This window comes from Coturnix japonica, chromosome 2 (assembly GCF_001577835.2).
Source record: "Coturnix japonica isolate 7356 chromosome 2, Coturnix japonica 2.1, whole genome shotgun sequence".
NCBI classification, from domain to species: domain Eukaryota; kingdom Metazoa; phylum Chordata; class Aves; order Galliformes; family Phasianidae; genus Coturnix; species Coturnix japonica.
The window spans coordinates 78,139,176-78,211,264 of NC_029517.1; the positions used below are offsets into that span (position 1 = coordinate 78,139,176).

Genomic DNA, 72,089 nt, shown 5'->3' on the forward strand with positions numbered 1-72,089 from the left:
GGAAGAGCCTCTGAACTCCTACGTGTCAAGCTATGGGTAATCATCTCCAATATCTCCTACGGGGAAACAAGCTGTGGTGCCTTCAGGAGCTGGAGTGGTTGCACCTGCTTGGTGAAACAGTGAGCCAGCTGCTGCTGACTGAGCACTACTAATTGTTCCTCAAAGCTTGACAGTGATTAGAATACAGAACAAATAGTGTATTTTAAAAACAAATGTTTTGCACCTCCAAACCACAGTCCTTCAGTACTATCAACAACACACTTTCGAGAAGCCTGGCTAGGTTTTTTTTTTCTTGGCTATCGATTCTTCCTTCCTTGCAAAAATCATAAGTAAGCAGGATTTCCTAATGGTGGGGAACGGGTAGGTGTCTTGAGTGTAGGTAGATGGGGGTAGTGTCACCATGGGGTATGGGAAGGGAGTGTCTGAAGGAGTCTGTAGTTCCTTGGCAGAGATGGGATTGTTGAGAGGGCAGCGATGGTCCCACTTGCAGGACTGTGTGTGGAGCTTTGCTTTGGTCCAGCAAAACAACTGAGATTTGGCCTCCAAGGCTAAGTAAGTGGAAGTGTATCTTGAAACAGAAATTAATCTGCTAATTCTGGGGGATGGGGGGGGGGAATATCTTAGTGAGTATGTATGAACAATTGGCACGGATCTGGGCTTGTGTTTGTTTTGTGATTTATATAGGTATTTATTTATTTATTTATTTATTTCCCTCTCAAGATGATGCAGGCGATGCCTTTGGCAGTAGAGGGCACTGTGACCTCAGAAATAAGCTGGGAAATAGTTCTAGCTCATCGTCGTTACAGAGGGTGGGACAGAAACACGAGAATTATTCAAACTGAAAGCAAGCAGTACCTGTTTCATGGTAGCTGAAGAGACGAGAGTGATAATGTGGGATGTTATCAAGAAATTAAGGTTGAGGAAGGGGATGAGGAAGATGCTGCTGTCCATATGGGATTGTCAAAGTTTCTGCATATACATTTTGTGTAATGTTTTTAGTTTTGTGGGGCTATAAGTTAAGGTGCTTGTAACCTCAGCATCATACATATTTTTTTTTATCATCTTGATAATCTCCGGCAAAATGACTGGACTTACCAAGAAAGCAGATGTCATGCAGTCCTTGTACTGATCACATCAGTCACTTCAGCTTATCACAAAGAATGCCCTTGTTTAGTTGTAAACAGAAAGAAAGCAACACTCCCGAGTTATGGTCTTGTTTATCATCTAAGGGGTGTTTGTGTAAGAACATCCTGCCTCTAGGCTGGTCTGCTATTTTGCTTAGCTTGTCACAAGCACTTTCTATCATTGTAGATAATTAATCTGCCTCTTCTCTGCCTTCATTTATCAGGGCAGGTAAATGACATAATGAGATCCACACTGACATGAATATCAGGGTAAGCAGAAGGGAAACATAAATAAACTTGCTAACATCTGTACAGCCAAGGTTCAACTCTATTAGCGTTTCTGATAACAGCTGTCCGTAAGTGTTTCAACAGTGGGCTACAAGCTTCTCTCGCTTGCTTGCCAAAGTAGATTTGCCACTAAATCCTCAGCAGTCTAGGTTTACTGACAGATATAGCAACATATGTCAGAGACCTACTGCTTCTCACATCTGGCTGCTCTGCCAGTTGTTAACTGAAAAGCTATTCTGTGAGCACATCCAGATCACTGTTGTCATGTTAGTTAGAATTCTAAGTCCATTGCATGTCTTCCCATATTTCCACCATAAATGGTGTTTGCATTCTCAATATTTCATAGAGGGCATCTGCCATGAAATATAGTAATGGCTCAGTCCTTGTCCATATGATCTCGTTCTGTTATCACTTAGCTCCTGCTTGTCACTGCAAGCTGCTTCCTCTGTCTTCTCTGATACATCTTTTGGCAGCAGCTGCTTAGAGGCATGCCAGATACACACCAACACCACAAAAAAAGAGAAAAAGAAAAAAAGACAAAAAAAAAAAAAAAAAGTGCAATGGCTGGTAAATCATGTTAGAGTCACAAGGATCCATCACTTCTGCTTTTAACAGTGAGTTCCGTGGTCCTCAGATAACTTGCTCTATGATTTTCTCCTGCAAATAGAGCATAATGAGATGCAGTTGCTGTGGCTATGAATCACTTGATCTATGCCAAGTTAGCATGACTACTTACTGTGGCCAAATGCCACACAGTGAGAATGTGGAGTGTACAGCAAGGGTTCTTCATTTGGAAAGCTGTAAGGAGATTAAATCATGCAGAGGAGTTAAAAGTCCTCAGAACGGTGAAGTACTACAGAAACATTCCAGGTCCTGGTTGGGAGGAGATGATCAAACTCTGTGTCATATGAAGGGGCGCTTGGCAAATCTCCCAACTCAGCTGCTTGGCAGAGCAAATGGAAGGATATGCTGCTGTGATCATTGTGTCTGCAGCAAGAAGGGCAGGGAAATTGGAGAGGTTCCCACTGCAGCTCAAATCTTATTCCTGATATTCGTAGTATTACTTGTTCTTTTTTTCTTTATTTAGCTGTGGAGATGTTGTTGGTTTTTGCTGTTGTTTTTGCTTTTTATTATTTTTTTTATTTTTCCCAAAAGCTACAGGGAAGCACTTAAGGTTGTATGAAAATGGTACTGGAAACTGAAAAGCTGAGAAATCAGGAAAAGCCAAGAAGAGAATAACTGAGTCATTAATGTTCTCCAGTGTTTCTCTGGCAGCAGGCAGTTTGAGACTCACAGTCATACCCATAGAAATAAAGAGGTAAAAAAGATTTTTGTTTCAGGGAGGGAAGCTGAGTTAACTGTTCTCACTTACAATTCTGCTCCTTTAGCCTTGGGAAACTCTTAGGACTCCCACCCTTCCAACTAGCCTTCACAAGAAGAGGTCTCCATGCCTTCTGTTCTCAGTACTCTCCTTCAGTAGGAATTTGTCTGTTCTATGACTGAAGCTTAAGGCGTAATAATTGTCAGACACGGTCGTATGTTATAGAGATCAAAATGCTGTAACTGCCTGGATATTTATTTACCTGAGGCTTTGAGCACCACATTGCTGTAGCTATGTCACTTTCCGTTCTCAGAATAGCTTGTTTAATGCTAGGTTAAGTATTACTAACTGGGCAGCAGCCATACATTTGTTGGCTGAACAGACATACTTTATACATTATGCTGTCACTGCGTGCTAACCTTGGATTAAATAAAACAAGCAAAAGGAGGCTGAAGTGACCTAACTTGCTATGTTGCAGTCCTGCTATTACTAAGTATGCTGCTAAATGTGTGAAAGTGTGGGGGCTTGTGGAAAACTCCATAGAAGCAAAGCCCTGTGGTAGCTGGCAATGGCAGATTAACCTTTCTCTTGCTGCAAAATGTGCACAATATGCTCTCAGTGGAACAAAGCAGAGCAATACATGAAACATTATTATGAATATATAAAGCGTTGTCAACAGGCGCTCTCATTCAAATCCCCTTGGGAGAGAGAAAGAGTTAGCACTGACAAAAAGCTGCAAAGTGAAGGTCTCACTTGAGGCGAGAGGGAGTGAGATAATTGGTGGTGAGAAACAGTGGAGGATGAGAGTGAGTGTAGGAAAAGGGGGTGACAAAGGTGTGCACATTCAGTGTTCTAAGGAATTAATACTGTCAGGGAATATGTAGGAACTGTCAAGGCAGCGTGTTTTATTTGAGGAATGACTATGAATTTTCTTTATTGGGAGTGCATCCAAACACGATCTAACTCAGCATCCTGAGGCTGCTGAAAAGTGCGATTTTGAAATTAGAAAGGTCAGTATACTGATTCTTCATGGAAAGGTCAGGTAAATAAGAAAAGCTTAACAGAAACACAAATGTTGTTGTCCATTGTGTGCCTTATTCTGGCACAGCAGAAACCGTGGACTGATGTCTCGCAGATTTTGCTGTTCCAAGGCAAAATAAGTCTGGATAAGCCGATTAAGATGATGTCTTTCTCATGGCCAAGTGTATTCCTTCAGCACCACCAAGAGTTAAGAGGAATCAGATTTACTTGGAGCTATCAAGTTTCTTTTTCCTTTTTTTTTCCCCCTTCTTGTTCTAAATAACATGTGCTCGCTTACTGGGATCACTTATCTCTCCATGACCTGCAGGATTAGGAACGAGCTCCTTCATATGAAATTGGTGCTGGAAATAAACCATCTTCCTAGAAAATTATACAAGTCTTGGAACGATATAAACCCAATGTTTGTTTCATGTTACTGCTGTCTTTTAAAACTTGAAGAAAGTGTCATTTTATTTTTAGAGGTGTACTGCAGCTCTTCTGAGGTACCGTGGAAGGTCTTCTTTTGCAATTCATAGTTGCTAGACACCTCTACATTTAAGAAAGTTAACGTAATTTCTTGGGTTCTTATAACTTTGTAAATTGAGTTGTTTAGTTTAGTACTAAGTGCCTTTGCAATCACGTTCTGTGGGTGGTATCTTTCGCTATAAATTGCCTGAAGAGTTTTAATAGCAGAAAACAGCCTGAAGGTAATCGATTTGCTGCAGGCTGGAGCGGGCCCAGTTAATCTTAATAGTCTTGCCATCCCACAGCAATCATTTGAACCTTAACAATCTCAGCCCTTCATGTTACTAAGAGATCCTTGACTGTATTGATTTTGGCAAAACTTAAAAATAGGTTTCAGCGGAACAGATCATATTAGTCTTTTTCTATGCCAGTTAAATGCAGAGCTCCTCAACTATCTGAAGACAGTACATTTCAAATCACTCAGCCAGCTCCTCTGGTTACTAAATTTATGACAAAGCTGCATGATAAAAATCAGACATAAGCAGATTGTGGAACTCTTTCTCTTTTAGCCACTTGGAAAGCAGTTGGGAAAATAGTATGGAGTTTTCAAACATGCACATAGTGCTCTTTTTACACTTTTGTTTATATTTAGTATATAACGAGCACACATAAACGTTTATTGTAGTATTAATCTGTTACAGTAACTCATGTTTGAATGATAGAATCATAGACTATTCCAAGTTGGAAGGGACCCATGGGGATCACTGGGTCCAGCTCTTGGCTCTCCACAGGACCACCCAAAATTTCAGCCCTGTGTCTGAGTGTGTTGTCCGTCCAAACTCTGCTTGAACTCTGGCACCTGGGACCATGACCGCTGTTCTGGGGAGCCTGTTCCATGCCCTCAACCGTCTGGTGAAGAACCTGTTCCTAACACCCAGCCTGACCCTCCAGTCACTGTCACAGAGAGCAGAGCTCCCTGTGAGGAGCTGCAGCCTCCATGAGGTCTCCCCTCAGCTCATGTGCCCTGGGAGAAGTAGCAGGGTAAAAAAAATAACGGGACTGGAAAGAGTGAAAGAGATCCACCAGGAGAGGCTGCAGTAACGGAGAGATATGCTTTTCTCTGTTTAATCAACAGTGTCAAAAAGTGGTAATTAAATTAGGATATCACTGTTGGATGACTCACTGTCCGACCACTGTTATGTGCTGAGCAGAAAAGCACCGGTAGGAGGAAAGGCAGATTTGCTGTCTGTTCATTACCCTTAAGAAAACAGCAGTTCCGGTTGCTAGTGTGAGAGCTGCACTTATTGCGGCTGCGAATTACAGAGGAAAAGTGCTCCAGAATGTCTGGAAAATGTGAAGAAAGCTTGGAGAAGCAGAGGGTGGGGGCTGTTACCTAGCCAGGCAAGCAGCCCAGCGCACAGCCTGCACGTGTGGCAGCATGAGATGTCTCCAAGTGAACGCTACCTGATAGAAGTGCTGACCTCGTGCTATAAATGTAGAGGCTTGAAAATCTTCAGGCTGCCAGCCCACGTTAATGGCCGTTCAGATCTCAAGCGCAGAGCAGTGCTTGATTTCTCTACGTATTACTTCAGATCAGCGCCTCTCAATGCATTTTTAACCTTTGAACCCTGAGCCATATTCTGAAGGCAGCTAATGCTGATTGCGGCCTTTCTTTGCTGGAGGGTGCCCTGCGGAGCTGCCCTGCTTGTGGGGAAGGAAACTCGGTTGTCAGGTATCTATAGCACGTGGCAGAGCAAAACCGCTTTCAAACTACAGGATAGATGGAAGGAGGAGGTGGTTTCTGTGTCTGGGAAGCCTCTGGTCTGCGGTTAAACACACCCGCCAGCAGTTAAAAAGACGGCATGGGTGTCACTTCCAGGGTGTGAAGCGTTCCAGAGAGATCTCCCAACTTTTCGGAGCGATGTGTGAATTCACCGAGGTGATGCTCACAAAACCCGAACAGCTCAACTGCCGGCAATTAAAAGGCAACTGACGGAACCGCCGGAGGGCGGGACGCTGTGAGAAGTTAGGAAACGGCAGCTCGCGAGGAGCAGGCGGCCCCCGGGCAAGGCGAGCGGGAAGCTCATCGCTCCCACCCCTCGTACCAGCGATCCGCCCGAGGGCTCCACCGCCGTAGGCAGAGCGGCGCGATCAGGGGCGGAGGGACGGGGTGTCTCGGAGCTGCAGGGCGGCGCGTGCGTGCGCGCGGGGCGGGCCGAGTCGTTACCGCCCGCCGTGTAGCACCGCCCCGGTCCCCACGTGGCCAGCCGGGCGGAGCGGGAGCGGAGCGGAGCGGCGCGGCGGAGGAGCGCCCGGCCGCCCCCTCGGCCCGGAGCGCGGAGCCCGCGGGCTGCGGCCCCGCCCCGCGGCCTCCAGGCCCTGCCCGGGGGTGGGGGAAGCTCCCGGCGGAGCGCCGCCCCCCTCGCCTCTCCTCCGGCGCCGCTCCCGGCCCCGGCGAGGACTATGCGGAGATGGCCGTTCCGACCGGAGGCGGGAACAAAGAGTCGCTGCCGTTCAACCCCAGGCAGCGTTCGCCGGGCTCCAGTCCCGGGAACGGTCGCAGGGGCCTGGCGCGCTCCCCCGGCGGGCAGGTCCCTGGCGGGGCCCGCGCGGCGCGGCGTGGAGGCGGCGGGCGGCGGGGCGGCAGGAGCGACCCCCCGAGAGGCGGCAGGGCGGGGCCGGCGGGCGGCGGGATGCGGGACGCGCCGGGCCCGCGGCACCTCCGACTGCTGCGCGTCTGCGGAGAGCGGCTGCGAGGTGAGCAGGGGCGGCGGGCCCTCCCGGAACCCTGCCCGGTGCCTCCGGGAAGGGCTGAGCGCTGGAGCTGGGGGCTGCCCTGTTCCTGTTTCCGCGGGTAGAGCCACGCGGACCTCGGCGGGAATGGGGGCGAGGAGAGGGAAGGATCCCTTGCCGCCGTGACACCCTCTGGGCTGTCCGTGTGAGTAACTCCGTACGGCGGTCCCGCTGATAGCGCTTACGGGCTGTGCTGTGTCCGCGCTGTCTGCGTGTGTGCCACTGTAGTGCTGGGTTGGAAGGATGGAGGGGGCTTGTGTTGTAAAAGTCTGACTTGTATGTGCAAATCTGTCTGTAGCACGGATGTGCCCAACTCCCCTTTTCACCAGTTAATTCGTGAAAGTTATCTCAGGAATTAAAAACCTGATGGTTCATATAGTCTCCCGAATAGTCTCTCTGTGATGGTAAGTCTGTCTGTGATGTTCACACAGCGACTGGCTTGCTGTATGAAATTCTTGCTGCAGTTCTGAAGTCTGGTGGAGACTGTTTTTGCAGCACGCTAACGCTGCAAAGTTTGAACAGATTCACAGAGGCCGTTCTCGAAACGATGCTTCAAATACTTGCTTTCTTTTGACAGTATTTGTTGGTGACAGAATGGATGCCATTGTTAAAGCTGACAGCAAGATATGGCTCACTTTCATTCTGGGTGAGTAGAAGGAATATGCTGGGGAGAAATGTATTCCTTTTCTTTCTTTCTTTCTTCTGCAGCTGTAAGTTGTATCAAAGTATAGTGAGAAGTGTGAGTCGAAAAGGAAAAAAATAACCTGGCTTACAGTGAAAATGGATCAGGAAATACCTTCACCATTTTTTTGAACTTATTACAGCAGTCAATATGATGTTGAGACATTTGTTTGAAGATGATTGCCCAGAAGAAATGTATAGATCTCCCCTATTCGGTCTTTAATTATCAAAGTATTGATAAGTAATTAGTCAAAACCAGCTTGTTTTGCAAGGATTATGGCTGGAAGAACCTAAAGCTGGTGGGGGATGTAAATTTAAATGGTATCTCTGGGAATATTTGGGAGTAAATGGCAAAATGGCTGAAGGCCAAAATCTTGGAAAGAGCATCCAAAGTGCTTGCAAAATTATATAAAAAAAATGCTCTCCTAAAGTCAGCAGATGTTATTAATAGCATATTTAACTGATGCAGAGTTATCTGTTCTCTAAAAGGTGTATTAAAAGACTGTCAAGGAATTCCAATGATGCTGGCAGTATTGATGACACTGCCAGTGGTCTTGTTGCCAGAGGGAGTTTCTTCAGTTTGATGAATTGCCTTGCAGAGTAATGGCAGAAAAGCAACACTTAGCGTACAGACTAATTGATGAATAAACTGCTCCTGAATTGCTTTGCTTATTTCTGTTTACTCAGCGTTTCCTAAACTAACAGTTACTTGTGTGACACAGAAACATTTAACAGATGGTCAGAAGCGAAAGAATGCTTTCATTTGTTTGAAATTTGAGACCAGATTAGGTAGAGAGCCTTAGAATTTCTGGAGTTTGAATTTGTCTGCAAAACTCAGGTAGCCACCTGAATGCTTCAGGGAGCTATTTGTAAATAGCTCCTTTTAATAAACCACTAGTAGTGAATCTGTTATAAATAGCAATGTGACATTTGCTGTAGTAAAGGCTGTAAATATACTAAGTTTTAGTGGTATTTGAATATTTGTTGCTTCTTTTGTTTGACTTTAAAGTCCAGGTTTTGTAAAGAGAAGCTTTTGCAATTGGAGCTTGTGTTATAGCATGTTATTTTTTTCCTCTAAAGATTATCTGTAACATATTAACATATTAAAGTTGTCAGATTTTTGAGAACACTTTTCTGCAATGCTTATGCCATACTTTTTTAATGACTGTTGAATTGAGGCCTAATTTTGATTGCGTAGAATCTCAGAATGGAACATCCTGAGTAAGGCACAGAAACAGCCCATGCTTACATGGTTCTTCTTGTTACCTGTTGTCCTGCATTCCTACCCTAGTCCCTCTGGAAATGTAGAAAGTATTAATCAGTTTCATGTATGCTTCATACCCTTTTGTATTACAGTGTCTTAGCGTTTATTGTTCTCTTGGTAAATGAATGGTGTATATCGCAGCTTTTGAAGAATGGCTTCTTTCTTCAGTACTGAACTTGTAAACCTGGATTGCATCTCTTATGTCTTTCACATTGCCCTCTTAGAACAGAAAACACAGGATACAGATAAACACAAGAAGACCAAGCCATCAGATTTTGCATAATAACCTCTGTCTGCAAAAATCTGATTATATGCTTTGCTTTTTTATGGTTCTTAAATAGGGAGAGAAAATGGCATCTGCAACTTCAGGTACACTGTAGTTTTATATGCCTTTCTGATGTTATGACTCTATTTTCCCTTCCCTTCCTGAGCGTTAGTGGGATTAAAGGATGGTAATTTTAAGAGAAATGATCTGTGTGCTTTCCATCAGAAACTAGCTTATCATCTGGATGCCATCTTTTGACAGGTGTAGATTTGAATTGGTAATGTGAGTCTATGAATTATGGGTATTGTCTGTTTAAATCTAAGTAATTACTTGAATTGCTGAGTGATTGTAAAAGGTTTCTTTTTATACACACAAGAGAGTAATACTGGGAAGTTTCATAAAGAAACTTCATATTCTTAGAAGATAACTGCGATTGGATGTATTTACACTTGCTGGATTGATTTTTAAATGCAATATTTACTGGACAGAAGAATAAGATTTAAATACACTGTTTTCTCTATGAAATAAGCGAACATTTGTATTTGAAATATCATTAACTTTATGAATAGATAACGGAAAATTCCCTATTATGAAATATGAATGTTATGAAAATATTATGAAAATACTGTATTTTGGGCATATCTGGAACTGTGTGAATTCTGAGGTCATGGACAGTGCCAGCAGCTAATGTACATTTACTGTTCTCCTTCTGCACATACTTAACATGTAATCTGTTTCAAAATTGATGGTTGTTTTCTTTTTATAGTTGGAGTATGTGTGAGTAAATATGTAAAGTTATTTCAGCATCTAATTGTATTGGGAGTCTTAAAAGTGTTGCTGAGAAATGAAATAGTGCCTTATTCTTCAAACCATCATACACATGTAGCACGCAGTCTGAACAGACCTGCCTTCAGTAGTGTTCTGTAGTGTCTGTGAGTGTGGAGGTAGTTGCTGTAAGGTTCCCCTTTGTACATGCGACCTGAGCCGTGCCTAGTCCTCCTGCCTGCTGCTACTGGTGTGGAGATCAGCACCCTGGAGAGGGGTACAAGCTCAGCACCTCTTGGGCCCCTATGCTTCACGTAGCCCATGTGAAAAACAGGACCCTTTGCTAGCCACAAAGGTTGCCTTGGGCTGAAGGCCACCTGTCAGCCTGACCTTTCCATGGCAGAGAGGCACTATGTGCACAGAGAGCAACCAAGGCATTTCAGTCTGGGAATGCCAGAGTCTTGGTATACATTGTTGATTCCTTGCTTGTGCTGGGTTGTCTTCTACTGTGAACTTTGGATACAGTGGGAATGCTGCTCATGCAAAGTGGAGTGATTTCTGATCTCTTTGGATCTTGTAATGCTCATTATGTCAGAGATGTATGGTGTTTACCCACCACTTTATCACGATTTGTTATTTTCATTGTTCCTCCAGATTGCCTCCCTCATTCTGCAACTAAGTAAGTCACAACAATGCAGAGAGTCTCAGAATAGTTAAATAGAATGCTATTACAGGCAGTGTTTACCATTTTCAGCAATTATAGTCTCCATTAGACTTGTTTTGACATTTAAAAAATGCTCAGAACTTGCTATGTATAACTTACCTATGCTTATAATTCACTTATGTTTCTTCATAGCTGAAATGTGTATATTAGATTCTGATGGATCACCTTGAGTGGTGCATGATACAGGTGGGAACACTGTCATCAGCATAATTTCAGATTTTTAAAGATCTGCCCATAAAAGTTAATTCAGATGTCCCTATTCTGCTGCTGCTCTGGAGGCTGAGTACCTTCTAAGCACCTCTGAAGTAGTACTGTAATTATTTAAAAGAACGTGATTTAATGTTCTATGATTTAAATATTTGAGTAACTTGACACCTTTTGTTTCCTTTACAGCTGCTTTTGCAGGAGTCCTACATTGGTAAGATTATATTTACTGTTTGAGAGTAATGTGATACTTCACAGTGTCATTTTGACTTATAAATTATCCAAATAGCTTGTCTGAATATATTTAGATCTTTCCTTTCAAAACCAAGTTGTCACCTCTATGGTGCATAATTCTGTTTTTATAGAACTGATTTGAAAGGTTTCTTAAGCTTGTCCAACTAAGAGTGAAACCTGCTTTTCAGCCGGTGAATTATTAGACTCGTAGAATGAGTGATTGACAGGAATCATAGCTTAGCTATGCGAATTCAGCAGCTGCAGACTTTTTTTTTAACCTGAGTGGGTTTTGAACGTCCAGGTAAATCTTTTCAACATCCTTCTTCATTCTGCTTATTTACATTGTGCTTTAATTTTTCAGTCTTGTGTTATGTTTTCTTTGACCTTTGTCTAGCCAGTGGTTTCTTTGTATGTAGAGAAATGGATTTTGAACTAATTTTTGTCCATGTAATTACTGTGTTTCATATACCATCCTAAGCCTCACCTTCAGTTTTAGTATTTTAGACCTTAAACAGAATGGCTTCTGTAGTGATATTCACCGGTCTGCTTTTGTAAAGATAAAAAGTAACAATTTCTGCCACTGTGTTTTTGTTTCTTAGCTCAAGAAGAGCTATTGATTTTTGGTAGCTCCTTTCTTGATAATTTCCATTCCGAAGGAGGATTGTGTGCATTGCATTGCCATCTTTTTATTTTATTTTTATTTTTAATCCTTTCTTTCCAATGAGGAAACTTCACTTGGACAAATTTTGCCTTCAGTTATTTGCATTTCTTCTAGTTTTTAAAAGATTAACTTTGTAGATTCATCCTTACTTAAATAATAACAATAATTTCTGTATATCATCACAGATATCTGAATTAAAAAAATAATAGAAGAAATAGAAAAAATGAACACTGCTTACATGTGCATCATAGTAACACTTTTTAGTCTGTTCTTTTTATTTGTCAGATACTTGAATTTTGCTAAAATGTATCGTTGCTAATTTGAATAGCAATGCACTTTTTATGTATAAATGTCTACGCTTCCATTAAAATTCACTTGAGTATTGTAACTAATTCCATAATAGCATTTAATGAGTTGTCTATGGATTCATATTGAATCATATCATAGAATGATAGAATGGCCTGTGTTGAAAAGGACCACAATGGTCATCTAGTTTCTACCTCCCTGCTATGTGCAGTGTTGCCAACCACCAGACCAGGCTGCCCAGAGACACATCCAGACTGGCCATGAATGCCTCCAGGGATGGGGCATTAACAGCCTCCTTGAGCAACCTGTTCCAGTGCATCACTACCCTCTGGGTGAAAAACTTCCTCCTAATATCTAACCTAAACCTCCCCTGTCTCAGCTTAAGACCATTCTCCCTTGTCCTGTCACTGTCCACCCTCATAAACAGCAGTTCCACAATGAGGTCTCCCCACAGCCTTCACTTTTCCAAGCTAAACAAGCCCAGTTCCTTCAACCTTTCTTCATAGGAGGTTTAGGTTCTCCAGACCTCTGATCATCTTAGTGGCCCTTCTCTGGACCTGCTCTAAGAGCTCCACATTGGTAGGAAATCTGAGTAAATAGCAGTTTATAAGCAGACTTTGGGTCTGCAATAAATGTGTTACCAGCTCTTTTTTGGCACATATGACTTAATGCTAGTTCTAAAACTTCATTGAATTTTTGTTGTTTTTTGTTTTTATTTAAACAGGTGGCACATAACAACTCTGTTTGAAAATGACCGTCACTTTTCTCACCTGTCAACACTAGAAAGAGAAATGGCTTTTCGCACAGAAATGGTTAGATTCTTTTATAATAAAAGATTAAATGATTGGAAAAGTTGATGATCTTTTGATCTTCGGTTTTACCTAATTTCTTAGTATTTTCTGAATAACTAGAATATTTTTGTCTTGCAGCTAACATAAATTACACTTTCACATTTCTCTCTGCTGATGAGAAATTGTAAATTTTTCTCTTTGCAGTTTGCTTAAAATATGATTTAAATATATGATTGTAGAGGATCTAAAGTGTGGAACTGAAGATACCTTGTCGCGTAGCTTTGATTAAAGATGTGGCATAGCAAGAGTATAAAAGTTGTTTTTAGTTAATGTTTGCATATGTGTATTCCTTTTGGCAGCTTTTATTAATTTTGAGAATTAGGAAATAGTATGCTAGTTTGCATAGTTAACTAAACAAATGAGAGATTCGGATGTGTCATGAAACAAAATGGAAGGAAGCCCACATTTTTTCAATAACACTAATATAAAGGATTCAGAAAATTGGGAAGTCTTCTTGAATCAATTTGTCCTGCTAGTTGGAAATACAGAAGTCCCTTTAAAAATAAACCTTGTATATGGTGATTTGTGAAGCAGAAGTGACCTCTCTAATCATAAATAATCTTTTTGCTCTCTTTGTAGGGTCTTTATTATTCCTATTTCAAGATTATTATTGAAGCACCATCGTTTTGGAATGGTCTGAGTGCAATTATGAATGACAGACTAACTGAATATCCTTTAGTGATCAACACCTTACAAAGGTTCAATCTTTACCCAGAGGTAAGCTGTGTTTTAAAAATAAGTTTCTCAAAGATTTGAGAAATCTTTGGTTTCTTTAGACTTGATTATAAATTTGTGAGAAGTGCTACTGTGGAAAGTGCAGTTGTAAAGATAGGCTGAATAATGAAATGTAGGTGGGATGTTGTATTTCGGTTTCACATTTAAAATCTGAAAGTAACTTTGTATGCTGTGGTCAGTTGCCATTGTTACTTACTGTTCTCACATGTCACCTATGTAAAATCAAAAGTGAATAAGCCCCTTGCTGTACAGTTGCAATCCAGTTCTGTACTTCTAGCATATTTTTCTTCTTAGCTCTGGAAGTAGGTTGCTGACTTCGTGCAGTTCAGGAAATAGGACATATGAAGTGAAAGTGGCATGCGACAGTGTCTGCAGGGATAAAGATACTGAGAGATTATTTTTATTTGCAATTTGTTTAAGACAATGAGCTAAGAATTAAAATCACAATTTACTGTGGACCTTAAGTCCTATAATGGTGGTAATTTATTTTGTTGTGGAAGAATTCCTCTTTAGAAGACTAATTTTGGCTGTTTTGTATGTGCTTGTTACCTGATTAGATTAAGTTTTTAGTCTGTTTTTGTTGTTGTTGTCACTAAAATGATGTCAGTAATTACAGAAATGTTTGATTTCCTCACTTAGGGATGTTGTTGCCTTTGTCTTTCAAACACTTTGCAAAGGGGAAACTCCTTTGATTAATCTTCATTTATATAATTCTGTGTGTCAGGAACAACTTGTTTCTTGGAGAACCAGGGACTAATAGTGGCTGTAATTGCCTGGTTGCTAGCATTTAAACTCATTCTTCTGCTCTGTGAGAGCAGAGCTGCTTCCAGGAAATTTATGTGTAAGAGTTCCTGGCTAACATGTGTGTACACAACTCTCATTCAGCAGTTTCTTTTGCTTTTTACTTCCTTGCTCAGGAAGAAGTAAATGCTATTTACTTCTGGTATTCTCTGTTGTGTCTTGTGGTTGGTTTGTTTTTAACTCCAAAGGGAATGCAATTCAGTTCTAGAAATGCAGTGTTACCAATGCGTGCTGTATTTGAATAATATATTCTCTTTAGCTGAGAAAGATTTACTGACTTCACCTACAATCTGACATAGAAAAAGCAAAGGTAACTGATCAAGTGAACTTACTGTTAACAGAATCTTCAGTATCATCATGAAATATGGAATGTTGGTTGCTGAAAGCAAAACGAGAGTAATGAAATACGATGGCTGACATTCTGTTAAAACATTAAGTAGATTGCTGTGCAAAATATGTAGGCTTGTCTGTTCATTTAGAGTTTTCTAGGTTCTTACTGCCGCATTGAATTTGGTGATATGTTATGAGTTCATTCATCTTTTCTGTGTCTGTGTGGGCATGAAAAGCTGGCAGTGGTCTTCTCTGCTCCTTTTAGTCACTTAATACTTGATATCTAGCTTCTGTGCAAATATTTTATGATATAATGGAATCGGTTTGGGTTGGAAGGGACCTTTAAGTTGATCTGGTTCCAACTCCCCTGCTATAGACAGGGTCATTTCCCTCTAGACCAGGTTGTTCAAAGCCCCATCCAGCCCAGCCTTGAATGCTTCCAGGGAAATTTGTCTTTTTTTCCCCCGAGTTCTGCATTTACTGTCTTATCAAATTCAATACAGTAAAAATTCTGAAAGTGCCATTGTGTTCTAATTGACCTAGCAGTTTTGTGCTACTGGCTTGCTTCCATTTTCATGCTCATGTTTTAACTGTTTCATGTGAAGTAGCTCTTGGCAAAAATGTTTCTGTTCTTTGTGTGAAGTAAGTGAAAGTCTTGGGAGTGTGGAGGCTGGATTTAGGGAGTATTCGTGTGTGATAACATCTGCAGCTGACATAAGCACTTGTGACATAAAAAGATTAAGCTGTAATTTTTTTGTGCAAGATTTGTTCAGCAAGAATGCTTTATTGGCTTAGTGTAAAGTCAGCTTCAGGGCTGGTGATGCATGTATGCTGGACAGATGTCTCTAAGCTTTTATTTGCATTCTATTGGCATTGTACCACCACGCTTAGGTGTTAAGAGAAATGATTTGGAGTTGGTTCCCAGTCCTATTATTGTTTATGAGTATGGGTCTAGACAAAAAGGTGTAGGTATATTTTGAATATACAAGGTTTACATTATGGGAATGTGAAGAGCATGGATAAATTGAGTTATGATGTCTGGAGCCCTAGTTTGAAAAGATAATCTAACCATAGACATGCAGAAAAATTGAATAAAGGGTTGTCTGAACATCACTTAGTTGTACCACTTTGTTTTAAGCAAGGTGGAGTAGGTTGCTAAGGTCTATCTATGATTAGGTTTGGAGTATCCCCACCTCACTGGGCTTCCAGCGTTTGATTGTCTTAATAATAAAAATAAATCTTTTGTTTAGTTGGAGGGTCTTGTATTTCTGCTTATGTTTATTGGCTCTTATCCTGTCACTGAGTGCAACTGAAAACCGTCTCAGTATTCTTTAGAATCATGGAATGGCTTTGCTTGGAAGAGACCTCAAAGGTCATGTAGTTCAGACCCCTTTGCCATAGACAGGGTTGCTGAGCCCTAAAACAGACAGGCTGCGCAGAGCCCTATCCAACTTGACTTTGAACACCTCTAGGAATAGGATGTTTGCAGCTTCTTGGACAGCCTGTTGCAGCACCTTAACATCACCATTTCCTCCAGCATCTAATCTAAATCTGCCCTCCTTTAGTTTAAAACCATTCCCCTTGTCCTATTGCTGTCTACCCCTGTAAAAAAGTTTATTTCCCCCATGTTTATACTGGAAAGCCATAATGGAGTCTCCCAGGAACCTTCTCTTCTTCAGATTGAACAAGCCCAGTTCCCTCAGCCTGGGCTGCTATAGCAGCCTAGAAGGTGAACAGGATACTGGGCTTCATCAAAAGAGGAGCTGCCAGCAGGGTGAGGGAGGTGATTTCTCCCCTCTGTGCTCTGCCCCAGTACAGCAAGTATGCAGAGCTGTTGGGTTGTGTCCATAGGACAACCTCAAAGACGATCAAAGGGCTGGAGCACCTCTCTTATGAATAAAGGTTGAAGAAGCTGGGCTTCTTCAGCTTGGAAAATAGAAGGATCCTGGGAGACCTCATTGCAGTGTTCCAGTGCTTGAAGAGAGCATACAAGCAGGAGGGGAATTGACATTTTATGTGAAGCAGTCTGACGTGGAAGCGTGTATGAAGCAAAGATGTGGAAATGAGTTCTGCCATGTGGAAAAAATGTACCAATTGACATTCATTGTTGCTTTCTGAACATTAACGGAGACCAAACAGTGCATGTTGAGTATAGTGAGCCTGCCGACAGTGAGGCTCTTGTTCATCACTGGTGAAAATGCGTAACTAATGGTGGTGACTATGCTGAAAAATAGTGTTTTGTAGTTGAGAATTTGCTCTATCAATTAGTGTTATTGTGCTTTTTCTGTCTGTTTTAGTTTCCATGGGAACAAACAGGAGGCATTACTTTCAGCATGATTTACATTTATTTTATTACCTACTGGTAGCAGACTATAGCACTTAATAAAACGTAGCTATTTCAGTGAGAACTGAAAGCAGAATAAGAACAACTGCCTCCCGCACATCCACCTGCCGTTGGCTGAGCCCTGGCCAATGGCAGGTCACTCACAGCAGACTGGATCTGGCTGCCATCTGACATGGGCAGCTACTTGGCTTTGCTCACAGAGGCCACCCTTTCAGCCCCCTGCTACCAAAAACTTGCCCCATAAACCCAGTGCACACTTTATCAGGGATCAAGGTATTATTCCCTGTATTTTCTTTTTGACATGGTTAAAGATGTAACGTAACAGTTTTATTAGCTGCACAGGGAAAGGATAGGTGGGATCATACTTCCTGTACATGTGTTCTTTGACACAGAGCAGGGACCAATAATGCTGCAGTGGTGAAATGTCTTTTCAGTCTAGGGACCTTTGGGTTATAACGTTCAGAGTTGCTTAACTGGAGTGGCCACATTATTCATTTATGAACTCTATTATGTCTGACAGAATATCTTGGTTATTTTACCCAATGACTTTGCTGTGAGATGAGTCGCAGTTTTTCTGTGTGTAAAATACTAGTGATTTCTGTGTCAGGTGTTGAGTTTTCAGAAACTTCTAATCCTTTTTTCCTCCTAGGTGGTCCTTGCCAGCTGGTACCGCATATATACTGCTGTTATGGATTTCTTTGGTATACCAACAAAGATGTGTTGGACTGTAAACAGAGGAAAAGATCTTAGTCCTGTTGAAAGTTGTGAGGGTGAGTTGCATCTTGTTTTACTTCCTTCCTGCAAGCTTTTTTTGTGGATCCTAAGATCACCAGCGAACAGAATGTGGCTTTGCTTGTTAGGTAGTTATCCCTATCTAGTCTGAACTCCTATAGTGCACTTCAAATGTGCATAGCTGTAGTCTGAGCCTGTGCTATACTGTGCTGTTATAAGATCTCTTGTGTACAATTGGAGGCTCTGTAGATGCATGATATTTCTGTAGCTACTGTAGAATCTGCATTTTGTTCTAAGACAAAAACTTAACTTCTGTGTTTTCTTCCATAACTAGAATACGAGGAGTAGAGAGGGAGGGGAAAAGGATAACTACAAGGCTCCCTTTTGCACAGTATTTTGTGTTGTGACTTAATATTCAGTGTAAAAATTTTATCCGTGTATCTTGGATTTGATGCCAAAACTGGGGTGCTGCCACTTTAGAACAGTCTTTTTTGAACATTTAAAGTATTGTCTTTTAAACTAAGCATTACACAATGGAAGTACTTCTGTGAGAAACACGGTGGAAACATTATACAGTCAGTTTGTAAAGTTATTTCATTTTATCATTTCACATATCTTTGTGTGGTCACATATCTATATTTAATATTCATATCAATGTCAAACAGTAGCAGCAAAAACATCAAAAGCTATCAACAACCAAATCACACAGCTGTTGAGGCTTCCAGGGTTGGTGAGCATATCATTGTCTTTTTTTAGAGAACTGTCCTGCTGTATTTTTGACAGTGTTGAATAAAATTTCTGTGTACCAGAATGAAGTTTTGCTAGCTGCTCTATAGTGAACAAGGCTTTTTAAGCTGTCGTGCAGAAATGATTAGACTGGAGGGTATAAAGAAATAGTAAGAGAAGAAGGGATAGGCATGTGAGCACAGAAGGGTTTGTGAATGAGTAAATTGAAAGTTGTGTGTTATTAGAACATCTCTTGGCAACTAATGAAAGAAGAAAAAGCTAAAAGCTTTATGTGTGATGCATTTAAGGATACATTTACGCCTGAAATGCGAGTATAGGGAATACAAACTAGATCTAAAAGCCTTTATAAAGTCAAAACATCTGTCAAGAATGTTGTTATGGTCATGGTTATCCTTTCTATACGTTTCAGGTTTTTTTTGTAGGTAGTGCTTCCTTTCTGCCCACAGACTTTGCCTCTTTCTCACCTTCTAAATTTACTTATTTATTTTTAGGAGTGTAATCTTTTCATTTAATCTTCCCAGTAATCTTGGTGGCACTTTTTTTGCCCCTTTCTGTAAATACGTTAGTTAGCATATGCAGTGTTTTTTATTATAATGATTGTGTTTTGCTCTATAAACTAGATGACCGTTTATGTATATTTGCTGTTTGTTTATTAGGGTGGGGAGACCCTGCTTCCTTTTATGTTGCTGTGATTTTTCTTTTGAATGGACTAATGATGTCACTGTTCTTCATATATGGCACATACCTCAGGTAAGGCAGTTGAGACTTAGTTATTTAGTTGATGTTACCAGTTTGCTTTTACAGTAAAAAAAACAAAGAAAGTAGACGATTTTGAGGATTTATTGTTTGTTTGTACAGTATATTGCAATAAAAATAATACAACATTATCACTAAAAATTAGTGATCAGGATCAGGACAAATAAGATTATTTATTAAAATATATACTGATGCTACAAAAACTTATAGGAGATTTCAGTGAAGTGGTATAGTGTTGATACCACTAGGCTGTGGATAGAACTAAATACTAGAGAGTTTTAAAATCAGTTTTTGCATCTTTGTGCTCTTAATGTTATCAGTGTAATTCATACTCATAACAAACAAACAAACAAAAAATACATTGAATGATGCTGCACTTTTAGCCAAGACTGGAGTTTTTACAATGCTTTTCTTCCAATAATACTGAATTTCTTTCAATTTTAATATAATGGAAGGGTTAAAATATTTTGGAAGATAATATGTTATTTTTCAGACATACTTCCCTTTTGCAACGGATTTCTGTTTCCAGTATCTGTCTTTTAATTTCAGGAACTGTAAGATTCTTTCATATATGAAATAGGCTCTGTGTTCAGCAGAAAAATAGAAGCAGAAATATTTGTACCTCTATTTTCATTTGCGAGTTCTGCAGAAATGCAGAAAGCTGCTATGTTTTCCTCTGATAGATGTGATTGTTTTTTCTCTTCTTTCCCTGGCTTCACTGCCTTGTGTTCTCTTGCTCTCACTCAAGCATGAGGTGAAAGCTCAGATAAAGAAGAGTATATGGTGGGAGCTGAATTGACAGTGAAAAGAGGAAGTCGGCTAGTGTAACTGTCGGACATTTTGGGGTAAAGAATGTAGTTTGTGTTCCCTAATGTGGAAAGCCAATCTCTCACTTTTTGAGGAAGTAGGTGAACTTTGGATATTAATATCATTAACTTGCCATGTTTTTTTAAAGGAAGATGTATATAAAGCCGTGTTACATATATTAGTGTATTGAAGTCAGTACAATCTTAATTTCTCAATGTTTTCCTCAAATAATTATTGAGTATCTTAAGCAGGTCAATTGTAAATGTAAATAATCTGCAATTTAGGTAGTTAAGATGACTAGAATACAGAGTACTTTCAACATAGCTAGTAAGCCACTAGCTATGGGATTATGAAAAGTAACAGTTGACTATGCAGTTTCCTCCATGTAGGATTTTGTCCTTATTTCTTTTCAAGACATTTATATTTGGGTACCAGATCTAGATGGCTGCTTAGATATTGCATGGGTTCAAAGGCTCCTCTAAGCCAAGGAAAGCCAGAGTCCTTAAACTTTCCTTGAGGGTGTGAAAAATAAAGGAATTGAATCTGGAGCAATGCCTTTCTACTGTTGTGAAGTATGTAATCTTATGAATTGGTGCAGATCTCAGCCCTAAAGCTAAGTTTTAGGGATTTTTGTGACTTCTGGTAGGCTTTATCATAGTGCCTGGTCATTCAATCTTGGGAATCCATCCTCTAATATTATCTAACTGGCCTTATATGATGGAGTGACAGCATTGATGGACAAAACGTGGGCAATTGATGTTGTCTACCTGGACTTGTGGAAGGCCTTTGATGTGGTCCTGCACCACCTCCTTATCTTTAGATTGGAGAGACATGAGTTGGAAGGGGGGATTATTCAGTGAATAATTGTTTGGAAAGTCAGCCAGGGTGGTTGTCAATGGCTCTGTGTCCAGGTGGGGGCTGTTGATGTGTGGTGTCCCCCTCAGGGTCTGTCTGTCAAAAGGAAGGGATGTTCAGGTTTGGGTATCTCAGTACAGAATAGGCGTCAAAGTTCGGGAGCAACAAGGCTTGTGGAAGGCTTGGAGAATATGCCCCCATGAGGAGAGACTGAAGGTACTGCTGGGGCTGTTTAGTTTTGGGAAGAGGAGGCTGAGGGGAGACCTTATTGCTCTCTTCCAATATCTGAAAGGTGCTTAAAGTGAGAGGGTGGAAGTAATCAAAGTAATCAACACCTCTCCTGTGAAGACAACTAAGCAAGCTGGGCTTGTTCAACTTGAAGAAGAGAAGGTTCTCGGGGGGCCTCACTATGGCCTTCCAATATTTAAAGGAGATTATGAGGGAAATAAACTTTTTTTTACAGGGGTAGATAGCAGTAGGACAAGAGAGAATGTATTTAAACTAAAAGAGGGGAGATTTAGATTAGATGTTGGATGATATTTTTCATGGAGAGCAGGGTGGTGAGATGCAGGAAGAGGCTGCCCAATAAGTGGTGGATGTCCCATTCCTAGAGGTGTTCAATGCCAGGTTGGATGGGTTTTTTTTGCGTAGCCTGATCTGCTGCCTGTTATAGGAGTTGGCAACGCTGCCCACTGCAAGGGAAATTTGAACTAAATGTTCTTTGAGGTCCCTTCCAACCCAATCCATTCTGTGATTTCTGAGTTTGTTAGCAGCAGTCATCTCAAGCTTATGTATTTTTGTAGGTGTTTTTTTCCCCCTGTATTCATGAAATGTATCATCGTTTTATTCCAGCCTTCATGTGCCTTTAGTCTCTTTGCAGCTGGTAATAAAAGATGATAGTATAGTGGAAGACTGCTTTCTTATCATTATTTTCTAATCTAGCTTGTGTTCTCACATCTATGCATGCTGTACTCTGTTGTTCAAGGATTTCAGCTAAGCAGAAATGTAGTTGCATTTGTCAGAGTAGTTGTTTTAGAACTGTTTTTGATGGTTACGTCTCTTAGCCAGTTTTTCTCCCAAGTTTAGAAGATAAGATAATAGAAAGATAATAGATAATAGAAGACGTAGTATGTCGCTGTCCTAGCACTCAGTCTGTGCATTGCCAGTGTTAAGAAGGGGAGCCTTTAGAAATAGCTGATGAGATTGGTTAGCTGTAGTGTGAAACTGCAACCACTGCTTAGTCAAAGACACTTTGGAATCTTCTTGTACGGTTCGTCAGCTTCAAATTTAGGAACATTCTTTCTTAGGAAAATTGAAGGTATATGCTGAAAACTTGTTCTGAGATTGTTGTCATTTTTTTAATTTTTTTTTTTAAAATGGACAAATAAATGGTATTTATATGTTAAGCACTTTATTCGATTGTAAGATTCTTCCCCATTCCTTCCGCTCTTGCAGTTGAAGGACAATGTGTAAAATGACTGTGAAATTGTGCATCTCAAGGAGCTACCAATAAATTTCCTGCATCTCTTTCTGCAAGTACTTCTTCAGCATTCTGTTTCTTGCATGTTCATAAACAATGAATTAGTTCAATTCCGTAAATGCTTTCTTTAGGCTTCAGCTAATGGTACCTGGGAATCAAAGTTCTTTCAGTATTCCATGCCTGATTCTACTAGACAAAGAATTAACTGTTCAGGTTATCTGGAGTTCTTTAAAACAATAATATAGATTTATTAAATAATTTGTAAGTTTTTAAGCATGGGCGGATGTAGCTTCCTAGTGTGTACAATCTTAGTGTGGTATGAGAGTTTCAATAGGAAGTGTTATCATCTATCTTTTTATATTGGCAGTAGGAAGGGTTGACTTCTTTATCTCCTATGTTATAGCATTGCATTGTTAGAAAATAACCAGTCTCACTCTGTACAAACTATAACTCTCTGTGAAATAGAGAGTTATGTGTTCACTTCCTTTTCTGGAAAAGATGCAAAGTGCATTTCCGTATTCTGAGATAGAGGTTATCTGATCTCATGTGGTAGAATAACAGGCCTGATAGCTCTAAAGCATTCATAATGCTATAAAGACCTTCTACACTATACTTAAAGTGTGTCCAACCAACAGACCTGCTTAACTGTAAACTTTTAACATTATAACATGATTTTTAGACTGCATAGATGACAGTGGAATGCTGTTGGGGGAAGAGTACATGCAGTGCAGTGGTATTTATTTGATAAGTGTTTGTGCTGTTAAGACCACATCAGTCAATATACAAATAATAATCATCTCATTGAATGTGTGGTAATTAGCTATTCCAAGCATGCTAAAGGTGGGTTTATGGAATATGCTTGTTTTACTTAGATTAATTCACTTTTTCTCGGAATATGTAGATTCGACGAATTGTGTATTTAATGGCTGCTTTATTTGGCATGAAAGTAACATAAGTTAAATGTTCTGTGATAAACTTTAAAACAGATAAAAGTAGAATTCAAAGCATTAGTATGTATTTGTAAAAAAGAGTTTTGTTACTTAGATATCAATGATACTACGTATTTCATATGCGACTCAAGACAACTCCTCTTTGTTCAGCGCAGCCCAGACAGGCAGGAAGGTTGGACACCCATGCTTTGATGTTTCTTCATGATGCCAAAGCTTTATGGAAAACTTGAAGGCTTTTATTTTATTTTATTTTATTTTATTTTATTTTATTTTATTTTATTTTATTTTATTTTATTTTATTTTATTTTATTTTATTTTNTATTTTATTTTATTTTATTTTATTTTATTTTATTTTATTTTATTTTATTTTATTTTATTTTATTTTATTTTATTTTATTTTATTTTATTTTATTTCTTTAAGAAAACTTTTTAATTTTGTTTCTAACACTAAAATAGATTTATTTATTTAAATATTAAGCATATTCATTTAATCATTTTGGACTTAAGTGCTGATGCTTTTAGTATTTGCAGAATTAAAGGTTATGTTTTATATGCAAGAATGCACGTTTCCTGGAGATTGTTTTAGCACTCAGCTGGTATCTTTAATCCTAGGACTCAGTGATTCTGTTTGGTCTGCATATTAGTGATGGGTGAAGGATCTGAGAGGATGTGAAGATTTTGTTGTTTTTTTCCCCCTTAATCTTGAGCAGCTGGCTGATATTTTTGTTAAGCAGCAAAAAAAAACCAAAAACTTTCTGTCCAATTCAGAGTAGAAATGCAAGTTTTTTCTTCACAAGAAGGTTGCTTGGTTTGTGTCACAGAACACTGGTAATAAGGTTTTATCTGTTTGAAAAGATTTGTTATTTACTGTTATTTTCAGGTGAGAAAAACTAAGCACTGTCTTGGGTTTTAGTGTTGACTCCGCGATGCTTGTTATTCAGCGTGTAAATCTGATTTATTTAGAAACCTATAATAAGTCCTTTAGGGCTTAAAAAGCTTCTACACGTCAGTGTCACAGTACTTCACATAAGAATTAGGCTGTATCTTACATCAACTCTTTTGTATGAATTCATTTTTATATGTGTTTGTGACCATGCTAGGTTAGATATCCTAATAAGATCTTAGGTTCAGACCACTATTTGCAAAGATGTCCTGTGAGCGATTGTGCATGCAGGTTCTAAAGTTTTCTGATGGTTGTCTTAGGGAAGAAATATTTCATTTATGCTGCTTGGGATTTAAAAATAAACAAAAAATGCTATGCGCTTCTCAGCACCAAGTGCTACATATAGCAGATTAAGCACCAGAAATCAAAGGCTGTAATTAGTAGGTCTCATTTTTATGGTTGATGGTAATGATCTAAACCAAAGCTTGTGACAGGCATGATAGCAACTTCACAAGTAATTTACATTAAAATTAGTGCTTTGCAGAAAAGAGTTGCTGTATGAAGAGTTGTCTGCTCTGGAGTTAACACTAGCTGTCTAGCTAGTCTTTTAATACCTTTTCTGCAATGTCGATTATTTTTCTGTGATGCCCAAAAGCGTTTTTACTTTCCCCAGTACATTTAGGTATAAGTAAATACTCCACATTTTTGGAGGAGCATCAGCTGCTAAGAAGTTCTCTTGTATTTATATTTCATGTTCTTTTCACAGCGGGAGCCAGCTAGGAGGCCTCATTACCGTGATGTGTTACTTTTTCAACCATGGAGAGGTAGGTCTACCATCTTACTTTTCTTCTCTCTTTCCTTAAAGAAAGTTGTGTTACTGATCTAAATGGGAGTGAATGTAAAAGGCTAATAGGAATGAGACGTTACTGAATGCAAAATAGGTTGCAACTTGTATCACGTATAGCACTGTAATGTGTCACTTTAGATATAAAAATAAATAGAAATCAGAAAGGAAGTATAAAGCGATTCTGAGGTTCAAATCTCAGCAGCACAGGTTCAAGTTTAAGAACCTCAAAATCCTTCTTCCCTGTTTCAGATGCAACTGGGCTTAGATATATCACGTGTATAAGCCTCAGAAACAGTGCAAGTTTTCTTTAGATTGCTCTGTATCTTATCTGAAATTCATGAATATACATAGAGCAAATAAACCCATGCACTACTGACATTCTTTTTTTTTTATGATAATTTGGAATTAATATTTTATCCTTTGCTAGAAAGCACTGACATTGTTTTGCCACACTATGGCACAGTCAGATTTGTTGTCCTACAGGAAATCCTGTAAGAGAGCTCTAGTCTCTCTTTAGATGACAGGAAATACATATAAATCTTTCACAATGATGTGTACTAATTTTGATGGTAACTGGCATGCAGCTTTGCATTTATTTTACATTTTTAAACACCTCTTATACACTATCTATTTAACATGTTTGTGAAATAACAGAACAATAAGCAGGTAATCAAAAGGTAGTGGTTCCGGTAATATCTTTGATAAAACAATATTTTTAAAATGTCCTTAAGATTCTGGGAATCAAAGTAGAAGGGACATGATGGTATAAATGTGCTCTAAGGTTTCATAAATTCATTATCGTCTATGTTAAGATTTTGTCCTTCAGTAATAAAGCAGCTTTTTCTCATTTTTATTGTGAATGTACTGAAAGCCATTTTCTTCCTATTTTATGTCAAAAATGTCCTGTCCTTGAAATATTTTCTTCTTCCATAATGCTTATGTCCAAAGCTATGTACTCAAAACAATTTTATCCCAATTAGCCTTCATGTAGGGCCTCTGAATGGACCAACCCTTTCATTTTCCTCTCTTAAGATAGGAAGTTAGAAGGCTTTCTCTCATTTGCCTTTGTGTATTTATTCCTTTTGCTACTTAGACAGTCAGCTTTGTTTTGCATGCAACATAAGATAGGTAGAGGGACTTAGGTGTTTTCCGTATTGAAACTGCTCAGTTTACTTCAGATTACATCATGCTCACTGATTGCAACAATGGAAAATGGTATTTCAGGCCATGGGAGAACCTCCCTCTCTCCCGCAGGTTGTGTTTGTATGTTTCCTGGACACAGGTTCAATGCTATCTGTCCTACAGTGATAAATCACTATCTAAGGGAAATAGAATTAGACAAAGGAGAAAGGGTAATACTATTGTGCAAGCTACGTTTGTATAAGAAAAGCTGCAGAAATAATTTCTCAAAGCATGCTTAGTAGTTTTGCAAAAATTTTGCATGCTAAGTAGGATAAGCACAATTCTCTCTGTTGCAACAGTAAGTAAATACAATTTGAAGATGTGTTTTGTTCAAACTAAGTATTGGGTGAAAGCTGTCCAGGTGCTAGCTATGTAGTTGTAATCAAAGATTTCTCTTACTTTTACTTGTAAACCTTGGATTTGAAGTGATTGTATTTCCTTTGCCCAGACTTAGAGTGCTTTGGTGTGTTGTTTTCTTTTTTTTCTAAACAACAGATTCAACTCAAAGTATAATTTCCTGCTGGTAGACTGCATGTGCATCTGAAAGAACACTGTGTAAAACTGAAATAATCTGAAGGATATTATTTAATCATATAGGAATGTAAATTTAAGATGGAAAAATAGCATAAATTAGTGTTCCTAACTTTGAGGTTATAGATGACCAGTGACGTGTGCATGCATTTGCTAAACAGCTGAGTATAAGGGGTCAGAACAGTGGTGAAGTAGGTGAGCTGTTTGCCACAAACCCAAAGAAATTAATGAAGAAGATATTCAGTTGAATTAATTGCATTATCTTAGGCTTCAGTAAACTAAAGAGTGAAGGAAACAATTTAGAATAGCTTTTTAAAGTTTGTTTGGTTTTACCAGCCTATTCTGGAGAGCAGATTTTATAAAATGTTCTGTCTAGATGCTGCTAGAAATGTAAAATGTTTGTAACCCAAGTGACTCCAGTGTGTTGAAGAGTATGTTGGTTTTTCCTCTCCCTACTTACATTGTCCATGTAAGTGTGGCAAGTGACTGCCTGAATTTGGGAATGATGTCAGTTACCTGAATGACTTGTTAAGGTCAGCAGAAGCAGAGACAAGCAGAGACTCTCCTGGCTGTTTTCTTGGATGTTCTCTATCTGTCACACTTAATTCTGGAAAAGTAGTAATCTGTCTTTTAGTTAAACACTGCATCATAGACCTCGAGTCTGAAAGCTGCATCCTTTCTCCTTCTCTTTTTTGTGTCCTGTCTTGCTGGTTTTCTTCTTGTGAGGTTTTTTGTTTGTTTGATTTTGTTTGTTTATTGTGCTGTTGGCTTTTCATTTTCTTTGGCTTGTAAATAAAAGCTTGTGTAGTTTGGAGTTTGCTTTACTGAAGAATTTTTGGTCTTTCATTTTCAAATACAGATGCATTGCTTTATGAAAGTACAGCACCAAACATTATCAGCTAACCCAGTTCTTATCTTTAGTGCACTCGTGTCATGTGGACTCCCCCTCTTCGTGAAAGTTTCTCATACCCATTCCTTGTGCTTCAGATGTTGCTTTTGACCTATATTCTCAGGTACCTCTCAATTTATACTTAGCTTCTTACAGTGAGTTAAAAAATGGAATGTGGGAGGAAACATATCTAAATGTGTTTATTTTAGATATTGTTATGCTGTAGGAGTATCATTAACATAGAAACTTTCCTGTGGCTGTTAAATTGCAGATGCTGCCCTGGTAGAGCTGTAGTCATGTTACTCATGTTACTCAAAAGGAAATTTTTTCAACTTGAAGACATAGTTAAATATCAGAATTATTATGTTGGGAAATATGTCTGAATTTAAAATAAATAAAGAAAGAGAATTTTTGGTTGATGTCACTTCTATCCCATGGAAAACAAGCTGATACTCCATGAATTGGTTTTGACCCTCTTGGAGAGTGGTACGTTGATTGCATTTTAGAGTGGTACATTGATTGCATTTAGAATAAGCTTATGCTATGGAACAGCAGATGCAATAGCACCCATAAGCTATTACGTTCTTGAAATTCATATGTGTTTATTAGTTCAGTCTTTGAAGCAATCTAATGATAATAATGCAGGGATGCCCCTGAGTTCATTAGTCCTGCTTTTCTGTGGTTGTTTCTGGCCTGCAGTGTGATTGTGTCTTGCTTTTGGTTTGAAAAATAAGCATGGTTGTTAATACTAAGGGTTTTCCACTGAATTCTGTTGCATCAGATTTGCAGTGTATTTTTGTTATAGCTGAATTTTGCATATTTAACTGCAGATTTTCCTTTATTTGGTCATACTGACTTGTAATTATTGATGATTAAAACAAAAATATGTCACTCTTATTTGTCACTAACTTGTGTTTCTAGGCAAGAAAAATGATATATGCTATTTAAAAAAATTTGAGGAATAGTTTGTAGAGTGATTGCAAGATTCTTTATTTGAATGGTATCTGTTCATTTAAGATTAAATAGTTAATGGAACAACAAAATGTGAAATTAAATTAGGATGATCCCAGTGTGTGTGTTCTGTATGTATATATATATATATATATATATATATATATATATATATATATCTATATATATCTATATATGACACTTTTGATGAGATAGATGTGCTAGTACTTCAAATCCTGGTGTGTGAAGTAGTAATGTAGCTTGTGTACCTACCAGGGACCAATGGAGAAGCAAGACATTTAGTCTAGCCATTTCAGAAGGAGATTTCAAAAGACTGACACAACATTTTAAGACTTAAAGATCTTCATTTAGAGTTCCTACTTCAAGAACCAGTTCTGTGTATGCTGGTCTTGTGATGTAGTGTAAGAACTATCTTTGAAACAGAGTCTAGAATATGTTAGATTCATGCTCAGCATGATTTCCAGTAGTTAATTTCAAGGCTTTTTAGGAGAAACTGAAGAAAATTTTACAGAATTTGCTGAGATTATTGTAATCTCTATGTTGGGTTTGGGATCTTTTCAGCAGAATATTTATGATCTCCTAATCTTTTAGAGGTTGCTTTGTGAATTTTGAATGGTGCCATGCTTCTAATGTGATCTCTAAGCTAGGTCTAAATTGAAGTAAATAAATAATAATTCTGCAGGATATGGAAAACAGACTATTTTCAGTTTAAGGTGAGTTTCGTGTATTTGTCATCACCCTGAAATCCTCTGTTAGGATCTTTGGCAAAAAGTTGTGGAGAGGAGACACGGAAGAAATGAGGGAATGCTAAAAGAGTGAAATCACTGTCAGATATAGAGAATTATAAGAATTATTGTGATTCTGGTTGAAATAAAAATAATTGTTACTTGACTGCAGTTGCTGGAAAATGGTGGACTATACTGAATGCTACAGGTTGACTTCCTGCATTACATGCTGCCAGAAAAACATATGCTTGGAATTGTGACTCATCAAAACGTTACAAAAACAATAGTTCTATTCGTAAAGTTAGGGAAAAATGATACTAAATTTACTTGAGCAACGTTACTTTTCATAGATTGCTATTACTTGCTAACTTCCAAGGTGACTTATGTTTTCTTTCCATTCACTGTTTAACTTCTTGATAATATGCAAATATCTGTGTAATTTAACTTACTGATACGTATTCTGTCTCTTTTTCCCAAGGATTCCGAATATTAATAAAGGAAGCTTGATTGCACTGTGTGTTTCTAATATCTTTTTCATGCTTCCCTGGCAGTTTGCTCAGTTTGTTCTTCTAACTCAGGTAAGATCATATTTACCTCTGTGTGGCCTTTTTGTTTACTTTAAGCAAATTGACTATTTTGTACAGACAGGCATTGAGTTTACAATTATCCTGATGCTTCCATTTCAGCCAGACTTGCTGTCAGGCAAGATTCACCCCATTTATCACACCAGCTTTTTTCTAGTCTTTAAATTTGAGGTTGCTCCATTTAAAACTCATAGTATGGTGTGTACCAGGACTAAAAAAATTCCTTTTTCCTTAAAAGCAACCTTCAGCCTAGGATCATTACATTAAAACAAGTGCAGAACATAAGAAAATTTTGTACACTGAAATACAAGAATAAAAAAGGCATTGATCTTTCATTGCTTTGGGGTCTTCAAAGTTTTTTAGGTAGAGCAAAGTTTGTATGGCATGTGATAGCTGGCATAATTTTGCATGGTTTCCTACTAAATTAAAAAAAAACTGTCAGCAATGGCATAATTGTACGGTGTGAGAGCTCATACGGTTGAGGTAACTTAGTTTAAGTTAACTGCTGAAACACTGTAAGTGCGAATGTAAGCAATAGGTTACTGTCATGCAGCACAACTTTTTAATGTTTAAGTTTACTGCAAAGTAACCTTTTTTGTAAAACCTGTCCAGGTCTCCATACCTTTTCACTTGTCTGTTGCACTCAGAAGAGGTGTTGATTTTGTTGAGTTGATGTTTTTGAATAATCTGTATATACTGTGTATGCAAATTTTCTAATGGGAGATGAGGAAGCCCTTTAACTATATGAGGTATTGTGGATGTTCTCATGCTTTGCTGAAGATGTGGGGTTAGATAATGTTAGTTAATGCTTATATTTGTGTTTTGTTTTTGTTTTTTTTTTAATCTGTTTTCACATGGGTGAAAGATGATGTGTTCAGTGCTGTGTTGTGATGACTTACATTTTTGTAAAGCTGAATACTTGCTCCTTGGGTGCTTGAGTATGTTTGATAACTGTTATTAAGAGCAACAAAATTCGTGTTTCTTGAAAGAAGCAGTTATAAAGTGTTGACATATTTACTTAGCAAAAACAGTAGCAGTAAAGGTTTGTGTATGATTGTTTGACTACTTACATTTGTGTATGAATACACATCTGTTAGAGCAACTTGACCACTGCAAATTGTTTTAACTTTTTTTTTTGCTTTTGATTGCAGATAGCTTCATTGTTTGCTGTGTGTATTATGGGTTATATTGACGCCTGCAAATTACAGAAGATACTCTCTGTTCATATGGTATAATATTTTTTTTTTCCAACTTAAGTCCTATCAAACTGTTCAGAACTTCAAAAGACTTGTGTCTGAAGTGTTTTCCTTGGTTATAAGGTGATTGAAAAGACATTAGAATAGAATGTTCAGCTGGAAGGGACTGTCATATATCATCAAGCCCAGCAGCCTGACCATTTAAAAGTTAATCAAAAGCTAAAGCACCTTAATGAGGGTGTTGACCAAATGCATCTCAAACACTGGCAAGTCCAGGGCATCAACCACCTGTTCTCCAGAGTTTGACCGCCCACACGGTAAAGAAATTACTCTTAGTGTCCACTCTGGCTCTCTGTCAATGGCTTTGGGCCATTCCCACCATGGAATACTTGTCCAGGAGCAGAGCCTGACACCGCACTCTGCTTCCCCTCCTCAGGGAGTTGCAGAGAGAAGTGAGGTCTCCTCTCAGCCTTCTCTTCTCCAGGAGGACCCAAGTCCAGTCCATTCCAAGCTATTGATGATTGCCCAATGTGCCAGTGTATTTAGATCCCTTTGCAAGGCCTCTCTTTCCTCAAGAGAGGAAACAGCAATGGATGGAGGGGCCTGGATTTCAATATTTGATCTTAAATGTGTGTATTGCAGTGACCAAAATGATGATCTGTTCGATGCATTGGGATTTCCAAACTCCAGAACCATTTTCAACCTAAAAACGTTGTAAAAGTATTGATTTTCTATCTCTGCTTGTTCCATGAATTCAAAGATGCATTCACAAACAGCAGATTACACTAAGTAATAGAGCACGAGCAATAAGAAGTTGAAAAAGTAGTATTCATTTCATGCCTTTAGATAGTGGAAACAATAAATGAGATGTTTGCAAGTCAAAATTAGAAAATCTCTACTGAAAGTGGGTTTTGAAAACTACTGAAGTCTGGGTTTTACAAAGTTGTTGCAGCTGAACTATTTGGAGGGCTGTTTAGAAAGGATGACAAAAAAAAAGGTATCAGTCTGGGGAGGGGGATTGATGAGAACATCAAGAAAGGCAAAAGATGACCATAGGTAAAAGACAACCAAGCTTCAAGATGACACATCTGAACTGGAAAAACAAAGTTAAGGAAATGATTGAGTTCTGCTGCCAGGAATTTTTGTTCTTTGATGAGAGATTACGGCCATATATAGGAAGATATAAACAACTTTTTTGAAGAGTTGTGTCTATTTTTAAATACACATTTTTGCTAAAATTTTGCTCTGCAAACTTAGTGAACGGAAAGTGAGTGTTCACCACATGAAAGAAGCTTTGAGCTCAACTGTTTCACATTTTCCTCCATACTCTTTGAAATGTGGTAATTGGTAAATGAAAGGCAGTCATAAGTTCTATACAGCTCAATTCCAATTTAAACTTGGGACATCAAGCATGTGTTCCAAGTCACGCTTAAAAGGAAAATGTGCAAATAAGCATCTCAGCTTAGTAATTTTTTCGGTGGAAATGGGATGAAATGTTTGTACCTCTTGGCTTACATCAATAAATGTGTGATATTGATGACAAAGTGCTATAAAAAGCCTAAATTCAGGTAGATAAATATCTGTGTTATATAAGAGAAATCTTAATAAGGCTGGGTGAATTCCACCCCCTATTTTTTATTGAAAATTCAAGTCTAACTGTGGGAAAAAATATATATACAAAAGGCTGTATATTTCATTAATAACTATGCTATTACTTATTAATGTGCATAGAAAGAGAAGGCAGAAATTGGTAGTTATTAATAGTTTGGAAAATAATGAAGCTTGCTTTCTCGTAATAAGAAAGCACAGTAGGAGGTCTGTGTGGTGTATAAAAGTTGTATTTCAGCCTTGACTTTCAGCCTGCTATAGCTGTGCATGTGATCAAATTTCATTGAATTTGATGATGATTCTCAGTTTGGAAGAAATAAAGCAACAAACTTGTTTGTTCATTACTATGATAGATAACGGAATGGTGATATTTCTTTTAGTTATTGCATTAAGTTAGGAATAACTTCCAAAATATAGCTGATATATCAGGTGAGTTTGTCCTGTGGTCATTATTTTTATCTATATGTGCTTCTAAGTATAAATTAATGTAATGCTCTATACATTTCTGTCTGTCACAATTAAGTCATTATAATCAGTGTTTTCAGAACAACTTGCAGTGTTCTGAATATCAAGTTGTTTGTGATAGAGGGCAATTTCTATATTTAGCAATTATTTTCTATTTTAAATTTAATTTTTCTTCTTTCAGGTGTCTCTTGTCGTGTGTTTTATTCTGATGTTTGGTAATTCAATGTTATTGACATCGTATTATGCTGCATCTTTAGTAGTTATCTGGGTAAGTTATTTAAGGACAACAAATCATAGGACATAATAATGTAATGCTGTATGATTTTCTTTGTGTTGCTGTAAACTGTTGCATTAGACAAAAATTTTCAGATGTCAAATGGTTTTTAAATGTATTTGGTGAATGAATGAATACTAACTGAAAAACTGCACATTTTTTTCCACACCAGAGCTTCTTCATAAGGGAGACTGAGTTAGGGCTCAGCTCTCTTTATTTGAGGTCAGGTTAAATTTTACAGAATATGCACTTTGGTTAACATAGTCGTAATATTAGGCCAAAGTAATTTCTAAAAGGCAACATGAGCAAGGAGGAGTTTTGTTTTAAACGCTCTTCTGTCAGTTGTGGAAGTGCAAATACAGTACAAACAACTGTGGTGTATGCAACAGTGGTTTAAAACTGTTTGAAACTGCTGAGCCATACCCCAAGTGTCAAGTTACTCAGTGAAGGCTCATCGTGTTGATTCACTCTTTTCATTTTGACTTGAAAAAGAAAAATCAAACAACAACAATAAACAACTCCCCCAGTGGTTGTTTTTAGTTTCAGAATGTTTTTTCCGAAGGGAATTATGTACATGGGAAAAAAGAGTTAAGATGGAGTGAATCTTTCTGCTTTAGCGTGCTACAAAAAATCTCAATTCCTCAGTTTTTTTGCCTCTCCTGGAAAAATATGGGGCTTGATGTTTGCCATTTAGTGGCAATTTCTCAGCTGTGCTAAGATGAAGCTTACCTTCACTATTGGTAGTTGCTGTAATAAAGTTTGGTTGTTAGAAATTTGTTCAAGTTGCTTGTAGCAGCTTTTGTAATTATATCTGAACTACAGTTACACTGAGTCTCTTGTCTGTTTTTTGCCTAGGGAAAAAAAACAAAACATTTATTGTTTGTCTGTTACTTTACTGCATATAGTGGTCTCAATCTATGACACACATGGACTGGATTTCTAGAAGCACTTAAGTTAATTATGTTTTTCTTAATTACACTCTTCATCAAGTGAGCTTAAAGTGAGTTTTTTGCATTTTGTAAAATGAGAAACAGTGATAAACAGAATCTACCGATAATATTTTCCTGTTTATGTTCTTTGTGTTAATTCCTTCAGATATCTCTTTATCATTGGCTTTGATTTAAGGAAGTGTAGAACTGTGTAACACAGACTTTTGATTATTAAAAAGAAGAGCAGTCTTTCATTGGTCATACGTGTAACCTCAGTATAAGGTTTTATTTTGGTAGGTTTTGCCACTGCAGAGTGAAATCCACAGTACTCTGTATTCATCCATATTTCAGGTTGTGTTGATTCTGTATTCTGGTGCATGGTTTTGCTAGTTTGTTTTGAATAAATGGTTGCATGATGAAATAGACAGTTTGTATCCTTGATGATTATTTTATTTGGCTGGAACATTTTGTTGTTGCAGTATCTTAACTGGCGATGCACGTTCATTTTATTTTTAGGGAATTCTTGAGCTGAGCCCACGAGTCTTTGAAAGGAACGGGAGTCAAGTATTTCTGTGGGTAAGGAATTTCATACATTTTTAATTTCAGAAAAAGAATTGTGCTTTACTGTTTTGTCTTAGTGAAATAGGGGGATAACATCTAGTTTATTTGCTGGCAGCTGAAAATCAAGAAATACAGATCAATTGCTCTTTTTCAAGTAAATTGTCCGTATTTCCAGAAATTCATTTTAAATTACTGAAGGAAGAAAAGATGTATAAGTATACATTTATTTCACAAAATTGAAACAGCCTCCAAATGGCAGCACATTTAATTTTATACTACCAACTTAAATCTGTTTGTAATACCTAAGATCGGAATAAAAAAACCTCTTTAAAACAAAAGACAATTTGGAAGAGGTGCTTAAAAGAAGTAACAGTGCTTGCAAAGATAACATTTAAGATGCTACTTTACAGAGTCATTAAAAAATGTGTTCTGTACTGGCATTGTTTTAGAATAAGCTTGGTAACATCAAGCAGTATTTACATAATCACTTAACTGAGCTTAGGAAAATGTGGTCTTCTCCAAAATGTACCACAATTAAATTATAGCAGATTATGGTGATAACTATTAATAAAGAATTGCTAAGTAGAGATTTTTTTAAACGGGTTAGAATTCTGCATCTCGTAAGGCTGAGGTAAATATGACAAAGCTAGTGAGTAGGATAAGATTGTAGTTACATTTTGTGTTGTGCCCTTTATGTTAGCAATGGTAAGTTTAGTTTTTATACTGTGGAAGTGAAAAATTAAACAAAAAAAAAAGCCCAAACAGAAGCAGTCAGAAAAAGATTAGGTACCTCTCAGGTATTTATGTTCAAATGCAGCCCTTAAATGTGATGATTGAATGCAGCCTTGGTTACATTAGGTTAAAGATGAGCTTGTGTCTCTTTATTATGTCCTCTCTGAAAGTATCTGCTGTTGATCCCTGTCAGATACAAGGTGCTGAGTTTTCCTATTCAGTTGAGACAGTCTTAAAAGGAACAAAATAAAACTAAATGGCCTAGAATTTCTTTTTTTCTGTTACAGAAATAAACGCGATATGTAACTAGAAATAGCAATTGTATGTAGTTCTTCTTTATTTCTTTGAAGGTTTCTCTTGAGATTATCTTGAAGGGGTACTGTAAAGCAGATTCCTTCAAAGGTTTGGATTAGCAGAGCAATATAACCTGTTAATAGGGGAGAGGCTGTAGTTGGATTTAAAAGAAAAACAACAAACCTGAATGTTCTCAAATCTGGGAAGTGTAATTGGTTAGAAAAAAACCTGTAGATTGGAGTGATAACTTAGGAGAGCTTTTAACTAACCCCTAAATTTAATAAGCTTTCTTAAAGATTAAGATTTTATTTAAAAGTTTGCAGAAGTTTATTTCATTCTGAATGTCTTTTTAAGATCATTGAAGGATGTGCCTGGTTAGTTGGGACAGTCACCTTGAAATACCTAATGTCTTTAGCATTTGGAGTAGCTGATGATGTAAGTCCTCTTCTCTTACCTGAGTATTTGATTGTGTCTTTCAAAAATATGCTGTCTTAATACTTTAATTTTAGCGTCTTCATGGTATACTTTCTGAAATTCTGAGATTTCTTTTGCAGAAATACTATCTTCCACTTTCTGCTTTTTCTTTTGTCCAATCAGTTGCAATCAGTTATATCATTTAATCTACTTATGTCCATTCATTAACATGTCCATGTTAATGGTTTAAACTTTTGTTTTAATTAAACATATTTCTCATATACATTTAAACTACTTGGTGGCTGAGAACAGTCCCTTTTTTTGCTTACTGCATTTTTTTTCCTTTGTATTTCCTACCAGGCTCATATAGGTAATATATTAAAAGCTAAATTTATTGGCTACAAGGATTTTGATACATTAATGTACACCTGTGCTGCAGAGTTTGACTTCATGGAAAAAGAGGTAATTTGATCAAATTTGATGATTATGGAAAGAAAAGGGAACTTTGTTGCTTATCTCAGTTCATAACTTAAAACGTCTGTGAGCCATTACTGCCATCATAAGACTTTTTCAAGTTCCAAATGTTGTTACTGGTCAACTCAGAGGCACTTAATGAACTTAAGCTAAGTTTAAATTGTTTTAATGCTTTGATATGAACTAAAAATAAGTGTTTTGATTTCATGTCTAAGAAAGATTCTTCCTTTGCCTAAAAAGAAGCATTTGTTCACAGATAAGGGTCTGTGAACAAAGGGTCACAGTTCTGCATACTTAAGATTTTATGTGACTGAAAGAGAATGTGATGAGAGCTATGAAGATGCAGTGAATTTAGGTTATGGGTGAACATCAAAGCTTCTTAATGTTCTGCTAGAAGACTTCTCTGGTTCACCAGTGTCTAGCTATGCATTCAGAATATTTATAGGATACTCAGAGTATTCAAATTCTTTTGAGGTACAACCTGCTTCTGGTCTTTGAGTAGCTTGCCAAAGAAAGGGTGATAATATTCAAATGACCCTTCTATTGGGACCTCTAGTGGGATTGCTGATTGGATTTGAAATTTGAGTTTCTTCAAACTTTCTTTGTTCTTGTTGTATGTTTAAATTTGTTTCAGTTAAGGAAGAACTGTTTCTATTATATCATATTTTCTTTAAAATGACAATCAGCGTAACCCTAGATGAATTGAAAGCAACTAATCGAGTTTATTTCCATTGTAGACTCCAGTACGATACATAAAGACTCTACTGCTACCAGTTGTTCTGTTGGTTTTTGTGGTAATTGTCTTAAGGGTAGGTGATTGACTTGAGAATCACATTTACCTTGAATATAGTTTTTCTTTGCTTTTAATGGATCACTGTTTATTTTGAGGTAATAAAAAAGAATTTCTCAAAAATACTTGAATGCAATTCAGAATTTCCCTTGCATAGTTATCGACTCAGGACTGGAGCTTTGGGAAATAAGTTGATGTTAAACACCAGAAAAAAAAATCTATGTTACTTAGGTGGTGAGCATTATAACTAAAGTTTACAACTGTTTTGGTAAAATTGATTGTGTATAGTTTGTGTGAAAACAATTTACAGTTTACACAAGAACAGATGGGATAATCATTGACTGCCCAGCTAATTAAATCCTCAAAAGGACTTTTATATGAAACATTGTATGTTTTATTGTAGCACTTTCTGAAAATGAGACTGCTCAGGTGCAATTTAATTTAGCAGATGTTGGAGTTGCTTTCTTATGCTTTTGAAAACGTATGTATTTATTTGTTGGTTCTGTTTTCTTCAGGCAATTAAATCTCTTGGGTGGACCTTTTCCCAGACAAGACAGTATGAAAGGTAAATACTGTGTGTACTTTGTGAATGTGAAGCTGGTCTGCCTTCTGGAAGTTCATCTGATTTGATATATGCTAAATAACTAAATAAATTTTACATTGTCCATCAAAAAGGACAAACCCAGATTATGAGTATTTCACTAACTGAATGTCTTGGATGTACTGTTTCTCATGTTTTTACACAATGTCTAAGTTAAACTGCTGAACGTAGTTTTAAACATCCTACCAAATATTCTATTTCATCATTTATTTTTCTGCCCTGCTTCTAAACCAGTATTTACTTGTAGGAGGAAAGTTAATAGGCATATAAATAGTGAATGCAAGCTGTTTCCTCCCCACTGTTTTTATTTTTTTTCCAGGTTACACAAGTTTCATTTTTAGGAAGGGATCCCAGCTGTATTTATTTTATCTTCTGAACATCTGAATTACATGCTCTGTCTGTTACAGGCATTTGGCATCGCTTGCACTAAAAAGGAGTGAATTTGGCCAATGGAATACTGCCATTTCCCTAACTGACATATCTTCTTGCTCACTGTATTTTTATTTTTATTTTTAGTATTGTATTTATTTTATTCACTCAATCATTTCAGTCATCTCTGCTTTTCGGAGTCTTAATGGCTTTTATCAAGATTTCCACAGATGTGAGCAGGTTTTACCATCCTGCCTTCACAGCTAAAAACAATTATATATAATTTTCTCTGTATTCACATTTGGTTTTGACGTTTTCAGAAATAAATAAAAAAATCAATATAGTACCTGCAGAATGAACGAGTAACTGACTTTTTTGGTATCATTGCTTTCTCTCTCCTACGTTACCAAGATTTCATTCTCCGAATAAGCTTTTCCAAGTACAAAATAATTCATGAATGTATTGAAAAAAGTAGTAAAATTGATTTTCAGATTTCCATATAGATGTAGGATGGATGATAGGTAATGATTTGCAGAATATTTCAAAGCTTGTCATAAAGACAGAAACCCATGTACGTCATGCTGGAAGTAATGCCTCTGATTTATTTTCATGGTAACTACAACAGAGAGCATGATGATACTGTTTGATGAAGCAAATTCTCTGCTACAGAACCCTATTTTTCAAAATAATCACCACTATTAGCTATATGTTTTCGCCAGAGATGAAGAAGAGCCTGCAAGCCACACTAATAAAAATCTGCACCTGTGGAGGTGACCCACTGTTGCTGTTGTGCTCACGTCTTCTGTTTGGTCTCCATAAACATTCAGCGAGAATCAATGACTGTCAGTGGGTGCCATTGCTTTCACGTGGAGGAATTCAGTGGCACACCTTTGCTTCATCCACACTTCCATGTCAGATGCCATTTGGTCAGCCAGCCTCTCTGCTTCCATCTGTCACATGGCAACAAGTTATAATGGAATACTGATGAAAAGTTTAACGTCTACTGCCATACCACAAAGATCCGCCTCTGATGTCACGGGCCAACAAAATAAAACAGGAGGCGTTACTTTCAGAGCTTCTCTTGTAAATGTGCAGGAGCTGACATGCTTACTGAATTAGTTTAAAACCACTGTAGATGCTTATAAAGTAAAAATGTTTTCTGTATGGTATAAACAAATCACATGATTTTTTTGTTTGTTTTAATTTTCAGAGAGGAACGTTTTATCCAGGGTGAAGTAAGTTTTTTGTTGGTCTTTTTTCCTGCATAATTTTATTCATAAGTTAATAGGAATACTCAACCATTTGCAAGCTGAATTCCAATAGTGATCCTGACACATGGTTAAGCTAGTTATTTGTCTTAACTTTTGTTCAGTTTGTCACCAATGGTGGGGTGGCAGTGCAAGATAAGAAACTTTGAGGCTTAAGCCAGGTCACTATGGAAAAACACTGAAATCATGCTGGACCTTCAGCTTTCCCTATGTAGACTGAATAGCAAAATAGTTTTCATCCTATAATCTTGTGACTGATGAATATTTTCTCTTTAAATAAATATATATATATTTTTAAAGATACCATAATAATAATAATAATAAGTGATGTTGATCTTTTAATAAAATTATCCAAGGATTGCAGTTGAATGGCAGCTTTCTAATGGATTTCTTTATTTTCACTTAAGTCAGCAAGGAAAGTCAGCAAAACTTTTAACAGCATTTTATTGTAGTTTGTGCTATGAAGGAAATCTCATGCTACTTGAATATTATAATCAAATTAAAGCACTGATTGTAAAAATGCTTCTATGCATTTTCCACACTTCTGTGTTTTCTGAAGCACTTCCACAGGCAATGTAGAATTAGTGTTGAGTGACACCTCTGCTTTTGAACTTCGAGAATACTAAAGCAAATTGCCTGTAGTAGTGTGAGTAGCAGAGATGATTGCGTTTGCCTCTTCTTTTTCATATTTAATTTGTTTAGGCCTCAGAACAAAGTATTGGCAAGGTCTCTTCACTTCTGTAAAGGGATTACATGAGAAACTTTACCTCTTATTGCTTCACTACATTGTGGTTTTAAGGCAACAGGCAGCTCAGCAACATGAAACCTTTCACTCACTCCCCACCTCTGTGTGGGACCAGAGATAAAACAGGAAAAAAAGGATAGAACTCATAGGTTGAGATAAAAGCTATTTGGTAAGACAGAAAAGGGAGAAGGAAAAAACAGTTAAGATTTATGTGTGAGTGCATGCTAAAGCACTATTGTGTTATCAGTGTTGTTTTTTTCCTGAGCCAAAAACATAACATCATGGTAGACACTGTATAGAAAATAATCTCTCTCCCAACTGAAACCAGGACACTAGGTTTCAAAGTCTTCGTAGCCAGCCATTCCTCCAATTCCTCATTTCTAATGTTTCTCTGTCCTGCTTCTTAACCTCTGAAATGTGAAGGTCTTTACTTTCACCTGGACTGTTTTCCAAATAAAACTGTCATTTAAGCTATACTGAAAGTGGAGTTCTTGGTTTGGGACAAAGCAAAAGTACGTAAATATTATGCTTCTGTGTGCAGTTTTTATGTATATATTTATTTGTTTATTTTGTGCAGGTGGTATACCATGCATTGCAGCTGTTGGCATACGGTGTCCTAGCGATTTTAATCATGAGACTAAAATTATTTTTGACACCACATCTATGTGTTATGGCTTCTTTGGTGTGTTCCAAACAGGTAAGATCTTCATGTAATCCGGTATCTATCTCAGTATTTATGCTAGTACCTAGATTTTTGTTCTAAAAAAACGTTCCTATGAGTAATTGCTGAATCTGAGTATCACAGTTGCACTAAATTGCCGGTCTAAAAATATGATTATGGATATTTTGTTCTCCCTTCTCTCCAAATACATTTAAACTTATCCAACTGCATTATTATACAAATTAATGTGTTGTATTAAGCATGAGCATAGAGAGGTATTCTGTAGATTTTATTTTACTCGCTCACTTATGTGCTTTTGAAACTATTTTGATCAGCTATGGATTTTATTCAAGCAGTGTTTGAGTTAGTTTACACAACACTTTCGTGGCCCTTTTGAGCTCACAGCTCCATGTGTATGAATGGTTTTTAAAGATGCAGTTTTACATGGTCTTACTTCTTGCAGACATTTCAGCCTTAAAAATCAGTTGCAACTTTTCTAACCCAAAATACTTATATCACAAAATGTTCCTAGGTTTTTTTTTTAAGATTTAAGTTTCTTAGAATTGACTTTCAGTATTTCAGCATTGCTATTTTCGAGATGTGAGTTTGATTCAGTCTGTATCTAAATAGTATCTATAAGTTTCGCATTTGCAGTTAAGTGATTATTTAGGAGGTGGATGGCTCTGGCTGCGTAGCTGGGTCCCAGATCTCATGATTCATGATATGAAGTTTGATTGCAGTGTAGTAACTGGTGATATACCCCAGTGTCAGTGTTTGGTCCAGTACCCTTCAACATCTTCGTTAAAGGTGTGGTATAAAGGCAGAATTCGCTGATGTTACAAAACTAGGAAGGGCGGCTGGCGTACCAGATGCATGTGCTGCAATCCAAAAGGACCTCAATAGGCTGGAGAGATGGGCTGATGCCCACTCTACACTTCATGCAGCTTAACAAAAGGAAGTGCAAACTCCTGTACCTAAGAGAGAACAATCCCAAGCACCAGTATGTTCCTGGGAGCTTGGCAGAAAGGGATGTGGGATTCTGGTAGATACCAAGTTGAACGTGAGCCAGGAATGTGTCCTTGCTGTAAAGAAAGCTGATGGTATCCTGGGCTGCATTAAGAGGAGGATTGCTAGCAGGTCAAGGTCAAGGGAAGTAGTCCCCTATACTTAGCACTGCTGAAGCCATAGAGGGCTATTAAGATGATAAAGGAACTAGAATATCCATCTACAAGGCAGGTCTGAGAGAGCTGGGACTGTCTTGCCTGGAGAAGAAGAGGCTATAAGGGGAATCTTATCAATAAGTGTGTGTGTGTGTGTGTGTGTGTGTGTGTGTGTTGAGGGTACAAAGAGAATGAAGCTGTTCTTTTCAGTGGTGCCCAGTTACAATACAAGAGGCAGTGGGCAAAAACAGAAACACAGGAGGCTCTGTCTCATGGCAGACAAACACTTTTTCACTTGAAGCGTAACTGAGCACTGGCACAGAATGCCCGGATAGGCTGTGGAATTTCCATCCTTGGAGTTATTTGGAAGTAGCCTAGATGTGGTCCTCAGCAACATGATTTAGATCGTCCTGCTTGTGCAGCTAATTTGGACTAAGTAATCCTCAGAGGTCCCTTCCAACCTCAGTCACTTTCTTCATATGGCAAGTGCTATTCACGTCATACAAAGTAAGTAAGTATTCCTCATGAGAGAGTGAAAGGTGATGACTAATACTGAGCTGAACTTAATAAGAGAACAGATTAGGGAGATGAGCACTGTGGATGCTGAGAAATATTATGGACAAAATACAGATGAAAGGGAAGGAGAAAAGTGACAGGGTGGGGAGGCTAGCAATGGCTGGGGAAGACAGTTACTATGTTAATAAGGAATTTGAAGCTTCCTTTTAAAAGTCAGAAAAACAGAAAAGGAAAAATGTCATTTTCTTCTGAAGTGATTTCTAGATAGTGTCTACTTTATAAATGAGTTCAGTACAAAATTAATTTGTTCTTAATTATCCTTGTTTTATCAGTGTGTTTTCCTAGAACAAAATTGATGGGCTCTTCTGCCTTGTTACTATTGAAAACTCTTACAGAAAGTTCTAACGTGTGAAGTTTAGTTTCATTTCTCAGTATTCTAACAGTTTGTTTCCTCCTCTGCTTTTTCTGTACTGCATATTATTGTCACTGCATATTAGTAGAAGTTTTCTTTTGATTAATATTTTCTTTTTTTTTGAAGTATCTGAGTAATTCGTGACCTACTGTAGGGAGCCTGTTTTATTAGGGGAGCTGGGCTAGATTAATGGTCTCCCAAGGTTCCTTCCAACTCCTATGATTCCATGATTCTGTAATTACACTACAGTAGTTCATCCTGGATTGTAGATTTTTGTTTAATACCGTAATAAAGGTAATCAATCCAGTTATTGAAATCTGGTGCTTCTAGTAATCAATTAGGTTTAGGGTTTTATGGGATGCCTTGCATTGTCACCATGGAAATTTTGGAAGGATGCATTCAGAGTATTTCACCACAATTTTGTTTTCAGGTTGTTTAGGTTTTCTAGGGTTCAGTGCATGCCACTGACTTTAATCTAATCTATTAGTAGAAAGGATAGTGCTTAAAAACAGAAATGGGAGAGAACAGGAGTGCAAGGTGAGATATTCTAATTCCAACTGCAGTTTGGCCCTTAGTCGTTCTCTTGTTGATCCCTACAGCTGTAAAGGAACACTAAGATTCTCAGAAACCTACCAATCCAAATGTTCTGGGGAGCCATCCTTTTGGACCAGATGCCAGTGATCTTTTTTCTTTCTTTTCAGCATCCTAAAGTCAGTGTTAGGTTGAAAAAATATAGGTGTTGAGTGCTGGGAAATGTAAGGCTTTAGATTGCTGCAATTTTTTTCATAGAGAGGAAAGCAAATGACAGTCTATCGTGTATAATATGACCTATAATTGTGGCCCTATCTTGAGCCTCAGAAGTCCATACCCATGTTCAGGAGTGCCACAGTTTAGGTGAATAAGTTAAGTAAACTAAAAATACCTCCTTAGTATTGCTGTCTGTGAAGGTTGTTTTGCTTCTTCAATATGTTCCCTACATTTGTGCTGACTGATACCTGTAAAAGATGAGATAGATTCTTTCTGGTGTGACAGATGTGCGACTTCTTTAATGGGGAGCCGCTGGTAATCTTCCAGCATCTTCCAAACATGAGTGTTTTGATTACGAGGGAGAGACATTAACATCCTGCTTCCATAAAGCTGTTAGGACTAAAAAAATTCCTAGCCAGGAAAATTTTAAATGGTTTTAGTTGATTTTTTTTAATTGATTTTTAAATCTTTTTTTTTCCTGCCCTACTGACCATTGGGGAGTAGTATTTTTTTTTGAGGTTGAAATATTTGACTGTGCATTATCATTTGAAAAGTACTGCAATAGAGGGAAATGAACAGGGGAAGATAGGACTTGTGTCTGAATGATTAATGCCTGTTACGTTTATCATTATGTGAAGTTTTAGATGTTGATGAGCAACGCTTTGTCTTTAAAGGTGCAAAAAGTATAAACTAAGCAAACTTAATTTATCTCATTATAATTGAGGTCAGCCCTATCCTTTCCTCTAAAAGACCATAAGACTGTGGAAGTTTACCTGCAGCAATACATTTGGATCTCTAGTTCATTTTGAGGCTGTAGACATAATGAGCTGTGTTTGAACGTATGAGCAGTCAGCATGTAAAAGGAAGCAAAAGATACAAGAAATAATCAAAATGCAAGGAGTTTTTTGCTTTATTCTTCCAGGTCTTTGCGTGAGCCTGTGTATTCTCCAGTGTTGTAGCTTGTAGGACCTGATTGGCAATAAAAATGTTTCTGTTTGCATGCATTCATTTTCTCTTCTGTTAGCAGGAATTCTTCTATCCTAAGTGAAATTCTGAAAGCGAAGAAAAATAGTTGCAGAGACTTAAAAACTTAATGTGTTTATTTGGCATAAATAAATAAATAAAATGGCACAAATATAGAATAATAAAAAGAATAACACAAGGATCAGCATGCTGGTCTCTTTGTACATATGTAACAGTGATAAATTCAGATACTTTTAACATTACCGAGGTTTTACTAGAGCGTGATAGGAGTGCAGTTTTCTTTGGTTTGAAAAGCCATTGAACTCAAGTTCTGTCTTATTCTTGACCTGAGATTTTTGCAACTGTTGGTGAAAACAACAGGAACTGTCGCTCACGTAGAATGACATAAATGAATTCATATTGCTTCATCACTCCAGACCTACACTGCAGTGAGGCATTTGTGATAAGTTTCCCTGGATAGTGCTAATCTTGTTAAGAGTATTTAGCAAGTATTTGAGAATGAGAGTAGTAAACAGTACATTTTTGCAGAGGTGGCTTGGGAGATCAAAATCATTTAAAGTAGTTTAGGACTAATTTATATATAAAAAATATCAACAAAAAATTTACATGCTCATTGGTATAGTCAAGTAATAAACTTACTGTGAGATTTCATCACTTCATATTTTAATAACAAGTGGGTAAAGATAGATGGAGTGAAATATGCTTGTTTAGTGAATGTTTTTTTTAGATATTTTTGCAATCTTCTAGGAGTAGCTAAAAACAGCTTATGCTTTTGTGTCTGATATTGCTTAAAGCCTACAGTGAACAATCTGTAGGGAAAAATGCAAGGGCTAGCCTTTTCAGTTCAAGGAAGGGAAGAATAGAATATAAGTTAGCATTAGCTTGATGAGCCCAAATTCTGCTTTTTGGTTTATGTTTTTCGGAAGTTTATGATGCTGGTTTTGCTTATAGATGCAAGTAGAAGAGAAAATACCATATGAGTACGGTTAATGTTATTGAATTTTCCTTGCAGAATTTGACATTTTGACTAGAACTTTAAAGGCTGCACTTGTATCAAGCTTCATTTTTGTAGGACTGAAGATAAATGCACAACATTCAGTACATGTGAATACTTCTTGTGAGGTTTCACCGGAGTGCAGTTGAGAAGCAATAGGAGAAGAGGTGTCTTCTACTCTAATGTATATTGATTTGCTTATGGATATATAAAAATGAGTTGTGTTGCATAGATTACTTCTAGATTGTTCTCAAGAAAATAATCAATTCTTGTATTTCAGTTGTTTGGATGGCTCTTCTGTAAAATCCAGCCCAAAACATTGGTCTTTGCTATTTTAGTACTGATGGCAGTAGAAGGGTCAGCAAATCTTCAGACTCAGTGGAACATCATGGGAGAATTTAGCAATTTGCCACAGGAGGAACTTCTAGAGTGGATACAAGTCAATACAAGACAAGGTAAACTAATAATGTATGTTGTTTGCTGCTTACTGTGAGATGTAGCCATAGGACTTAGTATGAATATCTGCAGAGTTATTGCTACTTGCCTTGCGACTATCCAAAAACAGTGGTTTAGTCATGTGTGGTTTTCATATAGAAGTTGTCTCAAATAGCGGTGGGAAGGAAAAAAAAAACAACAAAAAAAACCCCACGAAAAATAACCTTTTGTTAGACTCCATCCTACCAGTCTAGAGGTGCTGGTGTAGTGGTGTACCCGCATGTGTACCCGCTGGTGTAGTGCTTCTACAGAAGAACTGTTTTTGCAAAGTCCAGTTAAAGGAGTTTTTTGCTTGTGTGTCTCTGGTTCTCTATGTGGGTCTGTGCTCTCTATTTTGCTAGAGGATAATTCAAAGTACCTGTGTTGTGGTTGCTTCTTTTATGAAAGAGAAAAGAAGTGTCATAAGACTAAAAATTTAAAAGCAAGAAATTGCAGTCAATCCAAAGAAGTCTAACATTTTATTGCTCATCTAACAATAGAGTGAGAAATGACCAAAAAAACCAAAACAAAACAATATTCCCGTAATTAATATATTCTACTACTAATCCAAGATAAACAAAATATATTAAAACTCTGATCTGAGGTGTTTAATTGTCTTGAATACTTACATTGACATCAAGGTTTTAAAATTAAAAAGAGAAAATGGTTTTGTGCATATAGTGAGGGTGCTGTATAAGGCTTTTTTTCCTAAAGGAGTGAATAATTTCCCTCTTCACACTTTTGTATAGAATTGTTATTTTAGTTTGAAGAGTAGTTCTCTGGTGTTACTGCTTCAATCTTGATTTCAGACATGCCTTTCACTCTGTTTTTCAGATGCAGTATTTGCAGGAGCAATGCCTACAATGGCAAGCGTTAAATTGTCTGCGCTTCGTCCCATTGTAAACCATCCCCATTATGAAGATGCAGGATTAAGGTAAATATCAAATTTTGTTTCAGTATCTTTGTATGTAGCCTTGAATGTTACACTTCAGATGCATTGCTTTTTTGAGGGCTCTTTACAATGTTTTTGGATTCATTGCTTTTGTAAGGAAATCATTGCATCAAAGCAAATTTTTTTAAATTAAGAAATTTTTGGCCTGTTTATGAAATAAAAAGCCTTTTTGTGCGACCTAAAATTAAAGAGTATTTTTTACTGCTATATTGTTAGCTAAATTTTATGATATTTCTCTTTTTGTAGGGCCAGAACAAAAATAGTGTATTCAATGTACAGTCGAAAACCTGCAAAAGAAGTTAAAAAAGAATTAATAAAATTAGGAGTGAATTACTACATTCTGGAAGAGTCGCTGTGCGTAAGCAGAAAGAAGTGAGTAATCTCTGCCTTTCTCACAGGAATTATATGCCATCCAAATATCCAATATGCTATTATGCATCCAATATGCTATTATGAGATTCAGATCGGGCAGTAGCTTTGAAATGTTAATCTATGCTTTATTAAAAGTGTCCATAATACATTTTTCTCCAGCTTTCTCCTAGCTGGAGAAGTATGATCAACTTTGGTAACTTCATGGTCTTCACGTGCACCTGAAAAGCTATTTTATGTATTTTAAACTTCACTGTAAACTAAACAGTTCACAAAGGAAACAAGTAATCATTCTGTGATGGCAAGAACAGACCCAAATGTACAATTAAAGCCCTGAATGGTTACAAGGTGCAGAGCAGAAGATGATTTGAGAACCAGGATTTTATGACTGTTAGTGGTCACTGCAAAATTTGTCACATTTAGACTGTAAGAAAAAGCCATGCTGTTCTTCTTAATTTTTCTTTTTGAGCCTTTAGGATATCATTTAGATAACTTGAATTTATTTTCACATGGAATAAAATGAAATCAGTCTATTTTATTTCTTTGGTATTATCTTTGCCAAGGTTAGGAAGCTTACAGCAGTATTGATGTCAAAAGATAACTACAGAGAATTTATATTGGCTATGTGCCTTAACTAAAAAAGAAAGAAAGAAAAAAATAAGCAGAGATGTAAAACACCCTCCATTTCGTATGAAGCTTTGAAGGTCTCTGATAATACATATTACATAGTAGGAGTTCTTTCAACATATATACTGCTCCCCCAAAATTCATTGTTATTATTTAACCACAAAAGCAACTAAATTTAATGAATTGCTAGTATGTTGACTTGGTAATCTGAGGAGAATTTTTAGTATAAACATAAACTTCAAATAGAAGGCAGTCAAATATTCATAGACAAGTTTAAAAAAATTAAAGCCAGCAAGTTTAAATGCTTACTTTTGTTTGTATTTCCTAATGACATTTCTTCGTTTCTCTTCTCATATTTAAATATTTTCTAGGCCTGGTTGCAGTATGCCTGAAATTTGGGATGTGGAAGATCCTGCTCATAGTGGCCGGATTCCTTTATGTACCCTGATGAGCCAGGAGTCCAGGCCATATTTCATCACAGTATTTGAAAACAGCAATTACAGAGTCTTGAAGATTCCAAATGAGTAACATTTCAGTGTAGTGAAGCATCGGTCTTTCAACTTTTTAAACTACTTACTATAAGGATTCTAAAAGAGAAATACATTTTTTTACAAGACTTAAAATGGAAAAGCGTTTATTTTATTTTTTACCATTTTAAGTGAATTCTGATTATAGAAATATCTTAAACCTTGCAGTTTGGATTTCTATTTCAGGGTCAGTCCCTCGAGATTTGCTATGCAAATGATTATATGTTTGCACATCTTATTTAACACTGATCCAAAAGGAGTTAAAAGTAGCTATGGAAAGTACCTTTATTCTCAAAACCAATGATATTGTGAAATGGGACTGTCAGAATGTCTTAGCAAAGCAAGTTTTCTTAAAGCTTTGGTGCTAGCAGCTTAAGACAAAGGAATGGTGCTATTGCATCTGGCATCACATTTCTCATGTTCCTTTTGCTACCATCGCCCTTCTGGATGAGGTGGTACTTTAGTAGAAATTCTCTTTAAAGTTGCATCGTTTCACTAGTCGTGTCAGAGAGAAGTTCACTTTTTCTTTGAGAGAATTAAGAACATTGGTCATTTTGGATCATTTAACACATGCTTTTAAGCTTGCTTTTGAAATGAAAAAGTTTGTAGGTGGACTTGAAACTTTATTATTTAGGTGCATGTTCTTGGAACCTTATTGATATTAAAAATGAAGACTAATAAGGGTAATATTTGCAGCAAGCAATAGTTTAGCTTTTTGGTGTCTAAGGATTTTTAGCATTCTTATGCACTCAGAATAAGCTGGTATAATATAAATGGAATTTTTTAAGGGAAAATGCTTTATTCAGGAAAAAAAAAATCTGTTTAATAGCCTTAGAAAGATACTAAAACAAATTCTTCACTGCCTTAACTAGACCTTCAGCGCCTAACTTGATAAGAAATGACTTTCAAAGTTTATGCTCTATTTTCTTTCCCCCTTTATTAGATCCTGCCTGGATTTTTATCAATATTAAAGAAAAATTGAATTTAACCCAACTGTGATATGAGTATAGTCAGACAGTGGTTTGTGGTTCTTCAGTTTTCCTGTCATCTTGGTGTCACATCAACATTATAGCTAATAAAGGACTTAGAGAATTCACTTCCCAAGATAGCTAGTACACTCGTCAGTTCTTTAGCCGACGTAGAACTTCTGTATATTTATTGTCATGGGAAGTATCACAGTAATGGTGATTCTGCAGTTTAAGACTTCTGAAATCTCATGTTTCTCTGTATATTGTTCATTATTGTTTTCCTTTTTTTTTTTTTTTTTTTTTTTTTCGTACAAGTTTTGGTCTATTGACATGGCTGGTCTTTTACAGCCCTGATAGCATCTGGAAACATTAGATGCTATAGGAGTAGCATCTCTCACATGTATAAAAGGAGTAATTAAATGGGAACCTATGATTAAGTTTTAGTGTAACAGCTAATCAGTATTCTAAGACTTCTTATTTTTTTAAAACCTGTCTTATTAAGAGCGTGAGGGAGAATGGCTGAAAATACATTCGCTTTTTAACTTTTACAGAATAGATTTTGGAAAAATTTATATAAGGAAAATATCAAAAAAAAAAAAAGAAAAAAAGGGGGGCTTTTGGGAAAGTTGATTTTTAAAATGTTAATTGAATTCAAGGACGGAGAAAAAAAATATTTATATAAGCATTGTGACTAGTGTTACAGCACAAAAAGGTACTGTATTTTTATGAGATTTACGCCAACTGTTGACATGTACTTATCTGTGGTTAAATAAAAAAGAAAAAGATGGAAGTTGTTGTCATGTTTCTAATGGATGTCACGTTTCTGCTCTTACGTAACCATGTTAAACTTGATTTTAATACCACAGCAGATTATAATTGAAGCTGTGGAAGTGTTTCAGAGAATTAGAACGAACTCACGTGCTTCTTTCCATTCTTTGTGTTAATTGGAGTGTCACTGCAGGTATGCACGGAAAGGCAGAGAAGAAATGTCATATACTATTCAGACACCAAATGAACCTGGATGGCAATTCAAAATGATGGTGTTTATCTAATTTTCCATACTCTTGATATTCAAAAGTGAATGTCATATAGTGATAGACTGAAGAAACATTTGAAAGCTGATGTTCAAAGATGTACTTAAGTAACAGTGCACCTTATTTGATGAGTTGGGTGTTTTTAGTGAGTACATGGCAAGGGCTGTTCAGGTGAGGCTTGTTTTGTAAGTTTTCGTCCTATTTTGAGGGGTGTTGTACTGACCTTTTCTTCGAGCCAGTCTTAAACCCAAATATTATAAAATATTTTTATCAAGTATTAAGATGGTAAAATTTGGTGTTTCTTTCTTTTTTCTCCCCCAGTAAACACTGAAACTAAGTCAGTGTATCTTGGGTTGTTATGATTAAGTTCTGCAAGTTCTACAACAAAAGTCTCACCCCAAGACAGTCCTTCAGTAAAAGCAAACAGCACTGTTGAAAGCAGTAACAAATTGTTCATTATGGCTTGGGACCTGTGCTTTCCAGTTGCATCATTGCATAGTTTTTATAGATGCTGTTATTTGAGCTGGAAAATTGAAGGACTGCTGTGAAACAATGTACTGTTTTTAAACCTGAAAGAATAAGGTGCTCCTGAGTCATCTCAGGGCAAATGAAAAAATAGGAACTAATTCTAGTGCTTTTCCATATGAGATTTATCAATGTACCATGAAGAGAGTAGGATTACAGATGTGGCATGAAGGGAAGACTTAACTTTGTTAACATTTAAACATTGTAAATGTTACACTAATTGTATGGGCAGTGAAACCTCAGCTGCAGTTAAATAACATGAGCACTTCAAAGTAGTTTCAGTACACAGTCAAAGTAGATCATTGTGATAAACAGGCTGTAGAGGAGCTTTGCGTTGACCTGTTTGGAGCAGAGAAGGAAGATTTACAGGGTCAGACACTGGGCTGTAACCAAGTTGTGCATAGGAGCAGCTCTTAGCCAGCTTGTGTGGAACAAAGTCAGTTGTGCTCCGTGGTAATGGAAAGTTGTGACTGGGCATCGCAAGTTCGTGCAGATCGATGGTATTAAACTTTCCTCAACTTGCCAGAAACAGTGCAAAACAGAGAAACTATATGAACATGGGCATTAATAAAATCATCCAGCTCATATGCTGTCTCAGGAGTGTGGCTGGTTGGTCACACAGGGTTTCTTATGGTGACTAAGATATGTTTTTATGCCATTCCTATTAATGTATACATAATCTGTTCACCTCTTATGAAGACATGCTAAATTCCTCTTTTCAGTATAGCTATTCAAAGAGACTTTATTTAAGTTACTTAAAATGTCATAGCTAGATGGGATGAACAATCAGATATTTACTTGAATAACAAACATAGTTGGTTTCACAACCTGATTTTCCCTGCTCTAATGCAGAGTGGCAGAAAAATAAGGTCAAACAGAACGACTATTACCTTGAAAGAATAACTTATATTTTCTGGGTGATTTTTTGGAATCCTCCTGCTTGTTTCAGAATCTCTGCCTTCTCAGACATTGGCTTTTATTTCTTGATCTTGTGCTTCAATTCCCCATTACAGATGAAATTCTTTATGAAATTGTCAGTTGTTAGAGTGGGTTCATCATGCAGCAGTTTGACAATTTTAATGCTTCCTCTTAGAGCATGTGGAGAACATTTATGGCTAATAGATCAAGAGATATAGCTTGGAATCACACGGTGACTGAATAGTATTGGGCTCATATCTGGATAATGACTCTGGCAAGATAGCCAGCATTTCAGCAGAGATTGGCAGAAGCACAAAGATCACAATGAGGCCAGCCCAGACTTTAGGGGGGATTAGGTTGACTTCCCCTGGTCTTTGGGTTAGACATTAACAGTCATGATGTTTTTTCTTATTATATGGGAAGATGCTGATTGATTACTGTGTAAAATTTCTGCAAAAGGGAAATCTGTGGCTCCCTAAAGATACCAAAATGTAAGTGAATTCTTGAATGCAGGCAGTACTTGGTCTTGCCTGTTCACCAGGAAAGAAGTTGACCTTTTGGCCTAAGGCAGAACATGAAATAGATCACTGCAGGTATGTCTGAACCATGACCTGTGGGCCACATGAGGCCAGCCCCCTGTGCAGCAGTCCCCCTCTTCACCTGCTGTTGAGATCTGAACTTTTTCATGCTGTGTGAGGCACATAGGGATCAATGGATGGGGGACAGCCACCTACACATCTGTGTCCCTGCCCCTAAGCTCTCAATACCTCTATACCAGGCACAGTTGCAGACACTGAATTTATCCAAACTACATAAGTGGGGACATGACTGATAGCCAGCTGTTCTTTGTGTGCTGCCTTGGAAGGTCTGGCTTCAACTCCAACCACTCATTCTGTGGCCAAGGAGAGAGAGAACAGACTGAGAACATCAATCCTCAATTGGTCTGAGAAGCAGATTTCAGTTCATGCAGGAAGAAGTGTTGAACTTCAGCAGGAATATCCAGTCCAGATGCTCCACTTGGACTTTTTGTTCAAGACTGGACAATCAAGAACTTAAAATAACAATACAAAATAATAAAAAATCAAAAACAGAAAAGAAAAGAAACATTTATTATTTTATAAAAGGAAAGACAATAGTCGTTTCTCTGCTTTAGGAACCTCAGAGTTTGCAGGTAGGTTCCTGCATCCCCTCCTTGCCTCCCGCACACAGAATGTACCCTGCAGCAGGACATGCTGCCCTTATTGCCAGCCCAAGGAACAACCACCGCACTGCACACACCACTGAGGCTGTCCCCTTGCCCTGCCTCAGCACCTTCTGCTGTGTACGGGGGATATTTCCTGTGCACCTCACCCCAAAAAAATAGGAAAGAGCCCTTTGTGACTGTAGAAAAGGTAGTCCTACAGAATCTTAATGCTCACAGTATTTTCACTTTCTCTCAGTAATTACCTGGTTAATTAACAGACATGCTTGAAACTTGAAACTCAAGTTGTATAAAATAAGAAGAGTAGATGCTTTTCCTCAGCCTTTATTTTAACTGTCCTCAATCCCTCACTGGATTTAGCTGCAGTAATCATGCTACTGTCTGCTTCATACGGGGCCTTTGATTTGGCCATTTTTGTGTTTTTATGTAATTTGAAGTGGATGAAATTTTTTAAGCGTTTTTAAACTAATGAAGTCTTGGTTATTAGCGGGATTTCGCCTGAAATAAAGAGAGATTATGAAGACACTTGAACTAAGAGCCTGCTACGTGGGTTGCATTCCTTTGAGTTCTCAATGTGCAACTGGATTGATAATTGAATTTAGAAAGTTGTCAGCACTGACAGTTTGTTTTATAAGGTTATCCTCGCACCCGAGGAAGCAGTGAAGCAGCAGAGTTCCAATTGAAGTAAATTGAAAAGCGTATTTGATGCTTCAAGGTGCAGCAGCATTGCCAAAAGAAAACATGGTTTCAATAAACCCAGACCTTGTTTGGAGCATGTTTTTCTGTTTTCTGTGTGTGTTCTATTTCATCTGATTCTGTTTCCCTTCTTTTAATACTTGGAAATGTGATAAAACTGAATAGAATAGAATGGAACAAAACTGAATAGCTGAAATCCAGCTGAATGTGTCTGTATCTTCAAAAATAACCTGTTTTTTCTAAGCCTTGTCAAAGTAGTTTGGCTTATACAAATGATCTGTATGATGGGAGCAGCCCATGTTAGCTGCTTTTCCTGCACCAGTGTAATCTGCAGTCTCTTACTCTCTCACTCTGCAATTTGTCTATTCGTTAGTTTAAATGATGCTAGACTTATTACAAGATTAATCTTGGAGCACCCGCCAGCATCAGGACCTTATAGAAAAGGTGAGAAGCACAAGTGGACAAAAAACAAGTGTATCTTATTTGTATTTTTTTATATGCTCTGAAAACATGCAGCACATCTCAATCCATTTCTGTGTCACAGATGCTCACCACTATAAACTGCCATGGACACACTATGCTGCGCTGTAATGATGAGAACCAAATTGAACATATTGCAGCTATGATCAAAACATGTTGCCTTCTTTGTGGCCTTGAACTACAGCTAATAGGAGATTGCTTTATTTTCAGATTAGTCTGAGTATTGCTTTTTGTCTCATTAGCAAGTCCAAAAGTGTCTTTTACTGAAGAATTCATTCAAGCTACTATGAATCAAAGTGGCATCTGTGTTCTGTCAGAATATGAACAAATTTTCTGTACTTTGACTGCAACTTGAGGGCCCTTCAGACAAGTGTCATATACTGCTACATACTTCTATATGTAACCGAATAACATTGAAGGGGCATGGTGGGGATCAAGGAGCTCTCCTGCCATAGATGCTGAATTCAAAATACTCTAACTTATTCGATACCAGCTTTATCAAATACTATTTAGAATTAGGATGATTCTCAAGAATATACTGGGATATCACAGGGAGAACTAAGAGAAAAACTGTAGTACAAAACTGATGAATATTAGCTTTTCAAAAGTAACAAATGATTCTATATGCTGTCATTCCAAGACATGCAGTCATGACCTTGCTTTGGAAAGAAGTATTTGTCACCCAGAATAGGCTACTTAAAGCCGAACTCCCCAGTCTTGCTTAAGAGTGACAGAAAAACTCATTCCCTGGTATCTTACTTCAGAGCAGCTATACAACAGCAATTACGGTAAATCTAGGAAGCCTTACAAGAAAGACATTTTTACTTTAAAAAGAAAGTAATCTGATGAGCACTTTTTCCAGCTGCCCTTTTCTCACTTTTGCTTTGAATTTAGGACCAGAGTGCACTAATTGTTTTTTGCTGCACCATGAAGAATTACACATTCCTGCTCTGAGGCTCTGTTTTTTTTTTTCTTTCTAAGATTGATATTACGGCTAATTGAGACAAGTCACTGAAGGAGAAACAGAAGGATGTTGTTTTGCCATGCTAAGTAGTTCAGCTGACAAACTTCAGTGAAGTGCTGTGCTTAATGTACTTGTAGCCTATGCAGCCATCCCTTGTGGACTCAGAGATAACATGTCTGGGGGGTTTGCAGCCACAGCATTTGTATTATCTGTGGTTGCCAATTCTATGTCATTGTTGTTTACCAACTTGGCTGCATCACTTAATTTTGTCCCAAACCACTTCAACCTTCCTAAGAGGTACATGTGCCATAATGTTTTTTGTCAGTGTGGTGAAGCATAGGAGGACCGCAGTGTTCTCCTATTACATTATGCAGTGTTTCACTTTTTCTCTATTATTTTATTACCATCATGCTTCATCCAATACCTTTATGTGATAGGTAAAACTCCAGTCTGCGTGATTAAAGAGATTTAAACACCACCTGTGCAAAGCAAGCAACCGTGATGGAAAGCTGTCCTCTCTGTGCTCCTCTATTTACATTTTAGAAATAAATAACTCCAGTGGTGTACTTTGTGATGCTTCTGCTATTTTGTAAATGTCTAATTTTCCTTCTGGAACTTGCTCGAGTGAATCTGTGACAAGTAAACACAGAAAAGATGTATGCAGGCTTTATTGAAAGCTTTACTAATCGTGGTCATTTTCTTTGATGAAGTAACCAAAAAGTCAAAAGGTACCTTCTGTCAGCTGCAGAATTGCACAGGCCTGTTTTTGATGGGTGAGGTTACAGTCTGGAGGAATGAAGAATGAGGGAAGCAGGCAGTTTGGAAACTTTTTTTTCCTGATGAGCTTGAAGCTGTACTCTGTATAGTCAGATCGAAGTGTGCCCTCAGCTATCACAGTGAATCTGCAGTATGGGTGAGCTGGATATGTTCAGAAAGCCAATGCACTCACACCTAGAGGTGAAGTGTGCAATCACTCTCCTCTGTCTCTGGTGTCCTGATACCCTTTTGTATTTTCTTCCTTCAAGTGCAATGTAACTGCAAGCCAGACTTCACTATTGCCAGCTGAGCTGATACCAAGGAGTGGGCAAGCAGCAAAATCATTTTAAGGAAAGGGGCAAAGAATCCAAGCTCTCTGTGTTATTTCCTCTCCCTTTGCATGGTCAGTGGCATATGACCCTTACAGCAAATCATTTTGAATGTTATTTGTATTCTTTGAAGCAGACGCTATAAAGGAACTTAATTGGTTCCTGTGTGATTCCTTGATTGCCTTGTGATTACATCAGTGAGAAAAGGATGGGTGAGCTACCTGGATGGTCCTGGATCCTTCAGCTGTTGGCTCCCTCCAGGGTTTGCTGAGGATAAGGAGGCTGGGTGGGTAGAACAGAGAGGGGAAGTACAGGCTGCTGGGTCTCTATGGCAAATCATGGTCTGTGGTGCAGGATACAAAGGCAAGCATGGAGCTGCTGGATTTGTGTGTGTCTTGTAGGATGCAAAGGTTCAGGATTGGGGGATGGCAAAAAAGGTGCTACCAGAGAAGTGTGACATTAATTTTAACACTTTAAAATGTGAGGATTTTGGTGTGTGTTTTTTTGTTTGTTTCTTTTCCTCTTTAAGGATTAACTCTAGGGAAAGATAAAGCAATAACTCCTCCCTCTGTCTAGGTGCAAGTGGGGCAGGACAGGGCTGCCCAGTGTTGCCCATCAGGTGGCACCAGCATGGCTGCTGCAAGGGATGAGGTGAGGAGGGCCCGAGGAGCTGCTACAAATGCTTCTTCCTCTGCTGGAAATTCAGAAACTGAAAAAGACCTTTTGCAGTTGCATTGTATTTTGGTGAATCCATATAGACTGGCATTGGCAAATGAGGCTTTTCATGTTTTCAGTCTGAAAAGCTGACAAGTCCTTTCCTTCCCAGTACTTGGACCTTAAACATTTCTTCACAGATGACAACGCAGTTTCCACTGTGACCCCACCAAATCATCTTAAATTGGTCACTTTCAACCAGTCACAGAGTTTCTGTGGAAAGCTGAGGGCTGAGGAGATGCTGGATTTGCACTCTTCAGAAGAAATGTGAGGGAAACATTGCAGGCTTATTTCCTGTAAGGTAGTGGAGCCATGATGTACCTCCTTTACTACCTACTGATAGTTTGACTTGAGTCAACCAAACTGAGGGGGTAGCAAAGCTTTTCCAGCCTTCGGCCTCTCCACTGAGGCAAGAGGGATCTGCCATAGAGTGCTGAGCACTCATAACTGCCAGCGAAGCCATTTGGAGATCTGATTAGAAAATATTAATTTAAAACAGATAATGTGAAACTCCAGTCCATAGGACTGAAGTGAGAGGATGCAGGCTCATGAGGGTGTGACAGAGATGATTTCATTGCCACGCCTAAAGCAAACTCCATGTGGCAGAGTGCTAAGTAAACACTGAGGGCAGCACATCTGGAGTGAGGGAGGTCTGTGGATGTACGCTGAACACTTAGGAGAAGAGGAAATTGTGAAAATTTATCAAGGCAGACTATTTTGCATACTATGTAAAATAAACATATTTGTGGTAGTAACTCATTACATTTGTATTGCATTACATCTGCACCATATTGCATCTGCATGCAGGAAGAAAGAATAAATTAATTGGCATGTGCAGCCTTAATTTTGGCTAGTTCTAGATTTGAGAGGATTAAGTTTGACACATTTGGGGCTTTTCCAGTGTCTAGTCATACATATGATTACATTCATATGCTGCTTTGTGCGTGTATCTGGTTAGTATGTCACTTCCAGACATTCTCCTGGCTCAAGATTTTTATTCACAGTACCCTTATGCACTTTGTCCCCTAGCAATACTTTACAAAGCAAATTATTTTGGAAGATTTTGACAATTTGACTGGCTTTCCTGCTTTCTGGGTACAAAGCCAATGCCAGGGGTCTACAAGCAGCTCCATGAGCTGATGTTACTACCAAAAAGAGTAATTTCTTCCCTTCTACTGCCTTCTCTTTTGATTAGGTGTTTGTACAGCCACACAAGAAAGTGGTGCAGGTTCAAATCTTGTTGCTGAAATTAATGCTAACCAGGGTAAACACAGTGGTACTTTTTGGTATCAGCCCCTGCTTTGCTGTTCTAAAATGCAATACAAGCATAGGAGTGAATGGTGAGAGCTGGAAGAGAGAGAACTGTGCATACTGAATAACATCTTATTAAGCCAGTACTGGACACCCTAACAAACCAGCGTGACATCCTAAAGCCTGATTTATTAAGTGATGATCTTAAAAAAATTGATGAGTATTTTATGACGGTGGGTCAAACTTATATTCAGAGTTTTGGATTAAGAGGAGAAGAAGTGCCCGGTTATTATGGTAAATGCTAAATGCAGGGCACCACTAGTGCAGTCATCAGTTTTGCGTACACATGCAAAGAGAAAGGGGGAGATGGGGCTGGATGATATCCATCCTCGGGTTCTGAAAGAGACGGCTGATGTGGTTGCCAAGCTGCTCTCCATCATATTTAAAAAATCATGGCTGTCCAGTGAAGTCACCGGTGACTGGAAAAAAAAGAAATATTACTCCAATTTTTAAGAAGGAGAGAAAGGATTACCTGGGAAACTACAGGCTGGTGAGCCTCACGTCTGTGCCTGGGAAGATTGTGGAGCAGATCCTCCTAGAAGCTTTGTTAAGGCATGTACAAGATAAAGAGGTGATTCAAGACAGCTAACATGGCTTCACCAAGGGCAGACCTTGACTTACCAATGTGGTGGCCTTCTATGATGGAGTGACAGCACTGGTGTACAGGGTAAGGGTGATAGATGTCACTTATCTGGACTTCTGCAAAGCCTATGACATGGTCCCTCACCACATCTTTCACTGGGGAACAAGGATGGGCCTGAGTAATTGCACAAGAACTGCTAAGATAACAACAACCAAAGCAGCTGAAGCAGAACCACGGAATGGGAATATGAAGAAACGTTTTGCTGAATGCCCCATGATGAGATGATTTATGCTGGGGAGGACTTTGGAGGTGGGAAGGGGTGTGCGTGCGTGGGGTTGTGTGGTAGGTTTATGGGACACGCATACTGGCAACCCTGCACATAGCAGGGGAGGTTGAAACCAGATTATCATTGTGGTCCTTTTCAATCCAGGCCATTTTATAGTTCTGTGATTCTGTGATAACATGAGCTTGTCTGGTTGCATAAAGATATATTAGTGTCTGAGATACCTGTGTATTGTGCCTTGGTAGTTTTTTTAAGCCTCCTTCCATGCCTTTTCACAGAATCACAGAATGACCCGGGTTGGAAGGGACCTCAAGAATCATGTAGTTCCAACCCCCCTGCCTAGCAGGGCCACCAAACATACACCTTTACTAGATCAGGTTGCCCAGAGCCCTGTCCAACCTTTTGTAAATACAAAGTGATGATTAGCACAAGTGGAAATCCTTGGTTTTCTTGTATGATTCTTTAAGGAAAATTTCAGAATGCACAAATATTTTAAAGTAGTGAGAATAAAGTTATGTGCTGCTAGCAGTTAACAGTAACAACACTGAAGAGCCAGGAAGAAAAACATAGTGGCTGAACCATGCCAGATCCAAGAGAAGAAAAGCTGTCCAGAGTTTGCGCACCTTCAGCTTAAGCAATCAGAGAATGGGAGGGAATTTGGAATGAAACTGCTAGGAACAATGAACACAAGTATTTTGACCCCAGTACCTGGTTTATTTGACAAGAAAAACAAGCAGGTTTTGCTCTACTGTGGGTAGGTGCTAGCCCTCTGTATGGGAACTGTTGAATCATGTCCTGAACCACTGATAGATAAGCTGAGGCAATAACTAGGTCAGCCATGGGAGCACAGGTAAGGGCAAGTTAGAGAAGCCTGTCCTGGGACAAAAGGGTTTAAAATCAATAGTTCCAGAGAGGTTGGCTTTTAGCAGTTGTGCTGAAAAAGAAGAGCAATCCATGTTAAGTAGGTGGATCCATGCCCTCCAGACCTACTGTAGGGGAACAGTTGAGCTTGAAGGACTTGGTGAAGTTTTGTACACACAGATTGCATGACTCCTAGAAACCCAGAATTGCAATGGCCAGGTTGAGAGAGTGGGTAGCTGCTGAAATTGGTGCGCTGCCTGACCGCCCAGTATAGCATCTGTGAATCCATTGGGAATGAGGTTTCCTGCAGCAAAAATCCAGAATCGCTGAGCTGGCTGCATGCATGACTTTAGCTTCAATCAAAGGGTAGTCAGCCGTGACTCCAAGTGACTCAGGTTTCAGGTGAACGTTTGATGTTTTGCAGTCTATATAAATTGTGTCTGCTATAGCTCTTGAAAATCATGCTCAGTTTCTTGTGCTTTTTCATATTATCTATGTCTTATTTCCCCGGGAAACTTCAGAAACTCTGCTCTTTCTGGCTTAAAAGTTCCTATGTCAAAGCACTGCCATTTGTATGCTGTATAACAAAATGAAATGCTAATATACAAACCTGACTTGAATTCTGATCCTAAGCAGAAAGGTAAAGATAGGGAACATTGTATTTCCAAAAGTAGTACGTTTTTGTTTTTTCTTTGGATTTGGATTTGTCTTAATTTTTCTTCCTGATTTTCAAATGCTCGGAGTAAAGTAACTGAAAGGAACAGAAAGGAACTTTCTGCTGTCTGTAGATGTGACTAAGCAGCTCTTCCTGTATTCACTCTGCTGTGTGTATTGTTGAGCTTGTGTACCAACAGTGAGTCACTGCCTCAGCTGGAGGAACACTAGTATGTAAGCAAGACACCAAACAGGGGCTTTCTAGGAAAACAAACAAAGAACACAATTTCCACAGTGTTTTGAATGCAAAACTGGTATGCCTACAGTTTTTGCCCGTGGTCTAGAAAACCCACTCTTTTCTCCAATGCTGCCGAGGACAAGAGGGTGAACCTGAAACCTGCAGCTATGCAGCTCTCCTTGGTGTGATGCTGTTTGTTACCTGGTTTACAAAAGAAGGATGAGTTGCTTAAGCATACACGGATTCTGCAGGCTGAGAGTTACAGATCGCAGCTGACATAAAAGCAAAGGAGCAAAGCTTTAATTCCAGCTGCTCCAATAGCAAAAGCCAGGTAACTGCAGTAACATTGCTCCTGAATATTCATGCAGTTATGCCTCTGAGTGGTGGTGAGTTTGAGATCCTTCTCTGTCAGACAAAAAGGCCCCTTGCATGTGTGGACACAGCCATGCTTGCACCCTTAGTGCAAGTTGGGGATGTTATTAGGCAGTGTCAAAAAGCCATCTTGGAGCTTCCCAGTAAAATAAATGCAGTGTAAAGCCTTGAAGTGATGTAATTTAAGAGGATTCAAAGTGTAGGCAAAGGTTACGCGCTTCTCTTTCAGTAGTAGAGTAAAGGAGAATTAAGAAGCAGCATATGAATAAAAAATGTGAGTGCCTGGATGAATAGAATGGCATTTTACAAAAGGACAGAGAATTACTCTGAATAATATTTAAAGTTTAGTATTGCAAATTGCTTGAATTAATAACAATGACATTTTTTAAAAGGTCAGAAATTGGTTCAGAAAGGTATCTAGTATTTAAAGCCGGCTAAAGGAATATTTTTCTTTCAGCCACCTTTGCTGTGCCACCTGGGACCCACTGCCAGCTGATGTTGGGGCAGTGGGACCTGCCTTTTCACCCTGTGGGGGTTAAGGTGCGCCAGTCTCAGTGACAGACTTTTGGGGATGGCCATTAGCAGAAATGACTGTGCTGGCTGCTCAGCCGAGATCAGCCAAGCATCTGGGAAAATCTGTCACTGCCACAAGAAAAGGTGAGGGAGAATGTCTGCACATCTTGCATAAATTGTAGCCCAGGTGGTAAAGCAAGAATCTGCCTTGGCTAGCAGAGGAGGTCTACAGGATTTTCTGTGGATACCTAATTGGCACCTTTTTCCTTCTGCCTTGCATGAAGCCTCTTAGTGAGATGCTTTGAGTCAACCCTCTGTTGACTCTGTTGCATACAGCCCAGCTAATCGCATTCTGTAGCTTCATAGCATACCAGCTCTTCAACCACACTCTCCTAAAGCAAATTCCCAAGTGAGAGTGTGAGGATGGGGCCTGAAAGCTTGAAGTATGACCTTTAGTAGAATAGACTGTCAGCAGGGCAAAATGGTATTTTAAAGTTCTCTGAAGCAGAGCCCTGCTAGCAATGGAGATACAACTACAGTGGGGCAGCACCTGGCTTGCTTTGAGGAATGCCAGAATGCCAGCAAGATGGAACACAGCCTTCTCCAGAATTGTGATTCTTCCCCCTCTCTGTCCTTGTCTTGCTGCCAAAAAGAGCAAACAAGCACAAAAAATATCAAACTGATACAAATAGAGTATTGAGTTTCCTGCCTGTGAGCTGAGTGCTTATGGTGTGGACCCCTCTCCTCTGTAGTTCAACTTCCTGATGGTGAAGTCTCCATTTCTCTTGGCTGGTTTCACTGGTTTATTGCACGTTAAAGAACTGTGTTGTATGGAATATATGTCTGTTGCAATGACCCTTTGCTTCATACTGTTTTTTTTATCAATTTGTGAAATTAAAAGGTGTGGTGTTTATGATCTAATTGCAGTGGTTGTTGCAATGTCAATGAACTGATGAGTCTGCTGCTTTGTTCACTGGAACCTCTCAATCAATTCATGAAATGTTGGGAAGGTTGCATTTTCTTTCTAGTAACTTAGAATACCCTTCCTTGGCCGCTATTTCTAAAGAAAACAAAGTCATGTTAATAGGCAGAAAAAATAATATTGTTGTGTGTCAAAATCAAATTTTACCAGAAAATCAGTAGATGGATGAAACCAATTGATCTGTTTGACCAGTTTTCCTCATCTTTTCTGGGTCAGATGACTTGAGTGCTTCCCTTGATGCTAACCACACGTTGTGGAGGTGACTCCACTCTTCCATGGTGAAAAGGAGTAAGTTAGTTTGAGATCACTGTGAAACCAGGTAAGACCAATGATTTTTCTTGTAACTGAGATGTCCTGCTCTTTAGCTACTAAAGAGTGCATAGTGGTGAGCATGCTAATAGCTGAACCTGAAAGCACAAATCTCTCAAAAACCTAAATTCTCCATTCTCAGTGGCAGCGAATTTGTTCTTCAGGACTGACAGTGAGATGTTCAGGTTAGGTCTGTGCAGTGAATTCATCACCAAATTTGAATGTCATGTACTCTGGTTCAGTAACAGATGTATGCCGTTCAAAGTGAGACAACTTACTTTGGGGGCAGTGCGAAGAGACATCAAGGTTATTGCATGTTTTTGTGGAAAGAATGAAGCTGTTGAAACCAAAGAACAAGGAATTGAGGTGGGTTTTTTTTGGGGTGGGGTGGGGTGTGTGTGGTGTGTTTTCATAACCAAGAGCTCAGCTCATGATTTCAGATGGTTTGTAGATGTTATGGCCCTAAGAGCTGTTAAGTAAGTTTACTGGAAACAGTTTGTTGTGAAGGAGGATGAAAAAGAAATCAGATGAACTTTATCATTCATAGTTCAATGACATTTGGGAAATTCTGAATTAACCTTCAAAATGTCTCCAAATATCTTGTTTGCAGAGGATGAGCAAGGCCAGACAGAAAGACAAAGACATTCAATCTGGTTAACTCTGACAACGAATAGATACATGCAGACAAAATCCCTTCAGCACTAATGAATGCATTTCCTCAGTCAATGACGTTTCATCAGGTAATGAAGGATTTCTGCATTTGTCTTACTGAACAAAAAATTCCAGGTAGCAGTGCATTTAGAAGGGGTAATATGGATTTAGACCCGATGTAGCATAACACAGAGAGGTTATAAAAACAAAAAAAAACAGACACACACACAAAAAAACCCACCCTGAACTCTCACAGTATTACCTTCCTGTTTCAAAAGGAGGAAAAGAAAACAAACACGATTCTTTATGTTTATTGATATTTTATTGATAGTACAACTTTGCCATTGGTTTTTTTTTTTTTTTCTGGGGTTGGGTTCCAGTTTCAGACTTTAAAATAATGAAATGAAAATCGAAGGGAACAATTTTGTAGGTCAACTGTTGTGAAGACTGTTGTCAGCCTACCTTGCTCTCACATTGGTAATCCTACATGTGAGATACTGATGCACGTATTTTGCCTTTCAGGGAGAGGCTCTCCCTTGGGCATGGATCAAGTACAGTGAAGTCCCAGCATCTCTGGCCAAAAGATAGACTTTTCTCTTCCTGCTCAAAGCAATGGTGTACCGTGTGCTGAGGTCCTTCCAGGAGACATCCTGACCCATTGCTGCTTGTCTGCAGGTGTTCTGGCATTTAGACAAAAGCAGCTGTCAACTTTCTGAGGCAGAACATCTCAATAATCACAGTAGACCATATTCCCAATGGGAATCAACTAAATATAGTGCCTTCAGGAGGGATTAACACTCACTTATCCTCCATTCAGGACAAAAAAAATGTCTTAGATGTTTGCCAAGAACCTATAAGCCAGTTTCCTTTTCTTTTTTTTCTCTAAATAAATAAATCCTTTCCAAAATTATGAAAGCAGATCCAAGCAATCATAGTGACTCAGCTGTAGGGTTATAAGCAGTTCACGTTGCAGATTAAATTTGTGGTAGGTAATATCATTTTGCTGCACAGTGAAAATGAAAAATGACTCCTTTCATATTTGCTATGTGAAAAGTGCCATATGCAAAGTTTTATACCAAGCCAGAGCAGTTTCTAGAAGAGGAAGGAAAGGAAGAGACATCCTCAGATTGTTTAAGAGACCATTCCCATCTATGCTTTAACAGTAGAGTGGTCTGGGCAGAGAAAAAGGACGATATAAGCAAAACAATTAAACGATAGGGTATTCATTCACAGCTGGATGTTGCAGGGAATGGGGTTTTATTTCTTATCCGAACTGTGATGTTTTTTTGCCTGGAAATAAAACCAACCTTTTTTAATTTATATTTTTAAACTGAACCTCAACCAGAGTGATCAAAACTACAGCCACTATTCCTGTGCAGTAAAGTACTGAAGAGTTAGCAAAAGGTTTAAACTGATTGTTAGCACAGAGTATGGAATTCCAAATACCAGTATGTAATTAAACTACTACATTTACTGTGATTGCTTGCGAGTTTGATTGCCTTTGTGTTTGAATCTAGTGATATTACTTCTTTAGTTGTGGGACAAAATAGATAGGAGAGTCTAGTCTGCTCTGATTTATGTACCTTATCTCATACATAAAACATATGTACATAAACATATAAGATACTGTATCTCTGTTTTATGTACCTTACTGCTCTCCTTATAAGTCATCTTTCTCAGCACTATGTAAATAGTATCACTTTGTTGTCCAGATTCTGACTTTTCCTTGGGGATACGAAGCAATGTCTGTGTGAATTCCTGGTTCATCTTGAGATCAAAGGCAGAATTGACAGCAGGAAAGTTGGAGCTCCTTCACAGCCTCTAAGCTTCTCCCTGCTACTCAACTGTTGCTTTGTTTGCCCCTTCTTTTAATATACTCTGTTTCTACTGTGCTCTCCTAGGATGAGGTCAAGAGTCAGCTTTATCCACACTGGAGGTACCATCTGCTGGTTTTCCTGTGTCACCACAACATTATCTAAAAGATACCTGGACACTTTATTCATTGTCATTACATATTAAAAAAAAAAAACCAAAAACAAAAACCAAACAGTGCTTTGAGTTTGTTTCTACCCCAAAACAGGAATACAAAAATCAGGCTTGGAGGCTTTTAGAAACTAGTCAGCTATTTTGTCTTTGTTTCTTACGCTACACAGTGCACTTAACTATTGCTAGAAGAGTTCATGCAAAGCCAAGCAGAATGTAACTTTGATTTTTATATATATATTTTTTAAAGATTTCCAAATGTGGAAGGACAATTAATTTCAGTTCATAAAATAGAAGCAACTCAGCTTTGATTAAAAGACATTGAAGATGAGCAATGCAGTATTTCTCATGGTGATTCCTTCCACTAGTTCAACATTTTCCCTATTAAAATGAGATCCTTATGTCTGGTTTGATTTGTAGGTTTCAGCGTTTTACTAGCGATACATCATGCCTTGCTCCACTAAATCTAATTTTTTGGCACTTTGTTTTTTCTCTGTGTGAAGGTTCTTAGATGTTGCCATTGGTAATCTTTTTCTAAGCAAAACAGATTGATTCTGAAGATTCTTTCTGTAGCTGATTTTCTTCTATCCTCAGACTCTATTTTTTCTGTCTCTTTGCTGTGAGACTACACAAGTGTGTTTGAAAAAGTTATTATATCCACATCTGTTCTTCCCATTGCATATGGAGGGGCACTGAACAACTTTCTTTTCTCATATCTCATCAGAGCCTCTAATAGCACTGAGAGCTCATGCTACGTTGCTAACTCTCTAGTTCCTTTCTAGACTTTGGGTTTTTAGATACAGGGGGCATATTTTCCCCTTGATGCATAGATTGGTATTTGACTCTACTGAAATGCGCTTTGTCAGTATAAGACTAAGTTATTGAGTATACATCTCCTGTTACAATGAAGATTCAGCTTTCTTCTGTATTAATTTGTTTGACGTAAGCACCATTTAGCAGAAGAGATTTCATTTGTGTTTCCAAATGAGTGATAAGAGCACAGAATCATTTGGCTGCCATGAAACATGACAAGACAGTGAAATACAGCACTTCTACATGCCCTTTTTGACCTGCCTACAGGCTTCAGGCTACATAACGTTTGGTGGCAATGTGACTGCTGGTGAAGGGAGTTTTAATGAGGAGCAATTGCCCAGAGCCAGCCCTGTGCATCCTCTCTAAGTCCCCTTGTCCCCTCCTGAGGTGTTTCTCCCTTATCTACTTAGCAAGTGGAGCAGAGGACTGAGGAAAGGGCTTGATGACTATCAGTATACCATACACCAGGCGAACAACACCCTACAAGGCAGGAAGTTTCTGATGTGCCCCGAGGGATTCTAAAGTCTGCAATAGGGCAGCAGATGAAAGCCCTATATGTGAGAGAGAAAGGGGCTTAATATGCCCAAATATCATGATAAGAACTGTTGGTATCTGAAGTGCACTGTAAACAAGCTTTCCTGGGAGTCACTCTCCAAAAGAAACAGCTTCTGCCCCACAACTCTGTTCTACAGTGTATTAAATGAGTTAAAATGATCTTAAGAACCCCACTTTTGCCTCTGCTTGCAGGTATCCCACCTAGAATAGTATGAGCCATAGATCACTTTAATAGGTAGCAGCAGAAGCTTCATCATAAACCCACGTTATTCAAACTTCAGAGGAAGCTACTGTAGCAATTCAGACCAGGAGGACTGCAGTCATTCATTTTCTGATTGAAAAGATTATGAACTGAATTCAGCTGATCGTGTAAGCAATGTCAGTCAGTAGAGCAATGGTAATATGTTTGAAGGGACTAATGACACTGCTCATGAATGTCCTGTAGATTGATAATTACTTGTGTTTGAGTTAATTATCTGAGCTACATTTGCTTTGTGAAGCAGTGGTGAGAGGTGGTTGGCTTTCGTATACTGTAGAAATACTAAAATAAGATCGCTGTATCACTAATCTCAAAAAACAGTGTCTTGGCAGAGGAAGTGCTTTCATTTTGCAACTGGCCCTTTGCTTGCATCTCTTGGATAACCAGCAAGGCAATCAGGCAGGACAGGTCTTTTATCCAAACGCCTTTGCTTTGTTAAAAAGATAGACATCAGTGTTGATTTGATTGCGGCTTGAGTATAAAGCTGGCACATGTGCAGAGGAAGTGTCTCAGGATGCTGAAGGGTGTGGGAGAATGCAGGCTGTCTAGACCTGTTCTAAATCCAAAGCAGAGTGGTCAGGATACTGTGGCCCCTGTCTTTCTGTCTGTTCCCATAACTCCACGTGCTCACAAGGCTGCTCTATATACATGGCTTCACAGTTGATAGGTTTGGATATGGATTTTTACTTGTGAGTAAATATTTCCCAGACTTTTCCCAGCCTGCTTCCCTCTCTTCCCCAGCTGGGGTTTAGGCTGCAGCTTTCTCACAGTGAATGCAGTTCCCCTCTGTGTAATGAGATAATGCAATAGTGACTCCTTGAACTCTTCATCAAGGCACTGGCACTGTGGACTACTCCAAAGTCAGAGGACTTTGGTCACAGCCTGAGACTATGGTAGGGAAGTTTACTGACTCTAAGACTTTCTGTCTGTTAGGACCTTTGAAATAGATCCTCTGGTGTTTGTGCTGATCAGTCCTGATTAAGAGTGAGAAGGAGCAAATTTCACTGGGAACCTTATCTTGACTTGGAAGGCTTGCACTGTCCCTTAGATTGATTATAGGAATCTATAGTTTCTATAGATGTAATTCAAAGTATACTCAGTGAACCAGGAATTACATTATTTCACTGCTGAGAGTATAATAATACCAAGAGCATTCAGGAAGTTGATGCAGTAGTCATGGAGTACCCTAAGCACAATAGTGCTACTGAGTACCCTGTTTCCAGGCTGATGAGTTTTATGAATTCCTGCGTGTAGTGTAATTTGAATCTTCTCGATGTTTTCCTGGTATCAGGACAACCTTTCAAGAAATAGGAATGACTTGTGCTTCTAGGAAATACATGTTACTCTTTTCATTTCTCTCAATATTTAAGTGATATCTCCCAACATACTTATTAGGTTTTAATAAATGATTCTGTGTCAGTGTGCACTGTTTCCTCTGTGTGTTTTGCTTGGCTGACCTAAAAAATCTCTGTGACCTGTTTTTTAAATGTCAGTTTGAATTGAGATGCCAGTTCAATTAGTTCAGTACTGAAATAGTAAGTGTAAACACGTTAAAGAGGTCTTGTATTCTTGAACAAAGCCCCATCAACTCCTGCTAGAAGCATAAAAAGAATCTTCCTGACCGGTGCTAAGAATGGGTTGGTCTATCATTGATATTCACTTGTCACCCAACAAGCATCCTAGCATGTGAACTAAAGTTCATGTTGCTTTATCTAAGCAAATTAAATTTGTTAAATAACTTTCAAAATATAGCAACCTATTTGCCTTCGAGCTTCTGCAAATATCCAGCTGGGTAGAATATTGATCTTTTACAATTATTCTTATGAAATTACAATTATGCCTGGTTTTGAATGGTTACCCATAGCTCAGAATGTTTCTCTTATATATTCCTTGATGCATGGATGTAGACCTCATGGAAAAAAACCAAACCCATAGCTTCAACTGAAAGTTATAAAGCTGTGCTAAGACACAGTAACTGACTCCTGGGTCAACAATTTACTTTTTCTGGCTTATTTTTTAGGATTTTACAGTTTTCCATCCTCAATGATAAGTCCCAGAGCACATGAAAATCTTGTGGAAGGGAAAACAGGCTGGGAAAGAGGGGAGCAACCATAAAGGGACAAGAAAGCAAAGGCAGCCTCAGGAGGTGGTCCACTCCCTTGAACAGGGTGTCACAAGCTGAGCCTAGAGCTTTCACTGCCTCAAGCCATGGCCTTGCTGAGATGCCTCCCCCTTCTGTTTGGTCCAAGAGATGTTCTCTGCAGGGAAAAACCTTCAAACTCAAAGTTATCTCAGAAACAGTAATTTCCTGCAGGAGACTGTTTGACAATAAATATTCCCAGATGTCTCTACACACTACCCCATAGGAATAACCACATTAACAGCCCATTCTCTAAGGGACAGTCAGGAAAATTGCCAAGTATTCCCAAAAGAGTGGCTGCATTTATCTTTCCTCTATAAATTAGCCTACATTCATGCCATTTTATAAACACTGCAAAACCAAGTCGCCTTTAAATTATTATTTTGGTGCCATATGAACATGCGTCTTTCAGCTACCTGATGTCAATGCACATCAGTAATTCCCCTATCTAAATTTTCAAAAAGTCTCTTGGAGTAATCCTTCTCTCCCAGATAAAGAGATTAAGCTATGGGCTCCGAATGGGAGTTAGTGATATTTTCCCATTTGATCACTTTAAAGTCTTTTCTCGCTCTATGATAGCTTCATAATGTACCTTTTAGCTTTTAGCATGACCAAGGGAGCCTGACTTCTCTTTAATTTTCAGTGTAATGCATTTAAGGGACCCAAATCCTTTAAGTCAAGGACACTTTGTTAATTTACAGCGACATGAATTTTTCCCTTTGGCATTACTCTGTACTACCCAGAAAGCAGAGTTTTCCAGTCACGTCATGCATAACTGCATGCCAGTTTGCATGCTCTTAATTGCTTCTTTGTAGAACCATGAACACGTGTGAAGTTAGTGGAGTGGCAGCACAGCAGCTAGGCGCCATGGAGCCAGGTAGTCTGAAAGCTTCCAGCATGACTATGGACTGCTGTGTGAAGTCCAATTGTGCGAATCTCAGTGTCTTGGACAAAGAGGTAAGGGATTAAGCTTCCAAAAGTAGTGCTCTCGTTACTGTGCTATTATCAGTATGAGGCTCAACCTGAAAGCCAGGTCAGCTGCCACCTTGCACTTTCCTCAAACCTGTGACGTGAGCTGGGAGGGCATGCACGTGTCTTCAAGTTTGTACTCCTTCCCAGCTCCACTAGTTTGAGTACAGAAGGTATGAGGTCTCCAAATATCAAATATCAGCCACAGATATTGTTCATATTAGATCTCCTCACTGCACCATTGCAAAGGCAGGGCCATTAGCTAGAGGCAAAGCTGGAGGAACCAGACACTTCCGAACCCTTTCACTTCTCTGCAAAGCACAGAGAATTGTGCCTACCACTGTTGTTAAATCTCAATAAACAGCCATAACACAAAATGGGGTACATTTCTTACTCCCAAAATCTTGTTGCTGATCTGTGCAATATTGCTGAACAAGCTGATTTGTGTCACTAATTTATTCATATTTTATTCAAATTTATTCACAGTAAGATTATTCCAGGGAGTGGCATTTGTTGAACAATTTTTACACATTTTAAGCAGTTGTCACCTCTCTGTCCTTTCCTCATTCAACATTTTTTGATGTGCTAATGGTTGGTACAAACACCCCTTTTCCACTTCTCATTTTACTAGCCCAAAAAAGCCATAACCTCAGGCTTCTTTGTTCCACATCTTTTTCTTTATGTAGAATGTTCTCAATGAAGACTCACAATAGTTCTAATGGAGCCTTAACAAATGCATCAGCAGATGCACATTGGATCATATTAGCTG

The 72,089-nt window shown here is 38.3% G+C and overlaps 1 protein-coding gene across 2 annotated transcripts; it reads left to right on the forward strand.

The window, feature by feature from the left end:
- The first annotated feature begins 6,592 nt into the window (after window positions 1–6,592).
- On the forward strand, window positions 6,593–49,633 carry DPY19L1 (dpy-19 like C-mannosyltransferase 1). Of its 2 annotated transcripts, XM_015855064.2 has the most exons (23): window positions 6,594–6,975; window positions 7,589–7,657; window positions 11,104–11,128; window positions 12,840–12,927; window positions 13,546–13,683; window positions 17,826–17,946; window positions 19,312–19,405; window positions 25,153–25,210; window positions 27,868–27,959; window positions 30,011–30,110; window positions 31,268–31,345; window positions 33,567–33,653; window positions 35,105–35,164; window positions 36,530–36,610; window positions 36,950–37,051; window positions 37,801–37,872; window positions 38,369–38,418; window positions 40,034–40,058; window positions 41,414–41,533; window positions 46,591–46,765; window positions 47,619–47,718; window positions 47,983–48,108; window positions 49,104–49,633. In XM_015855064.2, the coding sequence occupies exons 1-23, from the start codon at window positions 6,690–6,692 to the stop codon at window positions 49,258–49,260; spliced, it is 2,304 nt and encodes a 767-aa protein (XP_015710550.1). In that variant the 5' UTR covers window positions 6,594–6,689; the 3' UTR covers window positions 49,261–49,633. The 2 variants fall into 2 exon arrangements, with proteins under 2 accessions (XP_032298451.1, XP_015710550.1); XM_032442560.1 differs by lacking the exon at window positions 37,801–37,872 and having other exon boundaries at window positions 6,593–6,975.
- The last annotated feature ends 22,456 nt before the right edge of the window (window positions 49,634–72,089 follow it).

Coding starts and splice junctions, on each gene's coding strand:
- DPY19L1 (XM_015855064.2), top strand. CDS start 6,690: ATGGCCGTTCCGACCGGAGGCGGGAACAAAGAGTCGCTGCCGTTCAAC. Junction 6,976..7,588: donor CTGCGGAGAGCGGCTGCGAG/GTGAGCAGGGGC, acceptor TTCTTTTGACAG/TATTTGTTGGTGACAGAATG. Junction 12,928..13,545: donor TGGCTTTTCGCACAGAAATG/GTTAGATTCTTT, acceptor CTCTCTTTGTAG/GGTCTTTATTATTCCTATTT.